The sequence below is a fragment of the Mustela nigripes genome, chromosome 1 (assembly GCF_022355385.1).
Source record: "Mustela nigripes isolate SB6536 chromosome 1, MUSNIG.SB6536, whole genome shotgun sequence".
NCBI classification, from domain to species: Eukaryota; Metazoa; Chordata; class Mammalia; order Carnivora; family Mustelidae; genus Mustela; species Mustela nigripes.
The window spans coordinates 144,945,832-145,017,920 of NC_081557.1; the positions used below are offsets into that span (position 1 = coordinate 144,945,832).

The 72,089-nt window shown below is 34.6% G+C and overlaps 1 pseudogene; it reads right to left on the reverse strand.

The window, feature by feature from the left end:
* Positions 1–20,106: 20,106 nt before the first annotated feature.
* LOC132025286 (large ribosomal subunit protein eL6-like) lies at positions 20,107–31,993 on the reverse strand (annotated as a pseudogene).
* Positions 31,994–72,089: the final 40,096 nt, after the last annotated feature.

Genomic DNA, 72,089 nt, shown 5'->3' on the forward strand with positions numbered 1-72,089 from the left:
TAATCACCCAGCCATTCGTCTTTATAGCCTTCCCAGCCTCACTTTGCTTGTTTGTGGCATTCCAGAGTGACACAGCCCAGTCTCCTCAGAACACTGGGTCTGTGGCCAGAAGGCTGCTACTCCTTTTGTTCAAACAATGTCAGAAACATTTATTTCAAGATCCAATTAAAATTCTTCTGTTTTAAAAACCCTCCAGGGAATAGTTACTCTCTGGAACTTGTTTACTTAATTCCTTTCCTAGGAGTCCCCTCGTTTGTTTGAATTTGGCTTCCGACCTGCCTTTCTGGGGGCTGTGGAGGCAGAGAAGAGCATTTATTGATAGTATCTGCTGGATCAAGCAGCTTTCTCTCCTTTCCTTAATGCGCCAATTTTCTGGCTCAGGACATAAAACCATAGTAAGATAATATTTTCTTCTGCTTTTTAATTCTTTATTTTTCTTCAAATAATATCAGATCCAAGCCTTTATAGTTAGTATCTTCACTGTAAGGCAGATGATAGAGCAATGGGCAAGAAGTAGAAAATAAAAAAGAAGTATGATTTAAAAAATAAAGTTTTAGAGGGGAAGAATAAAAGGCAGGTAGGGAGAAGGGGGGCTAGCCTCAATATTTCCCTACAAAAAATACACAAGAATAATAAAAAAATACTTCCCTACAGAGTGGCCTTAATGACAAATAGATCAAAGTTGCTAACAATGGCTACACCAAAACAGAGTGAAAACAAAACCGAAGCTTCAGGATTATTTTCAAAATTATGTTAATAATCGCTTTCACAAAGCCACAGTAGAGCAGAAAGTAAAGCCCAGACTTACTTTAATTAGTAGTAATTCCAACTAAGGCACATATAAGGAATGATGGAAATAAAAGTCATGATTTGGCATATATTACAGATAACTTTCTCAGAAAGAACCATTGATGAATGCCAATATTTGTGAGCAAAAATGTAGAAACATACCTGCACATATCAAAGTGTTTCCCCAGAAAATGGTTTATAATTATAAGAGAAAATAACTATAATAAACTAATAGTAATTAGCATATTATAATGAGACATATAAATACTATGTACTGTTTAATATCATGCAGAGAGGAGGACACAGAAACACTTCTGTGGCTTTTTTGAAAAAAATACAACTTAAATATAAACATGAGAAGATATCAGAAAAGCTCTGTGAGGGACAATAAATAAAATGACTGGCCAATATTCTTCCAAAGTGTCAAGGTCACGAAAGACAAGAAGGTTGGGAACTATCATAGATTTGGAGGTCTTTCAGGAGACCTGACAACTAAAAAAATGTGTGATCCTGATTGACGCCTGGACTAGAGAAAGGACATTAATGGGATAAATAATAAATCCAAATTAGGCATACAGATTAGTTAATATCTTACTATTGTTAATATCCTGGGTCTTGTAACTGTAACATCGTCCTAAACAGACATTAGTATTTGGAGAAATTAGGTAAAGGATATATCAAAATTATTTGTAATATTTTTAACTTTATTGTAAGTTTGAAATTATTTCAGACTGACTTTTTTTTTTAAAGGACTAATGGAGATATAGTCTTTATAAGCACATGTTATCTCCAATAAAATTATGAAAGTTTAAAGATAAATTCAAGATATCCAAATAAAACTTTCAGAAAGGACCCCTTTCTTATTTTATTACTTATAAAGTAATAAAAGAGGTGTTCAATTAGCACCAAATGGACCTTTTTGCTGTGAATTTAACTAAAGAAGATTATGTAGTTTATGAAGTATCCATGGATTTGTCATGGTCTTGGATGACACTTGGTAAGTCTTCTGTGTTTATTTTATTTTCTTCATAACATCAAATTAGAAGTTCAAATTTTCTTTTCATTCCAGAAGAAAAGAAAATGTCAAATTTCTTCTAATTAACAACAAACCAATGTGCCACTTACCTGTCCCTTTACATTAATCTCTTCCTAAAATAGAAAATACAAACACATACCCCAAGCATGATATTGCTTGGTGTTCAGACCACATTGTGAAAAGTGTGAAGCTACAAAGTTTCACTCAGATGGACTCAAAGGAAGGTACTAAATTGTTATTACTCAAAAAAAAAAAAAAAAAAACAGTCTAACATTATAAATATAGCCTTTAAAGTTAGTGATTGCTTCCAGAACTTAAATTTAAATTGTAGAAATTTCTACAATGTAGTTACAACCATATCTCAGTTCTTTATAAGTAGTCTGTACTTAGACAAACCTTCCAGGGTATTTTTTTAATCTGATTTTTTTTTTCAACTTGACCAAAGTGATAACAGATTATAAGGAAAGTGTATCTCCAAAGGCAAAGGAAAAAAAAGCGAAGATGAACTTCTGGGACTTCATCAAGATCAAAAGCTTCTGCACAGCAAAGGAAACAGTCAACAAAACAAAGAGGCAACCCACGGAATGGTAGAAGATATTTGCAAATGACAGTACAGACAGAAGGTTGATATCCAGGATCTATAAAGAACTCCTCAAACTCAGCACACACAAAACAGACAATCATATAAAAAATGGGGAGAAGATATGAGCAGACACTTCTCCAATGAAGACATACAAGCAGCTATCAGACACATGAAAAAATGTTCATCATCACTAGCTATCAGGGAGATTCAAATTAAAACCACATTGAGATATCACCTTACACCAGTTAGAATGGCCAAAATTAACAAGACAGGAAACAACATGTGTTGGAGAGGATATGGAGAAAGGGGAACCCTCTTCCACTGTTGGTGGGAATGCAAGTTATTGCAGCCACTTTGGAGAACAGTGTGGAGATTTCTCAAGAAATTAAAAATAGAGCGTCCCTATGACCCTGCAATTGCACTCCTGGGTATTTACCCCAAAGATACAGATGTAGTGAAAAGAAGGGACATCTGTACCCCAATGTTTATAGCAGCAATGGCCATGGTCACCAAACTGTGGAAAGAACGAAGATGCCCTTCAATGGACGAATGGATAAGGAAGATGTGGTCCATAGACGCTATGGAGTATTATGCCTCCATCAGAAAGGATGAATACCCAACTTTTGTAGCAACATGGATGGGACTGGAAGACATTATGCTGAGTGAAATAAGTCAAGCAGAGAGAATCAATTATCATATGGTTTCACTTATTTGTGGAGCATAACAAATAGCATGGAGGACAAGGGGAGATGGAGAGGAGAAGGGAGTTGAGGTAAATTGGAAGGGGAGGTGAACCATGAGAGACTATGGACTCTGAAAAACAATCTGAGGGGGTTGAAGGGGCAGGGGCTGGGAGGTTGGGGGAACCAGGTGGTGGGTATTAGAGAGGGCATGGATTGCATGGAGTACTGGGTGTGGTGCAAAAACAAAGAATACTGTTACGCTGAAAAAAAAATAAATTAATTTAAAAAAAGATTATAAGGAAAGTACAATAACCCTGAAAACTGAAAACTGTATTGTCTCAAGTGGCAGATTTTAGATGGTCACTCATTCTTTGACAATCCCCCTATGATAAGGTAACATCTATATTCCATATTCCCCTCTCTTGCATCTGAAGGGATGTTGTGCCGTTTTTCAAAGCCTAATTATTAAGAGTCTGGCAGCTTCCACTTCCTTTTTCACATTATACTCACTGTTGAAGTCTATGCTACCATATAAGACAGCAGAGATAATGTAAAGAAATCATGAGATTGCATGAAGGAGGAAAGTGGACCAACTCAGCCCAATCTTCAAGTCATGTCCACCAAGTGTCAGACATGAATAAAGCCTTAGATGCTCTGGCCTAGCCCAGGGGCCAGCTTAATACCACCAAATCACCCCAATTGATTCCTGGAGCAGAAAACTCACTCAGAGGAGTGCTACCCAAACTTTTGCCCCATAGATATTGAAAATAATGAAGGAACTATTGCTTTAATCTATTCATTTGTGGATGGTTTATTATATAGCAATAAGATATGGATGCAAGGATTTTTTTTCTGCCTGAGACTGTAGCTGTATGTCCCATTTTCACCCCATCTTTAAAATATGGATCCTAAATGTATTGTGCCAATATGCCCAGTATAAGGACTGAAATTCCCAGGCTCCCTTGAAGATCTATGTGTTAAGCAACAAATTCCTCAGAGATACAAGTAGAAACACTGCTTACACACTCTAGAAAATATCCTTAAGCCATATTCCCTTCTTTGAACTAGTATATGGTGTGATTATTTGTGTTACAACCATCATCTTGAACCCTGAAGAGGAGGACTTTACCCTCAAGGTGTTAGGGTATAGTGCTATAAGGATAGGGAAACACTGGGATTTCAAGCAGCTAGTGAACTTATTTTCCATGAGGGAAGAGTGTATATTATATTGTATTTTACTTTATAATTTTTGATAAATGAAGCTGAGACTAACCAATGTTGCAGGTAATTAAACAACGTAAGACAGTAGAAAAAGCAATAATCTAGTTCAAAGAACAGTAACAAGTTTAAAATGTCATATTGGCTGGATCTCAAGATTCTCATATTCAATATTCATATAAGAGTCCTTCTTTTGTCCATCTCCATCATTAGTCAAGTTCCAGAAGTTAGTTTCACGACACATCCTGGCATATGTTCACTAATTCTTAGATGTTTACTTTCTCTAATTGTCATTGTATTTTCTATTCTTAAAACTTAATTATTTTATTATATGAGAAGTGTGGAATAATAGACCAGACATTAATATAGCCAACCTAATGGAAGAAATAACAATCACAAATGCAACTGAAATATTTCATATACTTCTCCCCAATTTCTTTTTGCATTACTTCACAGTAACCACTACCATGAATTTGGGTTATTATTTTTCTTTTTTTTTTCTTTAAGATTTAAAGATTTTATTTTTTTTATTTAAGTTGTACCTGAGTGGCTCAGTCAGTTAAGCATCTGACTTTGGCTCAGGTCATGATCTTGGGTTTTGGGATCAACCCCCCTGCCTTGGGGCTTTGTAATCAACAGAGAGTCCACTTCTCTCTCTGCCTCTACCCCCCTACTTGTTCTCTCTCTTCCTCTCTCACTCAAGTAAATAAATAAAATCTTTATTTATTTTATTTTTTATTTTAAAAAATATTTCATTTATTTATTTGAGCAAGAGAAAGAACATTAACAACAGGGAGGGGCAGAGGAACAGGGAGCCCAGTGTGGGGCTTTATTCCAGGACTCCAAGATCATGGCATGAACCCAAGGCATATGCTTAACCAACTGAGTCACCCAGGTGCTCCAACTTTTATTTTTCTAAAATCACATTTTGGAGTTTAGTCATAGATACATATAACTGATAAATTCATAAATTTTCACTGCTCTCTAGTATTTCTCTGCACAAATATCCTAAAGTATATTATTTCATTTTATCACCGATTAATATTTAGATTTCATATTTGTGACCATTTCAAACCCTAACACTCTTACTGAAGTGTACTGCACACTATGCATATTTACTACTCAGTGAAGCCTGTCATTTCCTCCAGCCCCAGGGATTCTAAATTTTATTCTTGAGGTCTTAGAAACAGTTGGAGAGAATTGGTAGGAATCTTGATTTCAGGAGTTCTGTCATCTCATGTTGAATTTGACACAAACGAAAATCTAATTCAGGACAAACGCAAAAAATTTAGTACCTGTAATCAAAACTTTAAACCTGGTTTGTGTGGAATATTCAAAATATCATTTTACTTTGTCTTAGTTTAGATTTTCTAATCACCCAAAATCTAAGAATTAGAAGGGGAAGAAGAACCGTCAGTGGATTACAATAATGATTGTGAATTACTTGTTCAGAAAGTTTTATCTTCTGGTTGCTCAATTACATGGGATCAGCTCAAATTTTCTGTCATATTTGAATAATGGTCTTTTACCTCCTTACTGTTAGTGTTTCTGAAAAACTGAACAGTGATTATGGAGTTTTAGTGTAATATTGAGATGGTTTTGAAGACGAGAACATTTGTCATTTTTTCCGTATCACCTGACTGAAAAACGAGAATTTCCGATTGTGGGGAATGCTGATATGGGTCAATGTGATGCAAACCCATATTTAATTTACTTTATAAAATCCTTTCAGCTTTATGTCTATGCTGCTTTTACTTTTCCGTACTTACCTTCTTTGGTGATATAATTGCTTTGTGTCTGCTTACATTGAATTCAGTTCTTACATCAAACATTTGTGCCTTTATTCCAGATTTATCTGGAGGAGGTATAGAAAGTATTTTGCTCAAAAGTAAGGGATAAAAACCTAAGAATTAAAAAAATAAAAGGCAACAACAGTGGAGTTATTACTAGGCTCTTCTCAAGATTCAATGTCATTTGCTGAATGGAAGATCTCAATCAATTTTTGAAATTTCAAAACTTTATCAACACCTGGTAGTAAAAGGTATGAGTGCCCTTTGAAGGAAAGAGAGAAGCCACCCAGGCAAAGGGAATTAGAGGGAAATAAGGATTTTCTCTCATCTTAAAGGTACTGAAGAAAAAAGTGAACTTTTGGGTTTCTGCTCATTTGATTTTTAGTTTAGTGTTCTTAAGAGTCTTTGAATATTGCGATTTTAATTTCTTTTCATTTCTTCTGCAAGTTTGATGCTGTCTGTAGACCAGACGGTGAATAGAGAAGAGAAGTAAATCCAGTATGTCTCAGGGTCCGCTCTGTGGCTCTATCTCATTCAAGCTAGACATTGCTCCCCCACCAGGAGTTTTAACTTCATTGTGGAGTCTGGAAGTGTCCTGATTTTTAAACAGGAATAATAATATTCTAATTTAAAAGGATACAGCACATAAAATTTTTTTTCTGTATGTTCATGGGGTCTTCTCCTATCCCCAAGAGAAGGTTCAATGTGTAAGTAGAAAATATTTTAAAAGCTTTAGCAAAAGCCTTGGTACACTAAAGCCATTTGAAAATACAGAGTGCCCTGGAACGAAATATGTACACAGTTGCAAATGCACACACACCCGTCTGACTTGAATTTTGATGGATAAGCCACCAAGAAAATGGGCCATTTTAAATATAATCATAATTCTCAATGCATTTCATATATTTCTCACTGTATCTACTATGTATTCTTACCATCTAGGGAAATCTATGGATCAAGTAAAAATATGTGTATTGAGGGGCACCTGGAGGGTTGAGTCAGTTAAGCATCTGCCTTGGGCTCAGGTTATGATCCTGGGGTCCCGGAATTGAACCCAATATTCCATGGGGCTCCCTGCTCAGCACGGAGTCTGCTTCTCCCTCTGCCCCTCTTCCTCCCATGTTCTCTCTTGCTTGCTCTGCTCTTTGTCTCTCAAATAAGTAAAAAATAAAATGTTTAAAAATGTGTGTTGAATATGAATTTTCAAACTACATGTTTCTCCTGCATTAAATAATGCTGTTGGGAATCAAGAAAGTAGAGTTTGATATATAAAACTGTCCTCAGAAATCTTAGGTGTCGGTTTTCATAATGGAAAGACCACCATATGTCTCTGATGCTTGTGTTTCAGAGCAATGCAGAAAGAATGGAAGATGTGAATGAAGTTAATGGGACACAGGTATGAGGCAGCCTTTAAGATGGATGATTTGATGATGTACCAGAGACCCTTTCCAAAGCCTAAATTATTATACACTTCTCTCACCCTCCTACAGTGCTTTTTGTCCCTACATAATTCAGTGAACTGGACCATCAGGATGATTTGATATAATTCAAATGAACAATTGCATTAAATCAATGTAAATATTTGCAATGAGCTGAAGTCAGTGCTTGGCAAATAGTCAGCCACATGTAAGTGTTTATAAATTAAATAATAAAATTAGATCCAGAGATCAAGCAATTAGTTTCATGTGACAGTCTGAAGTTGTTTTATTGACAGAAGGTTCTTTCTTCCAGCTAATATACATTAAAGTGCCTAAAATAGTGTTTGGCTTCTAAGGCATATTCATATAATGGAAGAATATTAACTGTAAAATATTTCAAGAAAGCTATTATTTTCAGTACATTGCATTTATTTTTTATTCCTGGAATTTGTATAAAATTTTCTATTAGTTTCTTTATGGCAGGGGTTATGGTTTATTGACATTTCTGGATCCTTGATAAGTTAGAAAAATAGTCAGTGCTCAGTAAAAATAGCCTTGTATGTTATAATTTTAAAGCTGATTTGGGAGCTTGCAAATAGATTCATTTTAACTTCATTTTTAAAAGTTTTAGTAATTTCATAAATATGGAGTTAATTGCAATTTACATTATTAATTTTTAAAAAACCTCACTTCCTTTGTTATATGGTGAGTTCCTTCTTTAGGAGCAATGCTGTGTGGAATAACATGATGGTGTATAAAGCATTTGTAAATCAATGGAACTCATCATGAGCAGAGCAATTCCATACACAGAATAAGTTCCTGTTCCAATGAGAACAAAATGCAATCCTTCCAAGGTAGAACCACTTCTATCACTCAGTTCTTTATGGGTAACTCAGGTCACATGGGAACTTGGTGGCTCACAGTCAAGTGTTTATTTAGTCTTTACAAAGGCCTAGTAGCAACCCTGGGCTATTTTTCAAAATGACAAGAGTAATTTATAAAAATGGTATAGCATTATTCAGAAATCTTCAGATTCTTTCCTATGATTCACCAGAAGGAGCGTGCTAATGATTCCACATGTCACTGTCTACCACATATACTGGAAGCATCACTGGAGCTGTGATTCATATGGCCCAAATGTTGGAGCAAACTTTGTGGCAGCCTGGATATGCTGCATATCTTTCTCTTGGTGGGTTTTGGAGTCCCTTAGTAAATGGATCGGAGTGAATGTTCCAATGAGGTATATGTCTCCTTCAAAATCCAAGCAAGCCTTTATTCATGGTAGGAAAGGTGTGATCCTTCATTTTCAAAGGATATCTCAACTTGATATCTCAACTAGATAACTGAACTCCTAAAGGTTCACTAAGGTAACAGCTTCCTGAAATCTTGTGGAATTTGTTTCCTACCCTTTGATTTGCATGTGTCTTAACAACATGTCAAAACATTTGCTACTTTCTCATTACCATGTCCAATTATCACATTATTGCCAGTGTAATAGTCCAATGTGTTGTCCTATGGAATGGAGAAGAAATATTCTGAAGACATAGATAATGACAAAGGACTGTAGAATTGTGGAAGTCCTGAAGTAAGAGAGTGAATCTATATCACTGGCCCTGCCAGCTGAAGGAGAACCATTTCCGGTGGGCTTTAAAATGTACAGAATAAATAAAACATTCACTGGTTGAGAGTTTATCAAACTTGGCAATATTGACATTTTAGTTCAGATAATTCTTTCTTGTAGGCCTGTTCTGTGCACTGTAAGGATTTTAGCAGCTTCTCTGGTCTCCAACAGTAGCAACCCTTGTCAGTTGTGACAACCCTAAGTATCTCCAGAGATTGCTCAACTTTACCCAGTTGTCCTACTGGGAATATTTTATAACAAAGCTATGGTATATTTGTCTAAACTAAGAAATTAACACTGATATAATACTGTTAATTAACCTGGAGGCTTTTTTAAGTTTTACCACTCATTTTTTTGTTGTTGCTGTTGTTCTAGGATTTAATCTAGAATGCCATGTTGTATTTAGCTGTTATGTGCTAGTCTCCTCTAATCTGAAAGTCTCTTGGTCTTTTCAATCATGATTGAAAATTTTGAGGAGCAATGGAAATGGATTTTGAAGAATGGCCCTCAACTTGACTTTTTTCTGAGAATTAGAGTGAGATTTATAGATTTGGGGAAATAATACTCATGAGGTAAAGTGTTTTTCCCATTGCATCATATCAGGAGGGATAAAAAATTGACAAAATTTATTACTTGTGTTACTCTTCATTACGTGGCTAAGTAGTGGCTGCCATCTTTCTCCTGTAGTTACTATTTTCCCCCTTTTATATTATATTCTTCAGAAGCAAGTTACTCTGGGAAGACAGCTTAAATTCCACTTTCTAGAGATAGGATTATCAAAAAAATGTGTGAACTTGTATTAAAAACCACCATAGTGATTAACAAAAATTTGGAGGGACTTACTGTAAGGTTAAGCAAATATTTTATCAATATTTTACCAATGGGTAAAATATTGATAAAAACTCATCAATTGATTTTGCTAGAAGCAGTTATTACTGTGCTGTTTTAATGATAATTTTCTAATTTCCTCATTCTTTTCTACATTTATTACTTAAATGTCTTCTCTAGGGAACACTTGTCTCTTTCCCACTTACTTATATATGCCATCATTAGTATCAATATGGATTCATGGATATATGTCTTTGTATTATAAACCAGCACAATAATTATTTATTTCATTGCACAAAGGGCACCAACTTCAGTCATTTGGAGCTCTTTCTGGTTGACTCCCATGTTTTTTTGACATACTTCCTTCTTATTGGGAGTATGAGTGTGTGTCAGGAGGAATGGGGTCATTTCTGTACTTTCTGTCACTACAAGATCCAGACTCACTTTTCCTTTTCCTTGCATCAAATATAAAATCAATATTTTTTAAAGGAGCCTGATTTCTTTTATTAAAGAAAATTATGTAGAAAACAAGATCTGGGCACATGGTGTGGTCATTGCTACTGTACTGTCATTTCCTGTAGGCATTCTCACTGGACAGAACTAGGAAATACATGCATGTATATTAAACTGTATATACACATATATCTATATTTATTTTGTGTATATTTTCCCTTTATGTATTATAATAAACAGATTAATACTGATATCTTTTTCTAATTCAGTTCCACAAGATTTTTAATCTTTCCAACACACACACACACACACACACCCTTTCTTATTTGTGACTTCTTATTCTGACAATTAAAACCATGGATCCCATTACCTACCATTTATTTAAGAATTTGTTTAACCTTGGCTATATATAGTTTCAGAATTATTAACTCATACTGCTATGAGAAATAAATTCATCAAATAGAATTACTGTTTATGCACTGTTCCTTTTGTCTTCCAGCTTTAGAATATCCTGTCAAAATGCTGCTGACTTGAGGTCAGGCTTTTTATTCCAATCCCTGTTAATTAGATTATGCCAAACATTAGTAATACAGTTGTATTAATTTGTTTCCATCCCATCCAGGTATCCCAGAACATTCCAGGTAATTGTTGTTCAATTTGCATACAATAAAGTTTAATCTTTTTGTCTCATAATTTTATGGGTTTTGCAAAACTCATGCACTCATTATCAGCAATACTATACAAAACAATTTTATCATCCTAAAAAACTGTCTCTGTGACCCTATTTGTTGTCAAGCTCCCAAACCACAAAATATAGTTTTCTCCATCTCTAGTTTCTCCATCTCTAGTTTTCTCCATCTCTATGTTTTCTCCATCTCTAGTGTGTGTTCTTCAAGATGCCATTTAAATGGGATCATACAATATGCAGCCTTTTGTGTTTGACTTCATTTACTTAGTGAATTGTAATTAATATTAATCCATATCATTTAGGTGGATACTAGTTTACTTTTTATTGCTGAGTAGGATTCCATTGCATGGATAATATCACAGTTTATTTATCCATTCATCTGAAAAGTTACTTCTTGATTGCTTCATATTTGGTAATTATGAATAAAACTGCTATAAACACTCATGTACAGGTTTTGTGTGCTCACATATTTTTATTGTTATAATTTTTAATTCACTTAGTTAATACTTAGTTGTAGGTTTGCTGTCCTGTAGGGTAAAGCATATGTCTTACTTTAAAAAAAAAGAAAACCTGCAGTGGCTGCCTCATTTGTATTTCCACACCAAATTAATTAAATTTCCTTTTGCTTTCCTCCTCCCTAGAATTTGATATTGTCTATTTATTTGTTGTTATTGTTGTTGTTGTTGTTATTCTTTTGCATTTTTAGCCATGTATGAAATGTTACTACACTGCAATTTTAATTTTCATTTTATAATGACTGATGATGTTGTATATCTTTTCATAGTCTCATTTGCCTTCTGCATGTTATTTTTGGGGTAGAATCTGTTTGTCTTTTGTCCTTTTTGAATTCTTTATTTTTTTATTTTTTGTGTATTTTAAGTGATATTTTAATGTATTCCGGATATGTGTTCTTTATATGATATTTACATGTGATTTGCTAATATTTTCTACCATTGTGCGGTTTTCTTTGATTTTAATAGTGCCATGCACACACAGAACAAATGTTCTTTTAAAAAATTTTAGAAAGTCCAGTTTTCATGATCATGTTTTTGATGTCATATTTAAAAACTCATCACCAAATTAAAGTCATCTAGAATTTCTGTTTTCTTAGATGGGTTTTATGATTTAATAATAAATTCTTTAATCATTCCAGTTAAATTTTTAAACTACATATGAGATGTACATCAAAGCTACAGCGAAGGGGAGGTGAGCCTGGGAAGAAGCAGCTGGTTTCCTTGCATTGGGGAGACAAAGCTAGGCATCTGGGAGGCCAAGGAGGTTGGAATTCACAAGGAAGAATGCTAGACAGCAGAGAGCTACACATTGACCAAATTCCAGAGACCTCAAGAAGTTCCTCTTCTGAATTTTTCCATTGATTTCTGAGGTGCACATGTGTATAAGAAACCTACCCGAGCCTGGCAAAAAGACCACTTGAGAGGATTAGACACAACAACTCCCTGGGCTCATCTAGTGTCATTTATAAGTTACAAGCAGCCACAGGAGAGAACATTCAAATTGCATCAAGTTCAGAATCTTCTTATAGTACTTTGGTAGGAAAAAAAAATCAGGTGTTACATTCCCATCTAACAAAACTAAAAAGGGAAACCCTAAAATGAGCAAGCTGTTTCCAAACAGTTTGTCCCAGAACAAACTGCAAGAGTATTTAAGGGCATATTGAACATCCAAGATAAAATCAAAATGTCTGGCACTCAGTATAAAATTATAAGGCATGAAAAGAACCAGAAAAATATGACAATAATGAGAATAATTGATTAGTTGAAACTAACTCAGAACTAAAACACGAATGAACCTCAAAAACCTAAGAATGCTTTCATATATCTATCAAATACTCATGTTGGACACTTTAAATATCTTATAATTTATTCATCAGTTATACCTCAATAAAACTGTAAAGTAACCAGAGAATGCACACTTTATGATTTTATTTAATTTTTTTAAAGAACCCTAGTAAACTATAATGCTTCTGGATATATAATTAGTTGACAAACACATAAAGAAAAGTAAGAAAGTAATTATTATCATATGGAGGAGAAAAAAAAAGGAGACTGGAACAGAATAGTAAGAAGGCATCTTGGGTTCAGACAATATCCTGTGTGTTGTTGACCTTGGTTGTGGTTATACAGTTACATTTTCCTTGGTGCATTTTTAAAATGTATACTGTACTTAATAATAACAAAGTTATAAAATTAGGACTGTTACTTTATTGATTAAAATGTTAAAATATTAAAAAATTTTTTGACAATGCAAAATATTTAAGAAGTATGGGGACAGTCATTCTAATTCCTTGCTGCCAAATGAAAGAACCAATTAGGAATAAAAACATTGAGGTTTTTAAAAAGTAAGATTTTATAGTACTACCCACCTATTAGGATAGATAAGATCCAGAACTCTGACAACACCAAATGCTGGAAAAGTTGTAGAGTGAGAGGAAACCTGATTTTTTGATGCCAGTGAAAAATAGTTGGGAAGGCAGTTTGACAGTTTCTTATATAACTAAATGTACCTTAATAATATGACCCGGCAATCACACCTCTTAGTATTTACCTAGAGGAATTGAAATAATGATGGACACACGTCATTATACATTTGTCCAAACCCAGGGTATGTACAACAACAAAAGTGAACCCCGATGTAAAGCTAGGGACTGTGGTGGCTATGATGTGTCAATGTGAGTTTATCAATGGTACAAATGTACCAGTACATGGGAGAATGTTGATAATGAGGGACGCTGTGTGTATGTGGGGATAAAGGGCATGAAGAAAATCTCCCTACATTCCTTTCAATTTTGCTGTGAACCAAAGTGCCCTAGCATTTTGTTTAAAATGAAAAAAAATATATTTATCTCCTTTGTAGATTTTACCCATCTATTAATTTTTGTATATTTATTTTGAAACTTTATTTTTTTAAAGACTTATTTATTTATTTTAGAGAGGGGGAGAAGGGATACAGGGAGAGGGAGAAAAAGTCTTACACAGACTCCATGCCTAGTGAGGAGCCTTGCGTGGGGCTTGATCTCACAATCCTGAAATTACTACGTGAGCCGAAATCAAGAGTCAGATGTTTAACTGACTGAGCCACTCAGGCACCCCTATTTTGAAACTTTAGATGAAGGTTTATTTTTCATAAAGCAAATACATATTACTTTTACATTTTTAGATCAGATAAATAATGTTTATAAATTTGCTAAAAATGCAGTTTAATATTAATTATTAGAAAGTTAGGTTCCACAAGAACCCAGATACTTTATTTTTGAAAACACTCACATTTTGCCACAGGTATTTTCTTATTAGCAAATGAAAAGTTTCCTTGTTTTTTTGTTTTGTTTCAATAAGATGACTTCAGTTTGAATTTATTATGAATACATATCTTTGTTGGAAATGTGTTAAATATTTGATCAAAATAATTTACTAATTTCTAGGTTTCATCTGTTTGCCAAGAACCTTTAAAAGTCATATTCTACTATACTTGCAAGCTAAAAAATTACTTAATATATTTCATGAATGCTGAAAGAAGATAGATTTCTGAGTCAGAAACAAAGCATTTTTATCACTTATGGTCCAGCAAGTTCCATGAGAATTATATTGTTGGTTCTCTGTGATAGAGAGGGGCCCAGGCAGATGACACAGCTAATCTTAGCTGAGGAACCCACATCTTCTATGTTGGGGGTGAACCTATCTATCCTTCATTTCAAACTGGTACATTATCCTTATTATACTGACGAGTATATAAACTTTCTATTTACTCTAGCAGGAGATACTAGCTCCATCTTGTAAGGCCATTTGTTATAAAACATCTTTTAAATGATAATCTGGATTAAAAGTAACATTTCTTCTTGTGTGATATACAAAACATGAGAGACCCATGATGAATCATTTAGCACCAAAATTCATCCATGATTTCCAAATTTTCTTAACTTCAGCTGCATTTTCTCACAAGAACACCCCTATCAACCACTCTGATTAATTTTGCTCACAGTGTCTGGGATGAAATTTGTTCAATTTTTCTCATATAGCATTTAATTAATATTTATATCAACAGGAACCCAAAGAGCACCATGCAGCTCACCTATAGTAATGACCTCAACTATGCCCTCCAAGGTCCTGGACCCAATGAGTTAAATAAATGGTCAGACCTTTTTTCTTAAGTTTCTGTATGCACTTTTGCTTGGTCTGAAGCATTATTCAGATACAGCAGGATGTACTCATGATGGCACAGCCTCTGCCTGGAACCATAAGGGGGAAGATTAAAACAATTTTCTCATAACAACCCTAGTGAGATAAGATTGATCTAATGCCTTTGAGGTCCAACGTAGTGTCACTGATCATTACAACTCAAGTTAGGCAAAATTTTATAGTACTTACTCTCCTGTTCGATGACTTCTGTTATAGAGTTAATCCCCCATACAGTGCACATACGAATGACTGAGCAGCCACTGTAGTATCTACATCATTTACCCTAGTCAGGTAATAAATATACAGAGATCTCCTCAAATGTCTTGAAACTGTAAGTCTTCCAGACTTTCCTGAGGGCTTGTGGGGTGTGTATTGGATGTAAAGTTCAGTGCTCAGGAAGTTTACAACTCCAGTTTAGCCTTAACTTCTCACTTCTTCAGGGCCTCAGGGTCACCCAGGGATGGGAGATGGGAATCATCTTTGGCATTTTGTGGACATACCCACAGTCCTTCACATGCATGTGACTTTTTAGTTTTCCAGGTATACATCCGAGCTTTCAAAGTTCTCTACGGATATCTCATTCCAGAGAGATTTCTACAGTTTGGCCATATACTTTTGAAGGTATATGGAAGTTGAGAGAGTTGAAAAGTTGAGATATTTAAAGTTGAGAGTACTCAACTTTAAGAAAATGCTACATTGAACAAGTGCTGCTGATTTGGGGAAACAAATCCTTGGGATAGGGTTTCTCCTGTTCAGCAAGATCACCTTTTCCAGAGACATGAAAGGCCTACTAAATGATGACACTGTTCTGAGGATGAATATTTTTAACGTCTTCAGTCTCATTCTTTCCCCTCTGGTGGTAGCCAGTGTATGTTAACAGCTGCCCTAGTGATGAGGCTGCTGGCTTTGAAGACTACTGTAAAGCTGGAGAAAGAGGGATAGGAATAAGCTAAGCTATAAAGTTACAAATTCAGGGCACCTGGGTGGTTCATTTGGTTAAGTGCCAGACTCTTGATTTCAGCTCAGGTCATGATCTCAGGATCCTGGGATTGAACCCCGAGTGGAGTCCTGCATCAGGCTCTGCAATGGGCAGGGAGTCTGCTTGAGGATTTCCTCTCTCCCTCTCCCTCAGCTCCTCGCTGCCCCACACTCCAGCACAGGTGTTCTCTCTCTATTTAAAATAAATAAATAAATCTTAAAAAAAAAAAAAAAAAAAAAGGGCTGCAAATTCCACTGTTTACCCTGAGGGTCAGCAGTTTTTCTTGAGTAAATGCTCCTCTGTTGTTGTTGTTTTTCAAACCTCATTTAATACCTAGAGTTTTGAAAAAATAGATTTTGAAATATTGTCAGCATTTTGATTATTTTTGTTGAGTAGCAGATTTACAGAGGACTCCATTCTCATTATTTGAGTTTTGATTTTCCTATAAAAAGTTCTATTGGAATTACTTTCAGTGTCTTGTGACAGTTGCTTTACATATTCTTTTGTTCAGAGTGTTTAGTTGAAATCAGTAGTAAAGATATGCTGGCATATGATTGCTCTATCTTAACTGTAACTAGGAACTCGACAGCATGTGCTTTATTCAAATCAAAGCAGGAATATTATATGGCAGACTTATTCAACTCATCACTGACTCATAAACAACAACAACAAACTAATTTTTTAAATTTTCAAAGGCCATAATAACCAAGATTATTGTAAATATGTTTATGCATCGTGTTATTATACCAAAAGAGTAATTTTCCTTATAATATATATTTTATAATGTATATTCAGTCAGGTTTAATATTAAAATAGTTTTAGTTCATAAAATGTTTTGATTTGTTTATTAACAAAAATGTGAATAATTTATGTATGTGTAACAAAATAAAATCTTTTTGGACCATATGAAAGGCCACTTTAGACATTGCTTTAAAGGCACTATTTACCATTCCATTTCTGGTTGTTATTAAGTGAAAAGTATTTTTTTAAAAAGGACTTGTTAAGTGGTATAGGATTTAAGGATAGATGTTCACAGACTTTTTTCATTTTCCAAGATTTGGAAGAGTTTTCTAAAAATATACATTCTATGTTTAGCACATTGTTTTGAGTCTAGAGTAGAGCTCTAGACCTTGCTTTAGTTTAGGTATCCATAAACTACAGTATAATAATGTATGTCAGATAGTGGTGTTTTAAAATCACAATTTGAGAAACATTGAGATAGGTGCTACGGTAGTCATAGCACTCCCCAAACATTCTACAATGAGGTCAGGGAAAATGTTCACAGATACACATTATTTAATATTAATCTTAATGTTCATTTGTGCTTAATAACATCTATATTTTAATAATAAAAAAGATAGTAAAAAAACTAAATATAGCACTATGTATGAAAAATATGTCTTAGTCAAAATTTTACTTCCATTGGTTTACTTATCCTTTGTAATAACCATTTTGGATGGAAAAAAAAAAAGATTTCCTGCTCAAAAATTCTAGAATCTGAGGTGCAAAAAGTATAGAAATAGAACACAGTGGTGGTGAGGCTACCAGGGAACATATGTTTTATAATTCCACACAACAGATTAATATATTTCTCTATACTTTATAAATTTAACATAATTCCTCTAAAATGTATCAAAAAAACATTGTATTTAAATGCTCTGATGATCAAGAAGAGAGCCACAAATTACCATAGTAATATTCTGCAAATACTATTTTCATTCATAAGCAAAATGGCTTTTTGCAAAAGAAAAAGGAGAAATGGCATATGTAGGGAGTGGTGTTATCATTTGACACATTTCATTTCTGGCATTACAGATTACATAATTTTTCTCCACCGAGACAAACATACATTATTATAATAATGTATTTATGTATCTATCTTTTTTCTATCTATCTATTTATTTTTATTTATTTTTAAAATTTATTTATCAGGGCATGCACCTGAACGGCGGTAGGGGCAGAAGCAGAGAGAGAATCTCAAGCAGACTCTGCACTGAGAGGGAGCCCGACCCAGGGCTTGATCTTAAGACCCTGAGATCATGACATGAACCAAAACCAAGAGTGTGATGTTCAACCAAGTAAGCCACCCATGCACACCTGATTATTATTTAAATTAAGATAACCTAAACTTGGGAGAATTAAGAACATTCTGTCTTTCCAGGAGAAATGGAATGACACAAAATTAAAACTATAATAAGGAATTATCAGGAAAACCTAAAATATATGATAGGCTAAAGTATTTAAGCTTGAATTATCAAGACAATTATATCTGTGCTTTATTGCACTACTTTTTTTGAGACACAAACTTAATCTTATTTTTGTTACCATGGTGAAATCTTAAAAATGATTTCTCTGAATGTTTCTTTTGTTTTTTTTTATTATACTTTTGGTTCTATTTTAGATCCTGAATGCTTTAATTGTCATCTCTTAGCAGTCGAGGGACTAAATTAAAGGAATTGTAGGTGAAAGAAGTGATAATTTTTTCATGCTCTTGGATAGACATCAAAGGAAGAGGGATTTATTTTATTCCCTGTGATTTTCTTTAGGTTTTGGGCACCAACGAGTATCATCAGAGAACAAAACTTCCAGTTCAAAATGAAGAAGAAAAAAAATGCTTCGCTAGCAAAAAGTGGTCTCAAACTGAGGAAAGGTTTTGAAAAGGGTATTACTCGATCTCTGCACACAAAACCAGCTCTGAATGAAAGAAACTGTTTTCATTTTACAGAACTGTTTGCAATGGGAAGAATGTGATGTTTGCAGACAAGCATATGGCAAAATCATACTATTTTCTGCAGTTGTCAATCAAATAATTGTACCAAGGAAAAAGAGGGCCTCAAGGAACTCATAAACCAGTCAGTAGGTGAGTGAAGACACACACAGTTGACTCCGGTTTTAGATGCAGCTTTCCACCTTGAATGACCCATTTAGGAATATGGGGAGTAAATAGAGGAATTCGTGGTTTCACATATGTGAAGCCTCTTCCCAGCCACTGCCAGCCCAGCATTCTCATTGTTGCTACAAAGAATCATATATGACTGTTTTTAGTAATATAAGGATATTCATCTCTTCAAGGATTTGGGTAGAATGTTTGAGGATAGTTACTATTGTCCAGAGGTTTCTGTTTCTAATGTTGGACTCAAAGCAAATATATAAGAAACAGTAATGAAGGTGTATAAAGCTCTTAAGAAGTCATTAAGTTGATGTAAACACACCCATACGTATTTGAAGATCTGAAGATATGAACTGTAATTATTTAATGCTCACTGACAAGAGGCTGTATTCTTCTGTACTGTTGCATTATTTTCATTTTAAATATAAATATATAGAATAATTTCTCCTTAGATGAATGGAATGAAATAAGTCCAACTGCTTACTTTATGCAGGTAAAATCTATATAGTAGTTCAAGACACTGTCATTTCGGATAGTTCTATCCCATACACCAAGGAAATCTAACATCCTATTCAGCAGTGATATGTAAAGGACTTAAGAAGTGGCAGGGTACAGGCCCTGAACAATCACAGTGTGGCATAGGTAATCACAGTGGTCCTGGCCACAGATAACCAGCAGGACCTTACCGGAGCTTCACCATACCAGGTGATGTGTCAACACTGGTCCTCTCGAGGTATCTCCGAGTTCCCTAAGGCTCGCTTTTCAAAAGTCAGCTCCAATTTTCTGCTTTTGCACCATGACCGCTTTCTATACTCTTTCATGGCTTTTCATTTACTTTTGCCAAAGCTCTATTAGTCAAAAAAAAAAAAACAAAAGCAAAAACCCAAAGCAAAAAATGAATTTATTAGGTCGCTATTAGTTTATAGAATCTATGGATCTATGGGTAATCTCGAGATTCAAAAACCTGAAACAGGAAATAAAGTAACAGAAATCAGAGCTGCTGGTTAGTGGGTGGCCCTACAGCCAGGCTACCAGGATGAAACTTTGAGTAGTCCCTAGATCTACGCATTGTTGGCTGAGGTTCGTGTCCTGGGCTAGAGCATTTCCTTTGTAGGACCTCGGTTCATTGGAACTTGCATTATTACACCAGAAAACCATTGGTTTAAAATTTCCTATTCTATTATCCCACTGTTAAAAAGTCCTCAGACAATTTTTCCATTCCTCACTTTATAATCCTCCCTACTTGCTAGATTCTTCTCCCTACCAAGAAATCCTGTACATTTATTAAAAATTGTGAGCCTTATTGCAATTCTTTCCTTTTAAGGTTTTTTGTCTCTCACCTCATGGATTTTCTTATAATATTCCTAAAACAAACATACATACTTAAACACATAAAGTAATTTTATTCCCCCAAATGAACTTCCTTCTTTGCTAAATGGTGTTAGTTTTCCTCATCAGAAAATTAGATGCTCTACCTAGTGATAGTGTAGGGTTGTTATCTTCCTGGTGACAGTGTTGGATGTTGGGACTGTGTGTGTCCTAAAAATACTTTCAATGGGAAATCATATAGCAGGGGGTGGGGGACATTGTTTTGTCAATTTTTCATAGTAATGGTCATTTATCCCTACTTCTGTTTATAAAACTAATAGTAAACTTCTTTAAACTATTTGTGTCAAGGAGTTTGCAAGCAATGAAAACATCTATATTTAAATATCTAAAATAATTTTTACATTATTAATATGTAGAAAATTAAAAACACCAGTTTGAGAACAATATGAATTATAAATATTTAATAGTAAATATTGCATTTAAATACTTTGTAATAAGAAAGCATTTATTAATTGCTTATCTGTATATGATATTAAGCTAGAAGAAACTTAAAAACAAGTTAACTAATGTGTTCTAGGCCCAATTAGTCTGTGAATGATTAACCCACTTGCTTTGAGCATGGTGCTAATGAGGCCCAGATACCAGGTTTGATTTCCCCATGGGCTGGCAAGTTTGGCTTTTTGCCATTGCCGCATATTTCACTTCTAACTTTCATAAGGAATTCTTACACATAGGTCAGTGGGCATAAAGACAAAGGAGATACAGAGTATACATGCACATTTCCAAATTCATAAACTCAATTGGAAAACAAAACATGCACTCTTCAAGGGGAGGCTGATAATCTCCATTCCCCAATAACACTTCCACTTCTAATAGTATTGCCATTGTTAAAAATGAACAAACCCTGTTTATGTGGAATGCTTGGTAGGGTGTAAACAGCACCTTCGCGGATGCTATAAGCATTTAAAGATACTTAAACTCTGTACATCTATCCATTTCACTTATACACTGATAGGACACTGAAAGGTAGAAGAAAATTTGAAGCATATACTTCAATAAGAGGACTCTAAAACAATTAATTACACATAATTTAACTATTACTTCACTGTTCAAATGATTTTTGTATATGAAGCTTAGTCATATTTGTTTGCTTCAGTTTCAATCCCTTTTTTTTTTTTAGAGGAATGCAGAGACTATGGGGGGAGGGGCAGAGGGAGAGAAAGACTCTTAAGCAGGCTCCATGCCCAGAGCAGAGCCTAACTTGGGACTTGATCTTACAACCCTGAGATCATGACCTGAACCGAACTCAAGAGTTGGAGGCTTAACCAGGTACCCTAGTTTCAAACTTTTTTGAAATTTTGTGTCAATGTCAAAAATTGTTCTGGCTGCACCTTCCTTAAGGTACAAAATTCTACAATTAGAATGGTTTTGTTCATTTTTAAACAATAAATCAATAAATGAACATGTGAATTAGAGTGTAAGAAGTATTTCAAAGGTTGAAAGTTAGTTGTCTTGATTTCTCTCTCTGTCATATGATTTTTTTTGCTGCATATGTATGAGCTATTCTCAACTCTCTGTATTCTTGCATATCTTGCCTGAGGAATTTATGTAGGTCTTTAATAAGAGTATTGTAAAGATTAGTATGTTATTGCTTAAAATGTATATTTTGGACATTAGGAGTTCTATAACTTATGCGGAGGTGAAAACAGGTATTTAACCAAATAACTCAGGTTAAAATTAAAATTATTCCTGAGTTTTGAGGTATTATGTTAGTTTTTTTTTTTAATTTTCTGAAGCCTGAAAAAATGGTTTCTTTCCTCTAATTTTTGTATCAGATGTATTTTGGTAACTAATGGGAGGCTATAAATTTTGTTAGTATTATGAATGCCTTACTAAGGCTATCTTTATATATAGTTCTGATCAATAAAAAAATCATCTTTGAAAGATTTATTAAGCTTGACTAAGGAATTAGTATTCAGTTCAATGAAAAGTGACTCGAACCTGCTTTACATGGACTAGACGATTTTTAATGGTTTCTATCTAAATGCAACATTCATTAAAAAGTAAATATCTTATTCCTAAAATAATTACATACTTTTAAAAAATATAGTGGCAATATGATTTAATTTTAATAAAGAGAACGCTGGTATGAGCTATATGTAGGATCCAAGTTTCTAAGCATTTGCTGTCTTCTACATTTTTTATGTTTCTTTTGATTATCAGGGGAAATTTATGAGATTGGGGATGCTATAGGGAGGTTTTTGTAGTGCAAAGTCCCCAAAATCACAATTCAGGGATAACATATTAAAGAAAGATAGAGGGACATTATGGAAATTAAAGGGTAATTCAAGCATTTCTAATTTCAACTATCGTTTTTTTAAGAGAGTGGGAGAGAGAAGGGAGAGAGGAGAGAGCGAACCTTCCAGCAGGTTCTACACCCAGTCTGGTCTTTCAGGGCTCAGTCTCACAGCTCTGAGATCATGGCCTGAGCTGAAATCAAGAGTTGGACACTCAACCAACTGAAACCCCCCAGTTCAGTTGGCACCCCTCAATCATTATTTTTAAAACATGGTTGGTTATAGTAACAGAAGTAGGAATTACATGAGGCCCTGGCCCCAGCACTTACTAGGCAGTTCAAAGTGGGCACCAGGTTTCATAAGAAAACACAGATATCTAGCTTGCAGAATGAAGGCATTTTGATGAGTCCATTCGGATTCTAGAGTACTAATAAAGGGTTTTTGCTCTTTTCTGTTTTTTACTTTGAGACTTTGCAGTAGTTTCTGGGCATATTTCTTGGAAGATTTTCATTTTTTTTTCCTTGCTTTATTTTTTGAAGACATGTTTAAAAAGTTAGGACAGCAGCAAAACAACCTTTGAGAATATTGGATTGGTTAATCATTTCCCTGTCTCTTACGTGTTGAAAATAGAAATTATGAAGATCACAAGGGAACTGGATTTCCTCTAAGAAGTCATAGTTTGTTTAGAATGTGTCCCTTTGATCTCCCATTTATAGTCATCTTGTGTTCATTCTCTGAGTCCAACAGATCAATTCCAGTGGAAGCAGTGCTTTCACAGTAATGAGCTCAAAAGGCAAAATTGCCAGCCTAAGAGCAATTTATGTACTACATTTGCAGTTCTCAAGGAAGTCGAGGGTGAATATGTAACTTGCAAAAATATTTGTTGATATTTAACATCTATCATCAGGATTAAGTCACTAGCCACATGCAAAACCAAAACCAAACAAAAAAACTGCTGAAAAAACATCAGCACTTAGTTCAAACTTTAGTAGTTTCATTGATTCCGATAGAAGGTGAGACATCTGCATTTATATATCACTCAGTAAAGCATGGCTTCACTTTAAACAATTGGTTGTTCTAAATTCCACTCTTATTTTATTCCAAGTTTTTTATGTATTTGTAAAAAGTGATGGAATAGTAGGCAATGAGTTGCCTTCATTAGCAAAAGAAGATTTTTAAACATTTAAAATATACCAATTTTGGGGTGTCTGGCTGGCTCAGTGGGTTAAGCCTCTGCCTTTGGCTAAGGTCATGATCTCAGGGTCTTGGGATTGAGACCCTCATCAGGCTCTCTGCTCAGCGGGGAGCCAGCTTCCCCCTCTCTGTCTGCCTGCCTCACTGCCTACTTGTGATCTCTCTCTCTTTTTTTCTCTCTCTGTCAAATAAATGTGTAAAATCTTTTTTTTTTAAAGATTTTTATTTATTAATTTGACAGACAGAGATCACAAGTAGGCAGAGAGGCAGGCAGAGAGAGAGGAGGAAGCAGGCTCCCCACAGAGCAGAGAGCCCGAAGCGGGGCTCGATCCCAAAATCCTGGGATCATGACCCGAGCCGAAGGCAGAGGCTTTAACCCACTGACACACCCAGGCGCCTCAAATGGGTAAAATCTTAAAAAAAAAAAGAAAATATACCAATTTTATATTATCATATGATGCTTCAACTAGAGAAAAACAGTGCTTTCTAATAATTGTTTGATGTTTTAATCCAAGCTACTAAATCAAATCTTTGAAAATTTGAATGGTATAATTAAGTTGAGTTAGGGATTCACCATTGAAAATTAAATTTTTATTTGCAGTGATAAGAATATTAATTTCCTGAGAGCACAGCATCATGGCGCAAACATTACTCTTGCTGAATTAGGAAAACATTGGAATACAAATGTACTTGGAATTGGCAGTAATGCACACAAAACTCATAATTTTGTCATGCAAACTGCAGTACTCTAGCTATCTAAATATGAGAAGGTTGTTAAAATTTGCAAACATTTCTATATATGCACAGTGAATAAACTACAAAAATTCAGTGATGAAGCTGTTAATACAAAAAATGCCTGTGTCACAGCAGTAGATGTCACGTGTCTTTGCTAGTTATTGTCAATTAAATTTTGGAAGTGGTTTTGCATTGTAATTATTGGAAAGAAAGCCTTCAAAAAGAAAGATATTAAAATATTCCATCCCTTTAGGGATGCCTGGGTGGCTTAGTCAGTTAAGTGACTGCCTTCAGCTCAGGTCATGTTCTCAGGGTCCTGAGATCTAGTCCCCCATCAGATTCTTGCTCAGCATGGAGTCTGCTTCTCCCTCCGCCTGCCTCTCCCACTTGTGATCTCCTCCGCTCTCTCTCTAGCAAATAAATAAATAAAATCTTTAAGAAAAAATGTATTCCTTTAAAATATAAGAAAAAAGATGAACAAAATCTATGAAAGGTTGAACAGTTTACAAGTATAAGTTTGAAATTTTATTTCTGTGATTTGGAATATGTCATGTTGTGGGAAGAATCTCTTGATGGATTTCTTGTATCCATTAGTTAAGTTTATATTCTATACTGGTAAATGGAATGCATTTGAATGGAATTCTGATTTCTAGCATCTATATTGCAAAAACATTCCAAATAATAATAAGCTTTAAAAGTGTATTTTATAAATTTTGACTCATAAAAATATTTGTTGAAGAAATATACTCAAAATGGAGATAAAAATGGTAAGACAAAGAATTTATACATTTTTAATGTAAAAAATTGGAATTGAGAATCTTCTCCATTTAATATCTTTTTAGTTTTTCTTTCGTTGTGGTCAATAATTTATCAATTGCATATAATACCCAGTGCTCATCACATCCCATGCCTTTTTCAATACCAATTATCCAGTTACCCCACCCCCCCACTGACCTTCTTTATTTAATATTATTTCCTCTGAGCTTTTTGGGTGTTTCAACATCCGTTGGGATACTTCACTCAATTAACAATATTATGACCTGAATAGCAGTCATATGAAAAAAAAATCTGTTGAGAGACTTTGAATATGCAGTCTTTGAATAGACAGCCATATGAGAAGTATATCATAGGGAATATAATCAATAATATTGTAACAAAAGCTATTATGACCAGCAGAAAAAAGATCAGCTGAAGACAACTATCTTTAATGTTTTTAAACATAAAATAAAAGTTTGAAGATTACATAAGTTTTATAAAAATGTAAAAATAACTAAAGCATATTTTAAAAATATACTCCCAGATATATATCAGTTCTATTTTATTAAAGACATTTGATTTATATATAAGTAACTTATATATAAATATATATTAAATTATATATCATATATAAAATAAACACATACATCCAGAATAATGATTCTGCAATTCTTCTTATGGTATTTTTTAAATTAATGTTTAATTATGCAATAAAATGAACCAATTTTTCAAAATTTAATGTAGGCAATTTTATTTTTGAAAGAACTTTATCTTTGAAAATAGTTTGTGAAAACAACTATTTGAAGATCCATGGTAAAAGAAAACGTCATCATTATATATTTAATAAATTGTATGATTTTAATTATTTTTAAAATATTTTTTGCACATATTTGAAAAAGAGAGAGAGAATGAGAGAGAGAGAGGGAGAAATAAACTCCCTGCTGAGCGGGGAACCCTGAATGAGGGCTCGATCGTAGGACCCTGAGATCATGACCTGAGCTGAAAGCAGCCACTTAACCAACTGAGCCACCAAGGTCTCCCTGATTTTAATTATTTTAACATATTCTTTCTCATTCAAAAATGTCTTGACTTCAATGATACATGATGTAATTTTATGTACACAATATTCTTTTTTTTTTTTTAACATCAAATGTATTATTTGCTTCAAGGGTACAGGTCTGTGAATCATTAGTCTTACACAATTCACAGCCACTCACCAAAGCACATACCCTCCTCAATGTCCATAAGCCAGCCACCAGATCCTTCCCCCTACCCTTTAGCAACCCTCAGTTTGTTTCCTGAGATTAAGAGTCTCATGGTTCGTCTCTCTCTCCAGTCCCATCGTTTCATTTTTTCCCTCCCTCCCTTCCATGACCCCTCTCCTGCCTCTCAAATTCCTCATATCAGAGAGATCATATAATTGTCTTTCTCCGATTGACTTATTTCACTTACATAATACCCTGTAGTTCCATCCACATCATTGCAAATGGAAAGATTTCATTTTTTATGGCTACACAGTATTCCAGTGTGTGTGTGTGTGTGTGTGTGTCTATGTGTGTGTCCATCCCATCTTCTTTATCCATTCATCTGTGGATGGACATCTAGGTTCTTTCCATAGTTTGGATATTGTGGACATTGCTGCTATAAACATTTGGGTGTGTGTGCCCCTTTGGATCACTACGTTTGTATCTTTAGGGTAAATACCCAGTAGTCATCACCTCCTCCATCAGATCTAAATTAAGAACCAAGGTGCCTGATGGAATATTTGAAACAATATTTTTCATAAAGTGTAATAATCAAACTTTGAGCACTACACAATTTTAGATAGAGAAGGAAAAACTGGGTGGAGTATCCCAGACAAAGGAAAGTAAATAAAGAAGGAGAGCAAAAATGTAGAATTAGCCTAAAAAATATTGTCAAAAAGGTGAAGGAGCATATGTGTAAAACTAAGAACAAAGCAGTCATGAAGGAAGGCCAACTGTAAATATAGCCTCTGAGAAATATTGCAGGTGATACAAATCTAGTGGATGGATTGAAGAATAGTCTGCATAGAGCTCAAAATAAATTTAAGCATTAGAATATTGGGTTAAGGGGCGCCTGGGTGGCTCAGTGTGTTAAACCACTGCCTTTGGCTCAGGTCATGATTTCAGGGTCCTGGGATCGAGTCCCGCATCGGGCTCTCTGCTCAGCAGGGAGACTGCTTCCCTTCCTCTCTCTCTGCCTGTCTCTCTGCCTACTTGTGATCTCTCTCTGTCAAATAAATAAATAAAATCTTTTTTTTAAAAAAAAAAAAAGAATATTGGGTTAATATCCTTCAGAGACCATTGGGAAGCCACAAAGAGAAATATTAAGGAAAGTAAAAAAAGTATGGGTGATAAGATAAAACAGAAATGTTGTGATCTTTAAATTAAAAGACCCCACACAAACGTAAGAGTGGAAGTAAAGAGGGGTGCCTAGGTGGTTTAGTCAGTTCAGCATCTGCCTTGAGGTCACTCAGGTCATGGTCTCAGGATCCTGGGGTGGAGCCAATCAGCATTGGGTTCCCTGCTTAGTGGGGATCCTGCTTCTCCCTCTCCCTCTGCCTCTCCACCCTGCTCATGCTCTCTCTCTCTCTCCCTCAAGTACATAAAATTTTTTTGAAAAAAAAAAGAAGAAAATAAAATATTTAAGGAAATAGACTCATGGAACATTGACTCAGAATTTCTCCTAGTTAAGGAAAAGTGAATTCAGATTGAAAGGTTTCCAGTGCTGCCATACAAAACAGATTCTAAAATTTCTACATATAGACACATTATGTTAAAACTAAAAATTTAAAAGATAAAATCTTCCTGAAAGAAAAAGCCAACCATCCATAAAGAAACAAGATACAGATTTATTTCAATTTTCTCATTAGCAATAGCTGAGTGAGTAGGAGAATAAGAAATATTTTTACAGGGCTGAAGGAAAAGAAACTCAAGTCAAGATAATTTTTTTATCCCACACAACTGCCATTTAGAAGTGAAGACACAAAAAGAATTTAAGCATGCAGAGTTTCAGAAATTTTAAACTCATATAAAGACTCTCTTGGAAAATAATCTTGGAAGAAGTAGTCCAGTAAGAAAAATAAGTCCAGAATTCTTCAAGATAAATGGATATGTGAGATATGCCAGGTGTCTAGTTTCCAACACTATTCTATCTTGAAATACATCAAATGCAATGTCTTTCCATGACTAAAACCTGACTGACACATGGGTCAAAAAACAAAAAATTCAAAACAATAGATCCAGATGACATAATGATGAAAAGATGAAAAATATGTTATTTTTCATAATGTGAAAAAAATATTAATCTTGCAATGCTTTTTTGAAATTACTAAGCAAAGCTTTATAGAACTTGGATGAAGAAAATGATCTGTGCAGTCAAAAATATTTCTTTTCTATAATGATAGATGGAGTCAGTAAAGGCTAAGCAAAAATATTTAAAAGTTAATCACCAAGGATAGCTGTAAAGATGGCCTATGGTCTGTACAATAAAAAACTATCAAAGGTAATTTGTGTAAAGAGAAATGTATGAAACACTTTAGATTTTAATGAAAACAAACCTACTACATGTCAAAATTTGACAGCTAAAATCAAAACAATACTTGTGGGGAAATTTATAACTGTAAATATATGTATTAAAATAAGAGTAAGAGACACCAATAACTGGGTGATCCTACTGGAATAAAATAGAAGAAAATTTTAAAAAATAAAGGTAGACATAAGTGAATAAATACATTAAAAACATAAATAAATTAAAATTAGAGAAACTATTTTACAGATTAAAAACCAGACATTGGTGGCATCTGGGTGGCTCAGTGGATTAAGCCTCTATCTTCGGCTCAGGTCATGATCTCACAGTCCTGGGATTGAGCCCCACATCGGGCTCTCTGCTCAGCAGGGAGCCTGCTTCTCCCTCTCTCTTTGCCTGCTGCTCTGCCTACTTGTGATCTCTGTCAAATAAATAAAATCTTTACAAAAACAACAACAACAAAAACAGACATTGACAAGAAATAGAGTAGGGAGAGAATAATAAAATTATTTAGAATTACAGTATGAACTTAATCTTGTTTCTACTTTCTTGTAGAAAGTATTCATGTAGAAATACTTTGTCAAATATATTTTCATAAGTATGTATACATATATAATTTCAAAGACACAGCAGAGATTAAAACAAAAATAATATACAAAATTGATTAGTTACACAGTTGAAAAAAGCATAAATAGATACATTCCTAAAGGAATATAAAATGAAAATTGACATAAGAAAAAAAAAGAGAACACCAAAAGCCATTAACATAATTAAAAGAGAAATAGAAGGTTGAAATATGCAATTATTAAGCTTGAGTTAATAAATACAAAGAATGATTTTGATATAATTTTTATTTTAATTCATTTATTTCTACATTTCTTAGTTGTAGAAAACAGAAATTGACCCGGCATTTAAAAGTACTTGTTAGGGACGCCTGGGTGGCTCAGTTGGTTAAGCGGCTGCCTTCGGCTCAGGTCATGATCCCAGCGTCCTGGGATCGAGTCCCACATCGGGCTCCTTGCTTGGCAGGGAGCCTGCTTCTCCCTCTGCCTCTAGCCTGCCACTCTGTCTGCCTGTGCTTGCGCTCTGTATCTCTCTCTCTAACAAATAAATAAAAATCTTTAAAAAATAAAAATAATAAAAAAAAAAATAAAAAAATAAAAGTACTTGTTATATTAAGCTTCCTTCCACGGATCAATGGGATTTATTATTTTTGTTGAAGAGTAGGCTAATCAAAAAGGGTAAGAGCTCAGTTTTTTCCCCATTCACAGCTCATTCTTTCACACTTGTTTTTCTTACTTGTGGTCCACTGTGCTGATTCACCCTTATCCTGTGGCTAAGTACGGCCATTTCTAAATTTGTCCTAAAATATTTGCACAAAGGCAAATTTGTCCCACCTGGTATTTGTGGTCTTTGTTTTTCTTCCATGTGATTTACCTTGTGCTTATTTTTTCTGAACTTAACGCTGTTTGTACTTGTTCCTTTCTCTAACATGTACTCATAGAGAAATGTTAGGCACAAGCCATTATAGCTCTTAGAGTTTACCCACAGAAATATGAGATCAAATAGTTTTTAAATATAACTTGATTATTAACCAGCATCTCTAGGGACAATAAATATTATGCAAGATTCTCTGGTAAATAACATTTTTGTCAAATGTTAGGATTCCAAGAGAAAGGTATCAAATTATGAAATTATAGAACAGTTTTAAATATGATGAATGTGTCCTGCAAGCATAGTTTCTGTTCTGCTTAATTGTTCTGTTAATTGCAGGTTAAAGACTATAGTAAAGTATATGAAATTCTCTTTCCACCATTGAACACTAAATACATAAGGGATGTGGTGGTATTGTGAACTGGCTCTTTCTTCCCCTGAAGTTTGTCCCCATATTATTAACTTGGAATTCTCATCTTTAAATATATATATATTTTTTGAGAATGACTATAGAAGGAGTATCTCCAGAATTCTGCTGTTCTAATGGCCATATGTGTTTTTCTTTTCCCCTTCCCTTCCAGTTCCTTCTCTTCTCTTTCCTATCTTTTCTTTTTCTTGAGACCATGCTTTTTATTTCTAATGGATCCGTAATTTAGAACACCAACTTGTGAAGGATAAACTCCATTTGTGAGAGAAATCACAGAGTGGGGGGTAGCACTGAAGCTGAGGAACAACTTGGATTGTAAGATGAATTTCAAGTCCACAGCTTTCTGATTAACTTTGCACTGCTCCGTAATCTCCTTTCTCTCTTTCCCTGTGACAAAGACCTCACCCTCCTGGCATCTGGGTGTACTCAGCTTCTTCTTCTTGAAGTAAGTATCGGTGAGATGTTTAGAGATTTTAATATTGCCAGTATTGATTTTGGTGCAAGTGGCAATCACAGATTTCTGGTGGGTTCTACACAGAGGAACTCAATTGAGGGCCAGAGATCCAGTTGCAAGTAGCAAGCCACTGTTCAGCTGCTTCAGGAAAAGCACCCTCTTGCCTCTTTGGCTCCCAGTGAGGATGATCAAGATGGTGCCAGGAGTGAGACTAGCTCACAGTTTTCTCACATGCTGACTTATAGCACCCCCCCACCCCCCGCACCATGGCTCAACAGCTTCTGAGGCTCACCTTCAGTAGGATAATACCCAGAAATTTTCCAAAATGCAACCACTTGGGTACCACCATTCTTGTAACCAATAACCATTTTCCTGACAGTAGCCAGAAATCTTCTCCTTTTGCTTTTCAACCTTGGTTTTAGCTGCTTGGTATTTCCTCTTGTACAAAGCCTCTGTGGAATACAAGGTCAATCAGGAATATCTTCCACTTCCTTCTGACTAGGACATGGTTTTGGCTGCCATGGGTTTTCCCCATCTTCTGCATTGTAGAGTTAAGGTTATTTTTCTCAACCTTGCCACCAGCATCAATTATCTTGGCTTCAGATTTCTTCTCATTAATATCTGACATCTCAACTTTTTCACTCACCATCTTGCAAGATGGAAAAAAGCTTTAGACCATGATTTTTAACTGGTCAGCACTACAGGAGTCTTTACAAGATCTGGACTAGTGACGATTGAAGACAGTAAACAGTTGGGTGGGAGAGCCCCTGCACCAAAGACCTACCTCTTTGCAGGTTGGTCTATATGTACTTTACCAGTATCTTATTAGTGAACCACCTTCAAACCCTAAAATGTATGGATTTAATTAAATTTAACTTCAGTCTTTATACAGAAGTACTTCACAGTGAAACAGGACACTCCATGGGTAAACATAAGTACACTTGTCATTAGATCAATCAGCACCTGCTGTTACAGATAGCTTCATGGCCAAAAAATTAATTAATTAGTTAAATTTGAATATAGGATGCCTTCATCGTTCTGCACATTTCCATGCTTAGAATGTCAAGCATGAATGTGAATCCCAGAGGAGGTGCTGTTGCAGAGAAGCAAAAGCTGCTTTCCCCATTCCTACTATAAGCTGCTTTGAACATCATTTCCAATAAATGTGCCAATTTGGTGAATGGTGTGAGCCAAGGCCTGCTGATTTCAAAGCCAGCTGACATCACTGCAAATATTTCATTTCTGTTTTTTGCATGCAGGATCAAAATGATGAAAGCTGACTTGTTCTCTTATGATTTAGAAAAGACTTAGTTTTGGGTCAAGAATCACTGACAACTCTACCAAATGTTTTCTTTCATGTTGAGTTTTCCTTTACTCACTCACTAACTCACTAACTCACTCACTCACTCACTCACTTGGAGAGCTTGAGTTCATTACTAGCAATCATTGCATTTACCTTGCTCTAGCCAGCTGGTAGTTTTGAGGACCAGAACTGTGGTATTGGAGCAAGGGACTGGCAAAGGCTATTTGGAGGTTGGAGGTCAGGGCCGGTCTCCAGCTTCAGGAAAGAGTTTGAACCAGAACATCAAGGCAAAACCATAGTCATGAGAACCAAGCAGTTATTATGCAAAAACAAAGATATTTCAAAAAAAAAATGTAGCCCAAGTATATGAGCAACACAGACCAATGAAAATGTGTTCCTGATGAGGTGTAAACCTACAGATAGCTGAAATGCCTATAAATCTATAAATCTTGGTGCCAGTCCTGGACTTTGCTTTTTCCCTGTCCAACTATGGGTCTTCATAACATTTCTGAAATGATGAATTTTCTAGAGTTTCCAACGAATACTGTGGATGTCAAATCTATAATTCCCTTAATTAAAGGAAGCTGGAATCATTAGTTTATGCAGAAGAACACTGGAGCTTTAGAGAGCTCTGGTCCAGATGGTGACAAAGGAAGATCATGAACTTGGCTACTCCATGGACACACCAAATCAATACCAATTTATGGAACAAAATTCTTCCTGAAGAAGAAAAATACTCTCAGGTTTTAGGAATGCAACTATCCTATAATAGGAATAAAATAGTAACCAAATAATTTAAGCTACCCTTACTGTCCCTGCCCCTCCCCACCAAAAAAAACTCTGATGACTGAAGAAATACACTCATTTGGCTTAACTACTATGTATTAATCAAAACATCAGATAATTGTAAAACCTTTGATTTGCATTTTGTCCATTGTGTATGGACCTAATGTTCAATTTTTTAACATAAAAATTGTCCCTCACCATAGTTATATTCTCAACCTTTCTGCCCGTCTTTATTCAAGACATTCAGAGAGATCAATTCTTTCTCACCAAGTAAAGGAGGACTATGTCTCTCTAACGTCATCCTCTTTCAAACTCCAATATGTTATCTCAAACCAGCTTCTAACATCTCCCACCTCAAGCTGCCTCACAGCAGAATTTTATACTTTATCCCTTTCTGACAAATTTATTATGTAAATAAAGCACATTTTTTAAATAATTTAGGTGACTTTTTATTGCAGTATCAATATAGGCTTTCTTATGAGAGATTATTCTTCCCTTGACCACCCATGAGACATTACCATAAGGATATATGGGTCAGGTGATCAATTGTACAGTATGAATTCAGTGGTCTCTGCCATGGCCCATTGGTCTGATAGGTTCCCTTCTTTAAAATATAGTAATTACTTAACAATACAGTAGCTTTGGCAACATATGAAAGGGTTAAATATGCAAAAACAAAGGAAGAAAGGAAGGAAAAGGAAGGAGGGAGGGAGGATGGAGGGTCAAAGGGAAGGAAGGAAGGTACAGGAGAGGGAGAAAAGGAGGAGAGAGAGAAGGAATTGCCTGAACTTTTCATGCTGTCTGTCTGCTTTCAAACTGGCTAGCAGTAGGGAAGATAAACAGTAGAAGAAACAGAAAACTGAAGTTGAGAAGAAAGAGAAAACGTCCCTTTTTCCTATTTTTGCTTGCAGGTTGCAGAATTAGAAGGTAAATAGAAGGTACTTTAAAACTGATCTGAGATACATGGATTTGGGTTTTGGTCTCCAGGCACACTAGTCATTAGTGACTCCTATGCTCAGAATTTCTCAAAAATACTCCTAAACTGTGACCACCAAAAATGTTTTCAGATTTTGCCAAATATCTTATGAGGGACAAAAACCGTCCTCCCTGGGAAATACTGCTTCATGTGAAGGCAAGTCAGCCCATTGTACAGAGGAGCACTTTGCCATCCAGGTTGCACCTAAAGTACTTAAAATACATTTATGATTATGCTTAAAATCCAACTCCATAGATTTTCATGTAATTGCTCTATGTTGCAGTCTGGAAGGAGGTATTAGGTATTTAAAATTCTAAAATGTCTAGCATACAGCCAGGGTTTAAAACCCTGGCTTGGAGACAGTTTGGCTCTCCCTAATATGAGACCTCGGGCTAATGAAGAGACCGTATTTCTGTACTCTAAAATCCCTTGTAATTTCGGAGCATTATATTCACAGCACATGTTTCATTCTCATGAATTTATGCTTTGAATATCTTATGTCAGCACAAAATAAATCACTGAAATCTATAAACGTCTCCAAAATATCAGACATTCAGTATATTTTGCATGAAAGGAGATCTTGAATTAAATTTACTGATGTATTAACTATTAAGTAAAATTGTCTATATGGAACAAAACTTTCCTTACTACTTATGCAGGACCTCACTTTATCTTGTGTTAAGCCAAGGCAAGAAGCCAACTTCCTAACACATGTTTAAAGGTGCAGTTGGGTAGATGAACAATACCTTTGAATATATGGAGCTGCCAATTTATTTTTTGTCTAAAAAACCCCAACTGCATTTTTTTGACAAATGTTCAAACCACTGTTTAAAAAGCAATAAAAATAAATAAGCACAAATCTCAAAGGCTATTTATTTCATACCCAAATATCTTAAAAATAATTATATGAAATCAACATGATTTGTGAAGTTAGTGAAGTCACATGTTGAATTCATTTCTCTATTTTATTGGATAAAAATTTGACCTGACCCTATTTTTTATCTAGTGACCCTAAATTTTGGGACTACATGCATTAATACCTTGTTTCCAACATATTTTCATCTTCTGCTCTTATTCTTCTCTGAAGTTCTTTGTTTTCCTGTTGCTTCTTATTTGGATAATCAACCAACACTTATAAACAGCTAAAGGCCTCAAACTTCCTAGAATATCAAAAATTTTAAGAGATATTTCAAAAAACTGACAATGTTTAAGTGCATTGTCAATCTTGTGGAAACAATTATGTTTATTTAATGAAGATCCCTTTAACTGTAATAAGTTTTGGTGTTATTAATAAAAACGAGTGCTTTTTAAGGTATAATACACATTTTGAAAATCTTTAGTGTTCTTTTTATGTTAAATAATCTGAATATTAACAATGAGAGTACCCAGTCCAGACGTTTAAAACCTAACAGTACTGTTCCTGATGATTTCACTGAAATCATGCTCAGACTACTGCATAGAAGTGCTACATTAATGGTATTGAACCAAGTAATTGATTACAGAGTATGTATATATTCTTTTTTTAAAATATTTTATTTATTTATTTGACAGACAAAGATCACAAGTAGGCAGAAAGGCAGGCAAAGAGAGAGGGAGAGCTCCCGCTGAGCAGGGAGCCTGATGTGGATCTTCATCCCAGGACCCTGAGATCATGACCTAAGCTGAAGACAGAGGCTTAACCCAATGAGCCACCCAGGTGCCCCATGTATATATTCTTAATATTTGCAAGCACCACTGTAATAACACATGTGAGATTCTGTCAGATCTTTATCATCTTCATTTATCATGAAGATTAATTTCAGTCAAACGTTTATTTATCAAAAAATATCAAGAGTTTGGGGTGCCTGAGTAGCTCAATGGGTTAAAGCCTCTGCCTTCGGCTCAGGTCATGATCCCAGGGTCCTGGGATCTAGCTCCGCATCGGGCTCTCTGCTCAGCAGGGACCCTGCTTTTTCCTCTCTCTCTCCCTACTACCATCTCTGCCTACTTGTGATCTCTGTCTGTCAAATTAAAAAAAAAAAAAATCAAGAGTTTGAAGTCCACATTTGGTTGATAGAAATTACATACAGGTCTTAAATATAAATAAAAATATATCAATGTTATAAAATGTTCAAAAGTGGAAAGTCTGTCAGTTTTTATTGATAATAAAAAGGTTTATAAAACTTCATTGAAAATTCTTGTCCATTTTGATCATCCATTTTCTCAATTCCAGTAATATTGTTAACATGAAATGCACAACTTAAATCTTTTTTCATTATTTTACTTTTATAGTGTTACATTAGTTTCAGGTATACAATAAAGTCATTCAACAATTCCATATGTCACTTAGTGCTCGTCAGGAGAAGCACACTCCTTAGTCCCCATCACCTGCTTAACCCAACCCTCCCCACTCCCCTTCCCTCTGGTTAAAACTTTTTTTCTTTTAAATCTGTACTAAAACATACTTTAGTTAATGTAATGTAATGTTTGCTATTGTTTTACAATTTCAGTATGAAGTCCCACAGAAGGGGATGAATATCCTGACTTCTTGAACTTTGGAAATTTGAACTGATATGTAATCTTAAAAAGAAAAAATAAGTAGAAATCAACTCTAATTCTGAAGACCTACTAAGCTATATTAAGTATAATTATATTAGTTCTTATGTTTTGTTACTTATGTAATGTAATATATGTTGTCTTCTTGTTAATATTTATTTTCTGGTATAAACAAAGCAAGTATAATTTGGTTTCAAAAATTTCAGTTAATTTTACAATGTTAATTATTGTGTGAATGTGAAGGTTAATGATATATGCAAATTATTCTCTTTTAACACGTTGTTCCTTCCCGTGTGTAGTGGAAATAATATTCCACATGTGGAAACCTAATATGATACGAACAAAATCTTGTTTCTGGACACTAGTAGTAACTTCACTCTTCAGCAATGATACTAGTGTGGGTAGGCAGCAATAATGGAACTTCTACTGCAGGTATGGAATATCCAACATTCCGTCATAACTATTTCTGTCGCAAAGCCTCTGCCCTTTTCCCACTCCTTTTGGCTCGATCAGAAATTATCTTCTTACAATATCCAAAATATGATATATGGACACAGTCTTCAGAATTTTAATTCTGGATAATTAACTTTCGTGAATTAATAGAATTTTGGAAAACTATTCACTACTGTCCTTTTGCACATTAATTTTCCTAAGAAACTAGTAGCATGACTTCAGGAATGATTCTGTCCCTTACCACTTTAGTCAACACGACTGTGCTTCTCTGGGAAGGAGTTCTTTCTTCTGGATGGTTGCTCTAAAAGTGAAAATGGAAACAAAATTGTTATTTTACCTTCCTAAACAGTTTTGTTCATTAACACATTCAATGAGTAGCTGTATGGTACATCATGCATTCTAGGCTTTATATCAGTGAATACAAGTTCATGGAATTTAAAATCTGAGTTTCCCCTGTGTAGCACGCCTACTCTGTATTTTATTTAATATATTTATTTATTTGTAAAGATTTTATTTATTTATTTGACAGAGAGAGAGCTCAAGCAGGGGGAGCTGGAGAGGGAGAAGCATGTTCACCACTGAGCAGAGAGCCTGATGTGGGGCTCAATTCCAGGACCCTGGGATCATGACCTGCACTGAAAGCAGATGCTTAACTGACTGAGCTACCCAGGTGTCCCACTACTTTGTGTTTTAGACTCAATTCTTCATATCAGCAGTTACTGGTTGTGCCCCAAATTTAACTTTCTGTGATTTGTTGAGATATATATATATATTTTTTCTTTTTAAACATGTCACTGTTGAGATGGAGTTTTTCACCTAAATATGATTCTGCAAATGCATGAATAATTGTTTTGTGACTGAAATAATTCTTTACACCTGAAAGTTTGAGTATCAGTATTATGATACTTACTGGTGAGAAACTAAAAGTTATCCCTTGGAGTTTCAGGAACAAAACAAAGATAGTCCCTCTCAGCACTCCTTTTCAACACTGTATGAGAAGATCATGAACAAAGCAAAAATGTCCCCTCTTGCCAGTCCCTTTCAACACCATGTGGGAAGTCCTAGTTAATACAATGAGATAAGAAAATGACAGTTTATACAGTTTGGATAGGAAGAAATCAACTGTCTTTGTTTGTAGATGATATGATCATCTATGTAGAAAATCTGAAAGAATCTACAAGAAATCTTAGAACTAATGAATGATTATAGCAAGTGTTTAGGAAAAAAAGTTAGTAAACAAAAATCAATTGCTTTACTATATGCCAGCAGTGAACAAGTGGAATTTGAGATTAGAAAAACACAATACCATTTACATTAACATCCTTCAAAATGACACACTTAGTTATAAATCTAACAAAATAAATAAAAGATCTATATGAAGAAAGCTACAAACTCTGATGGACAGAATCAAAGAACGAATGAGCAGATGAAGAGATATTTCATGTTCCTAAATAAGAAGACTCGATAGTTTCAAATGTCTCCTCTTCTTAACATAATTATACATTTAATGTAATTTAATCAATATCCCAGAAAGTTATTTTATTGTCATTGACACACTGATTCTAAAGCTTATATCGAGGCAAAAGATCTAAAACAGCCAGTACAATATTGAAGGAGAAAAATGAAGTTGGAAGACTGATATTACTCTGCTTCAAAACTTATTATAAAGCCACAGTAGGGGCACCTGGGTGGCTCAGTGGGTTAAAGCCTCTGCCTTCAGCTCAGGTCACAATCCCAGGGTTCTGGGATCAAGCCCCACATCGGGCTCTCTGTTTTGCGGGGGGCCTGCTTCCTCCTCTCCCTCCGCCTGCCTCTCTGCATACTTGTGATCTCTCTCTGTGTGTCAAATAAATAAATAAAATTTTTAAAGAAGCCACAGTAATCAAAAAACATAGTATCTGTGAAAGAAAAGGAAATAGATCAATGGAATGGAATAGAGAGCCCAGAAATAGAATCACATACATGTAGTCAACTGACTTTTAACAAAAGCAAAGGAAATACAATAGAGCAAAGATAGTCCTTTCAACGGATGGTGCTGGAACAACTGGACATCCAAAGAAAGGGAGAAAGAAAGAAGGAAGGAAGGAAAGAGAAAGAAAGAAAGAAAGAAAGAAAGAAAGAAAGAAAGAAAGAGGGAAAAGGAGGGAGAGAAGAGGAGGAAGGGAAGAAGAAAGGAAAGAAGGAAGGAATGAATAAATGAATGGAGAACGGGAGGAAGGAAATAAGGAAGGAAGGAAAGGGAGAGAAGGAAAGAAAATAAAAGAAAAAAAAAAGAAAAGAATAATGAACACAGACCATACCCTTCACCAAAATTAACTCAGAAAGAATCAGAATTAAATGTAAATGCAAAACTATAAAATTCCTAGAATATAATATAAGAGGAAACCTAGGTAAGCTTGGGTATGGTGACAACTTTTTAGAAATGATACCAAAGTCATGATGCTTAAACTAGCAAACAAGCTTTACTCTATAGAAGTTAAAAACTTAACAGATACCTCACCAAAAAAGATATACAAGATGGGATAGGGAGGGAGACAAACCATAAGTGACTCTTAATCTCACAAAACAAACTGAGGGTTGCCGGGGGGAGGGGGTTTGGGAGAAGGGGGTGGGATTATGGACATTGGGGAGGGTATGTGATTTGGTGAGTGCTGTGAAGTGTGTAAACCTGGTGATTCACAGACCTGTACCCCTGGGGATAAAAATATATGTTTATAAAAAATAAAAAATTAAAAAAAAAAAAAAGAAAGAAAGATTTAAAGCAAAAAAAAAAAAAAAAAAAGATATACTAATTGCAAATAAGCATATGAAAAGATGTTTTACATCATATGTCATTGTTGGCATTAAAATGATGGTGAGCTACTATTCGACACCTATTAGGATAGCCAGAATCTGGAACACTGGCAATATCAAGTGCTATGAAGATTTGGAGCAATGGGAATGCTCATTTAATGCTGGTGGAATGCAAAATGGCACTCCCACCCTGAAAGACAGTTTGGCAATTTCTTTTAAAACTAAACATACTCTTACCATACGATTAACAACCATTTTCTTGTATATTCACCCAAAGAAGTTGAAAACTTGTGTCCCCACAAATAGCTGAACAGATGTTTAGAGCAGCTTTATTCATAACTGCCAAAACTTGGAAGCAGCCACGATGTCCTTTCGTAGATCAGTGGACTGATAAACTGTGGTACATCCAGACTACAGAATTTTATTCAAGTCTAGAAGGAGAGAGAAAAGGAAGGAAGGGCAGAAGGAAGGGAGGGAGCGAAAGACAGACAATGAAAAGAAAAGAGAAGACAATTACATGCCATACAATCTCAACTACATAACATTTTAGAAAAGGCAAGACTGTGAAAATAGTAAAAAGGTCAGTGATCAATGATGGCCAGTTCTTGAGTGGAAGAAGGACAGAGAGGTGGAGTGTAGAGGATTGTTAGGGTAGTGAACAAACTGTATGATACCATAAATATGATAGAATATACAACATGAAGGGTGAATGGTAATATAAACTATGGACTTTGGGTAATTATAACGTGTCAGTAGAGGTTCATCATTTGTAACAAACGTACTACTCTGGTGGGGAATATGGATCTTGAGGAAAGTTATGTGTGTTTGAGGGCAAGGGATACATAGGAAATTATGTATCTTCCCCTCAGTTTTGTTGCGATTCTTAAATAGCTCTAAAAATAATCTTTCTTTTAAAAACTTATTATTTTTTGTCCTGTTGCTATAATAACCCTTAAAATGACAAACAATATTTTTTTAGAATTATAACTTTAAAATTTTAGGCTATTTAACAAATGGTGACATCAAATAAGTATTTGTTCAATAGTCACCTATTTAATAGATAATTTGAATAATTAGGTAATCAAAAATATGGTGAAAATGAATATTAACTATAAATATTTGTATAAAATCATACTTTACATAATATATTCCTTCACTTACCATAAACCTGTTAAGCAAAGAAGGTGCAATTATCCCTATTTAGAGTTTCTTATTTTCTCTTTTTCTTTAGCCTTCATTGTTTTAAGTGAAACACACTTCATTCATTGCATTAATTATTTTTTGAATTTTCTGCATCTTAAAATGGCAGTGAATTTTGATTTGTCTCTCCATCACCAAGGCTACTGCATATAGTGAGCTGTCAATATTTATTTTTAAAGTGAAGACTATATGAAGGAAAGAAGGGATATAAATGAGAGAATATAGGCAAAAGGAAGGAAGGAAGGAAGAGAGGGAAGGAGGAAGGTAGGAATAAAGGAAAAGGGAGGGAGAGAAAGAGAGAGAGAAAGAAAAGAAGAAAGAAAGAAAAAGAGAGAGACAAAGAAAGAGAGAGAAAGAAAAAACAAGAAAGAGAGAAAGGGTGGAAGGAAGAAAGAAAAAAGAAAAGAAAGAAAAGAAAAGAAAAGAAAAGAAAAGAAAAAAATGAAAAGAAAAGAAGAGGAAAGAAGAAATGGTCTTGCCCAGTGCCAGGCATATATCTGTGCAGTGTTATGAATTGATATAATTCAATTAATATAATTTATTAATTTATATAATATAACTTAATTAAATGGTTTTAACATCAGCCTGAAATAAAGAGATCTTGTCTGTGATCACCTTTATTTTCCCCCCACTTGCCCCAAGACCTGTGTGCTCCTGGAGTCAATGATCACCTTTAAAGCGCACCTTCCAAAAATAAATAAATAAATAGATAAATAGATAAATAAATAAAGTGCACCTCCTTCATTTGTAGAGAGGGCAGTCAGGTACCACATACCAACAATTTTCACCCAAGGTATTATAAGTCAAAGTTATGTCACAAGAGATTTTCTGTCATTAATATTTATAATATTTAAGAATGCAAAAATTATTTTAAAAATAAATAAGAGCAGATTAAATATTCTCTCTCTAACATGTACCATTCTCATTCATGTGCTGACCTATTTTCCAGAAAGAAAGGAGAGGGGAGGCACCATGCATAACATGGTGTTCATAACAAGCATCTCCGTGAGTGATCCTTGTACACATGAAGTTCCCTCATGTATGTAGTTGTGGAAATAGAAAGTGAGAACTACTGATGCTTCTCCCTGTATGTAGTCTTCCAGAGAGGACAGAATAGGAGTTCTATATGACTCCTAGTGTGTACAATGCAGAACAGAAAGGAAAATGTGGGGGAAAGTGGCCAATGGAACATGAATTGGCCAGAGTCCACAGAAGATTTCCATAACTTCATTCGGTCCTGAAATGAAAAGACAGACATTCACTTTTGAAATGATTTCCAACATCAGCTTAAGATTTTCATATAAAATCATGTGTAGAACAAATAAGGAGCTGTTCAGGATGTTGTTATAAGAAAAATACCTCGAAGAATGAGAGGAAATTAACTAGGGCCAGCCTTAATTTGCCAAATTTGTGAATCTTTAGATTTGTACTTTATATTCAAGAAAATGTTATTCTTATTTATACAAAAGAAAGTACAGCAGGAGGTTAGGTAAACAGTTTTGAACATTTGGTATGTAACGTGTGTGTGTTTATATATGCAAGAGATGTACAGATGGTATAGAATGTGGTTAGAAAAGTTTAAACAAAATGTATTTCCAGTTTGCATTAGAATAAAATATTAGTAAGAGATTTTCATAAAACCAAATGAGAAAAGTATTTTAATGCTTATGATTAAAATATTTTAAGAACATTTTAGAAGTCATGCAGTCACATTTTCCAGAAAGCATTAAGATTTGTAAATACTAAGTATTTCCAAAATATTATATTTAAAGAAAATAAAGTACAATTCATATTATTTGTAATTAATTTCAGTTGTAAGAAACAGAAAATCCAAATGGTAATACTTACACAAGACAAAAATTTATTTCACTCATATGAAAATCAAATCTACAGTTTGGAAGATTAGGAGTGAGATGGTTCTTGCCAGTCTCAAGGAGCCAAAGACCTTTTTCTCTTTCTTTTTCTTTTTTTTTTTTAACCAGCCATTTTTAACATGTAGCTTCCATATCATGGTTCAATATAATATCCTGAGCTCTCATTCTCCAGTCTACATTCTAGCCAACAGAAAGGAGAGGCCAACACAAGAGAATATATCCCAACTTTTAAGGACATGTTGGAAATCATATGTACCAATTCCTAAACCCTAACAATTCCTATTGCAAGGGAATCTGAAGCATGCATGTCCTTATTGTGAGAAGTTATGTTCCCATCTAAATACCAGGCCAACCATTATATACGAGGAAGAATGCCTATTTGATTACAACTTGCAGCTTTTGAAATACATTCTAAATGACCCAAAAGTCACAAGTTGAAAGTGCAGCCATTTCCTGCCTCATGAGCAAAATTAGGATTCTCCACCATCATCCTATTTTGCATTGCAACAAATACATTAACTTCCATGTTAGACAGCCAAATGCACACTTAAACAAAAAGTTTTATATGTGCATCAAAAACAATAGCTTATAGAATTTTTTAGAAAACTTTCTTATTTAGGGAAAGTTTTCAAAAACAGTTTACAAAGTTCCCATCTCCCCCTCACCTAGTTTCCCCTAGAAGTTATTATCTTGTAGTACATGGCACAGTGGTTACAATTAAAAACTCACATTTATAGGTTATTATGAAATAAGTGCATACTTTATTTGGAGTTCACTAGCTTTTCCATTGATGTCTTTATATATATATATGTATATATATTATTAACATAATATGTAATTATTAATATATTTATAGTTATATAAATATATGATATAAGGATATATAATGTAAATATATATATGTATGTATATGTATGTTCTAGGATCTAATCCAGGATATCACATTGCATTTAGTGTCATACCTCCTTGGTCTCCTCTGGTCTGTGACAATTCTTTGGTCTTTCCTTGTTTTCATGACCTTGACAATTACAGGAGTTCTGGTCCGGTATTTTGCAGAACCTCCCTTAATTTGGTTCTCTCTGAAAATAAGACTGGGCCCTGAATTTTGGGAAGAATGCTACAGAGATGAAATAACTTTCTGATCACATCATGCTTAAGACTATATGTGTTAAAATGTTTTTAAAAAATTTCTCCCAAAAATGGTCTCATTGAAAATATTTCCTGTCTGGTTTAATTAAATATCTTAATAATATAAGAATGGCCTTGAAATGCATAACACAGAAAGTCAGTTTTAATCCTGGTACACAATCCAGATTTTTTTTTTTAAAGACTTTGTTTATTTAACAAGAACAGACACAGTGAGAGAGAGAACACAAGAATGGGGAATGGAAGAGGGAGAAGCAGGCTTCCCGCCAAACAAGGAACCCAATCAGGGCTTAATCCCAGGACCCTCAGACCATGACCTGACCTAAGCCGAAGGCAGACACTTAAGCGACTAAGCCACTCAGGCAGCCCCATAATTCAGATTTTTAACAAAGTTTTATTTATTTATTTATTTATTTGTTTTTTAAGATTTTATTTATTTATTTGACAGAGAGAAATCACAAGTAGATGGAGAGGCAGGCAGAGAGAGAGAGAGGGAAGCAGGCTCCCTGCTGAGCAGAGAGCCCGATGCAGGACTCGATCCCAGGACCTTGAGATCATGACCTGAGCCGAAGGCAGCGGCTTAACCCACTGAGCCACCCAGGTGCCCCAACAAAGTTTTATTTAATAGAATTCTTTTTTAAGGATTTTTTTTAATATAACAAAAAAGACAAAAATCAAATTGTATGATATTGTCCAGAATAATGTACTACCAAAATGGTTTAAAGAGCTCATTATAGTAACTAGATTAAATATTTCTCCTATAATTTTTATTTCTGACAATTCTCTTAGTAAGAAAGGTTTGCACAAACAGTAAACACTATGTAATTAGTCAAAATCTGCTCAAATTATAATGTATTCTATATTAAAGCATTCAACTTATCTATAATATCCTCCTCCTCATTATCATCTTCATCATTATGTAATTGTAATTCTCCTCATCTTACCACCATAAATTAAAACATCTTATCAGGTGATAACTAGAAATTCAGGTAGACAGTGCCTTGACTAATTGCTTTTTGTCTGGATTTTTCCCAGAAATATATAAACTTATGTAGTAATTACTATAGGCTCCATAAATTTGCAGAAAATCAATGAAGGATCATAGTTTTACTTGGTCTCTCTAAAGTGGGCAATTTTAAGGTGACAGTTGGATAGAAGGTGCAATGTCTCAAGTACTCTGGGAGATGAACAAAGACAGGCTGTGATCCTGACACACAGGATGAGCAATTCTCATTCCCAACCAGAACTTGAGTTAAAATAGCTCCTGTTTCTAAATTATAAGGGTTGTTGTCGGAATTACTCTGAATACTTTTTCATTTCTTCACTATGCTGTTACTAATGTTCATTTGACTGACTATCTTCATAATTATACTTCATAAGTATACTTCATAAGTAAAAAGTATATTTTCATTATCAATCATTTAACATATTATTCAACCTTAATAAGTTGGATACTTTTTATATTTAAGAAGTATAGTGAATAAATTTAGATTGAGTGCTTATGCTGCATTATAGGTCATTTGTTGAGATTACTGCATAAAAGTCAGTTTTTTACATTAATATTAAAATCTAGTATAATCCATATTTAAGAAAGGAAATATAAGGAGACTTAAAGGTTGAGTAGAGTTATGACCATGTTTTCTTGATCTAAAATCTTTGACATCTTTTACTATTAGTCCTTAATAATTTAGAAAGAAAGAAAATTAGGGCGCCTGGGTGGCTCAGTGGGTTAAGCCGCTGCCTTCGGCTCAGGTCATGATCTCAGGGTCCTGGGATCGAGTCCCGCATCGGGCTCTCTGCTCAGCAGGGAGCCTGCTTCCTCCTCTCTCTCTCTCTGCCTGCCTCTCTGTCTACTTGTGATCTCTCTCTGTCAAATAAATAAATAAAATCTTTAAAAAAAAAAAAAAAAAAAAAAAAAAGAAAGAAAATTATACATACAAGAAGAAAATCACAGGGTCTAAGGAAAAGTTCATTCATATAGTATTATTTTATATATGACCAAACACCTTTATGCTTTGAAACAAGATACATTTTTATCTCAGTTATTTTTAAACTTCTTTAAAAATTACACTACTCATCGTTCATCTTTATAACATATTTATTTCTTTAAATATCATTATGTTTTCTAAATATAACTATTATAGGATGTGAGGCAAGTGATGATAGCCATTTTGGTACTTACAAAACACAGAGTTGTGTGGAGTTAGCCTAACAGAATACTAGTAGCCTCCTGTCTTCTTTTATGTTCACAGAATAATAAAATATTTAGATATCCAATCTCTCTTGGCTTTAGGAAACATGTAATTAATATATAAATTTTAAATATAAATATGATGCACAATATTCTTAGGAATTTAATAAGCCTTTAAAAAAGCATGACGGTTCATTTAAAAAAGAATGAGAACAGTCACAGGACAAATGAAGTCCTATCGATTGCAAACTCTCAGCTATTCCTCAGGCACTCCTTGAAAGCCTCTGCATGATCTTATACTGTGTATCTGCATGAATCTGCCCGTCTTCTCATGACAATATGCAGTTAGTTCTTCTCGGTGCTTTATATGAATTCTGATTTTCTTCTTCATACATGGGAGGTAAAGATAATTAAGGAATCTTGACATGTAGACTTTGAGAATAGAAATCTATTTAGAGTGACACAGTTTATCTCTCCTTTTCCAATGGGAAGAATACCATCATGTCGCCACACCACCAGGGAGTTGACCCCCAGCTGGTATTCTTCAGGCTTCCTTTATTCAGTTCTCCAGCAAGCTTGGGTTGATTCACATGGATTCTGGAGCAGCAAGGGGTGAAGGTGCAATATGCAATCACTTTTCAAGTCTCTGTATCACATTTTTTTTTCTATCCCTTGGCTAAAGGAAGTCACCCGGCCAAGCCCAGATTCAAGGGGTAAAAATAAACTTTATCTTTTCATGAGGAAAGAGCAAAACTGTATTCTGATGGGGACTGCATGCAAGGATTGGAATAATTGTTGGTCATTTTCAGAGTCTATCACATATCCCAGTCCTAATTCCAATAGGTCTTAGTCTCATTAAACATAGGATATGATAATTACATTTGCTACAAACTATCACTTATGTTGGTCCCTGGGTCAAATATGAAGTGGGACTGAGAAAATTTCTTAAGCCCAACTGCCTGGCAGATGATGTATGCACTAATGCATAGAGGAAAATTAGCTATTAATATTTGGGTTTTCAACTTAATTAAGTAGCTAAAATAGTAAACTATTTCTTCCCTTATAAATAATAAAAATAATCTAACGTAACATTTCTTCCACTGGGTTGTTAAGTTCTTGTCTCTGCCACTGTTTTAAACATGGTAAAGATGTATTTTGAAGCTTTAGCTTTGATAAAGACAAGAATCTTGCTTGGCACAACTAGACTAAAATATCCCACCCAAATTTTCCAAAATTAGAAGGACTTCAGAGTTTCCATAACTTTGGATGCCAAAAGACTAACCATGAGAACCACAGGAATTTTCACAGTAATGACAACATGCTTGATCCAGAGTTTCATATTTAGTAGTTCAAAATTTCATTTTGTAAGATGTTTTGAAAATGCATTTTTCCATAGGAAGCAAACATCAAATATCTTTCGCTGAGACAAAGCAATGATGTTCACAGCATAATTATATTTTAAGAAATAAAGCTCTTTTCTTAAAAGTATAAAGCTTTCAAAAATAATGTGCCTTTTTTCTTTTGAGTCCTTCTTTTAAAAATATATCACACTACGTGAGTCTCCAGAGAATGAGTCAACAAGTTTAAGCTAGTATAAAGTATTTTAGGCAACCCAACACGCATGTGGTTTGGTGGTAAAAATACCTAAGTTTCTGTGCACTGCCTTCTTGACACAAATAGACCCCAAAATGGATTGTGGACAGGTCAGAGCAAAAATAAAGCAGTCTCAAAGCTGCAGATGTATGATTAAGGAGGTTGTACTATAAATTTAATCTCCTTTATACAAGTCTCTAGGAGTCCATAAACATGTTTACTTGATGTAAAAATAGATGAGTTGGTCTCTGGCAGCCATAACACCTAAATGTAGACCTAACAGCCAGTGCATGGTTCCTTTCCATTGGAGACAAGCAGACCAAGCAACCCAACCGAACTGATGACAAGTGTAAAGGACATGGATGGCATATGAGAGACGAGAAGATAAATGCTAACTATATGGGAGGAGAGATGGGAGGCAAAATTAAAATCTGGGCTCTGGAGCCAAAGAGATGGTATCTAAATCTTAGTTGGGCCCCTTGTCATCTGTAAGAAAAGGGCACTCACTCCTATCTTCAATAACTTCACTAATTCATTGATTTATCAATTATTCCTCCACAAGAATGAAAAACTAAGTGAACCTTGTCTTTTTCCTTACCTAAGGCATAATGCGTTTCATTAGAATTTTTATAAATGTGTTTTTTTAAGGTAATTTATAATTGTTAAGTATGTTTTTAGGGTAACTTGTAATTTTTAAAAAAGGTATTAGAAGTTTTTTAAAAATTGTACAAAGGGAGGAAATCATCAGACTTAAAATTTTTTTAGAGCTTTGAGTATCAAGAAAAACTGAATTATATACAATTAATTTTTCTAATATGAAGAACTACATATTTTATTTTATTTTAGTTTTATTCTCATTTATTGAGATATGATTAACGTGTAACATATTAGTTTCAGGTGTACAAGATAATGATTAGACATTTGTATATATTGTGAAATGTCAACCACATTAAGTCTAGTTAACATCCATCACCATACAAAGTTACAAACTTTTTTCTTGTGATAAGAACATTGAAGCTGTGCTCTCTCAGCACAAAAATATTTCAAATATATAATACAGTATTATTTATGATAGCATGTTATACATAACATTCCCAGGGCTTACTTATTTTATAACTGGAAGGTATTACATATTTTATATGATCAAAATTAATAATATCCTACCACTTTTCCAAGTTAAGCAATGTGTCATACTCATAAAGAAAAAGGTCTTACCTGAGCCACTTTTCAATGGTTTCCCATTCTTCACTCAACATAGCACTTAATCTTGATTTCAAATAGTAGTTGATTGTTATATTTGTTATTTTAGAGGGAAGCTGAGATAGAAAGGAGATGAGGACGGATGGATATAGGAAAGGAAGAAGATGTAGAGAAGGAACCGAGTTTGAGGCCAGGTACAGGTCAACACGGAGATAGGGATACAGGGCAAAACCAACAGAAATACAAATATTGTTATAGATATGACACTTCTAAACATATAAGGATATGTTATTAAAAATGCTTAATAACATAAGAGAACCTGGACAGCTGAAAATTTTCTATGTTGCACTCATATGCTCTCATCTCTCTCAAGGCTGTTCCTCCCCTGACTCCTTGTTAAATTCAAACCGTGAATGAATGGTTGCTAAGTCTTAAGAGTATTTTAAGGGACCCCTTTTAAAAAGATTTTATTTACTATTTATTTGACAGACAGAGAGACCACAAGTAAGCAGAGAGGCAGGCAGAGAGAGAGAAGGGGAAGCAGACTCCTCCGCTGAGCACAGAGCCCGATGCGGGGCTTGATTCCAGGACCCTGAGATCATGACCTGAGCCAAAGGCAGAGACTTTAACCCACTCAGCCACGCAGGTGCCCCAAGAGACCATTTTTGAGCAAATATTCCCAAAGCAGGTGAAGTTCAGCTGACTCCTCTTGCTAATTCTCTATGAAATCCCTGCCTTCTTCCTCCCACTGAGATCACTCTTTCAAGGTTGCTCTCAAACCTCAGGCTTCTAGATCAAGGCTTATGTCTTTCTGTACTCTTGTTGATTTTCCTCCACAATATCTAGGCTTACTATGCTGTATTATTATATTTATTATTATATAATTCTTATTAGTAACATTTCTTATTAAAGTAATGATAATATTTTCAGCTTTTTGTCTGATATGTCTTTGAATTCTGTTTTTTCCAGATGATATATCTCATCATTATCAATTTCTACATCCAATTTTCTTTACCTGACCACTTGACCTTCTAAATCATTCCATTACAGAGAAACCACTTGTAACAGTGCTGATAAAAAAAAAAAAAAGTACAGAGAATTATTGGTTGAATGTCAATAAACACAGAATCTCAATAAGCATGTTTTGAATGGATGAATGATTTCATTCACCAAAACACAGATTCATAAAGTGTTTCAGTTACATACGGCTATGGTTATGTAATATATCATTACATTGTGTGGACAGAAAGAAATACATTATGACCTCTACCAAAATACCTACAGTTGCCCACGAGTTGCTGGGAATGTCCTAGTTTCTGCTGCACAAGAACAGATCGATTATCCTAAATTTAACATGAAGAAATTACTGCTAAGATAATTAGAATGTCAAAGAGCCTTCACTGCAGAAGAAAACCTCCCTTTATGATTTATTCTTGCATTAATTATCACACCACCTTGGTAAAAGCCAGAGCCTGGGTTTTTACTATCTAATATTTTTATACTTCCTTGTGTATGAATTTTATCTCACTGGAGATTTGTGTATGGAAAATGGGCATTGTAAATCCTCAAAGGTACATGGCATGTCCAAAGAACAAAGTGACTACTGAGAGCATGACGTGGCCACGGGCTTGTCCTTTCCTTCCCTCAGTGTTTCCCTGCTTGGCCCACCAGAAGTAATAAACAGAAACTTCTGTCCTTCAGTATAAACATAATTGAGTCATTTAAAAATTTAACTTAAAAGCTGCACTTTCCTGTTCACTTACTCGTTCAAGTTATCAATAAATCAAGTCATAATCCACTAAAAGCATCTAAGCTATTAAATGCTTTTAGGTTTACTTTTCAACGAACTTATGTTTTATTCAGATGCTGAGAGAAAAGTTTCATATTTGCTTCATTAGTGGATAAACCATTCCTCTTCTCTCACAAAGTATTTCATTTAAACTTCAGAAAGAATTTTCAAAGTATGACAAAGATAAGCCAGCCAGAGGGCGATTTTTATGTTACATCTGTAACACAACACATTGCTAAAGATTGATTTCAACAGCATAGCTCATCTTTGTCTTAAAAAAAAAAAATAGAATTGAAACTCTGAACTTTTTCAGAGGAAAGAGGCATTTCATTTCAACAAACTAGGAGGTAAAAAAGAAGCAAATTGTTGTTATTTATTAAAGGAAACTTAATGTGTGACCCATAAAAGGAGATGGTATGACAAATTTTACGTGGCAAGATATTCAAACAAACAGATTATCTCAGATAGTTTCTTTCTCTCTTTATTTTAAAATGTGTTCAAGTCACTACATCACAGGCTGTTCACAATACCATTAAAGGATACTTCAAAAAGCAATTTTTCTTGAATAGGCCTTGGGTCTTGGAAAAGTATTCCAAGAGGAAGATAGATTCTTTAACGTATAGCAGCATTAGTTTCTATCTTCATGAAAGCAGTTTTGTTTAGAATTCTCTTTAGGCTTTTCAGTTTTAAAATATGCTTATTGTTTTGTAGACATAAAATCAGAAAAAACAGAGACTCTTAAGACACTGGAAAGAAAATGAGAATGTATTTTAAATTGATAGGTTAAGTTTTTTTTTTTTTTATAGACGTTCTGTTTTTAGAATTTAAATGTCCCTCGTGGATTAATTAGAGAAGTATTTTGAAAGTTAAAAAGTAATTTGTTAATTACATCAGAAAAATAAAAAGATTCATTTGTGAAGTTAGTAGCAGGACTCACTTCCTCTGAAGATAAATTTAGGGTCAGAGAAGTCTCAAATGTTAAAGGCAGTAATTAAGAGAGTGATCTCTCTGAGTAGGCATGAAAAGATGAATTCCAGAATTCAATTAAGAGTTTTAGCCTTAGGGAAAAAAGGAGGAGCTTTCATTCCATTGTAGCCATAGAGAAACAAAGGATAAATGCAGGGATTCCTGGGTGGTTCAGTTGGTTAAACATATTCCTTTGGTTCAGGTGGTGATCCCAGGGTCCTCGTATCCAGCCCCTCATCAGGGTCCCTACTCAGCAGAGAACCTGCTTCTCCTTCTCCCTCTGCTGCTCCCCCTGCTTGTGTGCTCTCTCTCTGAAAAATAAATAGATAAAATCTTTAAGTGGAAAAAAAAAAAGATAAAAGCAGGTAAAAATGTACTTACTTACCTCCAAACGTTTTCAGAAAAGTAGAGGAAATTCACACCTGTTGCCAAAGAAAACTATTATTAGCACCACGCTCTAACCAACTGAGCTAACCGACCAGTTTTTGCCATAGAAAACTACAGAGAGAATTGACTATGTCCCAAAGGAGTATTAGTGGATCTTGCTGTTGAAACCAACTGGAGACAATGAAGTTATAGTTGCACTATTAAAAATAGATGTAGCTTAATCAGGTAATTTGATCACTTAAAACTGGAATTTTCCTAGGCAATTCAGTAGTAAGTTGGAATAAAAATGAATTTGAGAATAGTATCAGAAGAAAAAATAGTGTTCAGTGAAATCCAAGTTTGAAAGATAATGAAGCGAATGCAGAAAAGAGGAGAAAAAATGAAAAGCAGAAAGATCACAGTTGAAAGGTGCCTTTGAGGTCAAATATTAAATATTGTGGGTGTTTTGAGTTATGTGCATACATGGTCAGGATATAATAACTTTGAAGTTAATATTTCAGAATGCTCACAGTGCTTGGTATTGACAAGTTATGCTGAATAAACATCTCAAACAATGAAAGCTAAGGTCACTGACGAAAATTAGGTGTGTAAACAGCAAGCATCCTGGCTCTGGGTAGATTTATCAAGTGATGTGAAGTTGTCAGGGCTGATTCAACCAGTGGTAAAGACTAAGATCCAAAAGTACTCGGTGAACCAAATGCAGAAATGGGTAGGGCTCATAGGGATGGTGAGGTGGAGAGGGAAGATGGGTCATGCAGAAAAGAGGAGATAAAGAAACAAAGTAACTCCTCGAAAAAACGAACATCCTCTCATGTTTTCACAAACTTCAAAACAGAGTATCTTCTCAGTGTAGCAACTCTGCTCTATGTTGAGAAGTATGAGAATGACTCATAAATGATCCCAAAAAGGAAAACCACTGTCGGAAGGACAAAATGAGAAAAATAACAAAAAAACTAACAAAATTATTGAGAAAAATGAAGATGTTTTGTGAAGAACCGCACACTTTGATAAAGAAATTCGGTATAACTTGAATGAAAGTGGATGCTTCTGGGCGAGTGAATTTTTACTTTTATGGACAGAGAATTTTGTAATACCATGGGCAGGATTTATCATTGCTTCATACTTGATTAAATAGCAGCCTAAAGGCAACAGAGTTCTTTGTTGGAGAACTTGCCTGGACTGCATATAACCAGCTGGCTGGGTATTTTGATGTTCAAGGAGAATATATTAAATTTTGGTATAGAAAACATAGTGGCAACTTCTGGAAACCAATATCCTCATGCATTACTTTTGAATATCCCACACCGGATAATTAAGCAAAAATTCATTATTTGCAGATGGCTTTTATATTATACACTTGAGTCCAGATGGTCTTTCTTTTTAAAGACTATTTGATTTGATTTTTTTTTCCATGAAAGGTTTAAGAAAACTGATTTTCATGTGAAATGAACTGTGAATATATGAATAAATCATATTTTAAAACTGTCTGTGCCTTAGTTTATTTAACTTATGCAAGAACAATGGTGCAATAGCGTTGTGTTGCTCCAGTTTTTAAACACTAACTTCAACAAAAGTAATGTCTAGAAGCATAATAATTATAAAACCTCCAAATGAAACGTATTTCAATTTTAAGACAGATAACTCTCTTGATACTAATGCCTTACCAGCAACAAAAGGTGCATAGTTAGCCATATAAAACCACATTTATGTCATGGTGTCCCCTAAAAATAAGAGATAGACATTTTGCCATCTTGTCTTTTTTTTCTTTTCTTTTTTTTTTTTTTTAAGAGAGAGAGAGAGTACAAGGCTGGGGGGTGAGTAGGGATTTGGGAATGGCAGAGGGAGAAAAAGAGAATCTTAAGCAGCCTCCATGCCTAATGCAGGGCTCATCTCACGACCTTGAGATCATAATCTGAGCCGAAATCAAGAGTTGGATGCTTAATGGACTGAGACACCCAGGCACTCCTTGCCACCTTCCTTTTGGCCTCTCATATCACTCTCAGCTATTTTATTTTGAATGACAGAGTGATATAAGCAACTGACATTTTATGTGAATGGATGTTTTGAAGTTAGGGTTCTTTCTTTTGGGTGAGTGTAATATTTTTGCCTAGTTATTTTCATTATTATTGCTTACATTCTTGGTGTGTCAGTATATAAACTAATTACACACTATTTTAGTATTTTTCATGTATGAGATTTCTAGGGGAAATCTATCTGATAATGATCTCTAATTATGTTGGTAGAAATGTAAAATGACGCTATGTATAGAAGCTATGGTAAATGGTATGAAGGTTGTTCAAAAAATTAAAAATGGAACAATCATCTAACTTCTGGGTATATACTGAAAATAATTGAAATTGGTATCTCAAATAAATATCTCTCCCCCATGTTCATTACAGCATTATTCATAAGAGCCACGATATGGACCAAGTGTCCATTGATAGATGAGTGAATGGGAAACTTATGGTATATATTGGAATATTATTTGACCTTAAAAAATAAATTCTTCCATATGTGACAACACAGATGAACCTGTGAACATTATATTATGTGAAATGAGCCAGTCACAGAAGCACAGGCTATATAATTCTACTTACATGATATATCTAAAATTGTCGAACTCATAGAAGAACAGAATAGAATAGTAGTGGCTGCCAGAGGCTGGGAGGTCTGAGAAATGAAGAATTACTCCGCGGGCATTAAGTTTCAGTTATGTAGATGAATAATTTCTAGAGGTGCGTAGTACAAAAAAATGCCTATAGTTAATATTGCATTGTGCACTTAAAACTCAAGAAGGTATATCACATTTTAAGTGTTATTAACACTTAAAACAAAGGGATACTGAAAAACTTTGAGAGGTGTTGTATATGTACATTACTTTGATTATGGTGATGACATCACAGGTATTTGCATATGCCCAAACCCATCAAATCGTACACATTAAATATACACAGTTCTTGAACTATATCAATTATGCCTCAATTACAGTTGTAAAAATAATGAATGAATAGCTAGAATTTAAGCTTTATTCAATATTTGACAGACTTGGTCTTATTAAGGCCATTTTCCATCTAGAAGTGTGAATCCATGTCCTTCTGTCTCTTCATTGCCTATCTGTAAAATTTATCCTTGGTGTTCTTTTTAACATTTAGGTCAATATTTCTTATGGTATTTTTAAATTCCAAAGGGATTTTCCTTGTCCCCAAATCACAAAGATATCTTCCTATATACTTTTCATTATATTTCTTTAGATTTAGAATTTTATAGGTATCACTTATACCTTTCAACCATCTAGGGGTCACCCTAAAATAGGAGAGAAGACAGGAACATTTATTTCTCTCCATGAAGAGACATAATTTCCTAGGCCATCTATTAAAATTTTTACTCAGAGATTTTTGTTTGGTTTTATGTCAAGCTTCCATTTGTACTCTGATCTGTTTCTGACCCCTCTTTTGTGTTATATTAATCTATGTGTCTCACTCTACATCAGTAACACATTGTATTTTTCACCTCTTTGTTTTTAATTTTTATTAATGATGGCTCTGTAGCAAGTTGTATTCTCTATCATGGCAAGTTCCCTCTCTTAGATCTTTTTTTCAACAAGTGACTTAGTGACTCAGGAGCATTTATTTTTCTATATAACGTTTAGGAAATTTTTGTTGTGTCATACACAAATGTCCTGCTAAAAGCAAAATTGTAATTTTGTGTACACAATCACACTGGTGCAAGACCTCCTCCACTCCCCACGTTTGCAGACTTCAATAGTTCTGATCTATTGTTGAGACCCTTCCTGTGCCTTAACAAACCATAAGTGACTCTTAATCTCACAAAACAAACTGAGGGTTGCTGGGGGGAGGGGGTTTGGGAGAAGGGGGTGGGATTATGGACATTGGGGAGGGTATGTGTTTTGGTGAGTGCTGTGAAGTGTGTAAACCTGGTGATTCACAGACCTGTACCCCTGGGGATAAAAATATATGTTTATAAAAAATAAAAAATTATATTACATTTAAAAAAAAATAAAAAATAAAAAATAAAAAAATAAATTAAAAAAAAAAAGAATGGCAGAAAAGCCAAAAGAACCACTCCCCCCCCCCCCCCAGCCGTACTCTAGAGTTTGCTGGACAGTAGGACAGCTGTGCACTTAAAAAAAAAAAAAAATAATAAGGACATTAGGATTGTGGAATCTGAAAGTCTTGCCATTACAGTCACATTCAGAAGACTGTCACATTAATATCAAGAGGGAAATATCGGGAGAGAGAAGTCCTTTTATTACTGCTTAAATAATAAGATCAGTTTAATGCTGGTTGTGGAATACTCACTCTGCATTTGATAGGTAAATCTGGGAAGCACTTGATATTTTGGTAAAAAATCCATAAGATTTTCTGTTTTCTGTTTTCTAGATTTTTCTACACATTGCAGTTTTTTCTATTTCTTTTATTTTGAAATGCTGTCTCCATTGAAATTTGAATGTTAAAAAGAAGATATATAACATGCTTCACGGCAATCTTTGATTTTTAAAACATTAGCACAAATTATGGTTAGAATGAAACCATCCCCTCTGATTATGAAACATCTTTCATATTTAAAACCATATCATACAATTTCTGAGACCATTTTTATTTCCATAAAATGCATTCTTTTGGCTGTCTTCATGTTTGTCAGAATTGTCTCTGAGCATGTTTGATGAAATATTTGTATGTCTTTGGATCCTAGTACAGCTATTTCTGGACTTACATTGCCTGTGTTTTTCTATTCTACATAGATTCAAGGTGGAGATGGGAACAACACAAACAGGATGAGGTCAGGGAGGAATAAGTTCATGGCAAATCATATCAAGAAAAATACAAATCCAAATACCAGGCTGAACAAAATTACATTTACACAAGGATTTTAGAAAATGTCTGAAGGAAATGGTCTTATCTACCCTGGGGAAAATGAATCAGCATTTCACAAAGACATAAGGATGTAGTGACATATTTGTGGTTAAAAAGAAAAAAAAAGATGTTTGCCTATTTTTATTAACTACTCCTTCATGAGAAATAATTAAATCAAATGTTCTTTGGAAAATAAAAGCTTTTGTCATTTTTTTTTTTATTATCAGTGACAATTTTTAGGTTACATTTTTGTTTTCTAAGGGATTTTAACTTTAACCTATGTGTTTCTACCTAATAAATATGTGCTTACACCTAAAATATAAAATGGATAAAAAAGGAAAATTATATTAAATACTTTTAAGCCTCATACACCAAATTCTTGCCTTATTTCATTAAACTATCAGATTTCTGTCTTCATATTGAAAACAGAAGAAGAGTAGATGACATTAATGAAAAGCTTTCATTTTAAATTTAAGAAAGATAGGAGACCGGGGCACCTGGGTGGCTCAGTGGGTTAAAGCCTCTGCCCTCGCTCAGGTCATGATCCCAGGGTCCTCGGGTGGAGCCTTACATAGGGCTCTCTGCTCAGCAGGAGAAAAAAAAAAAGAAAGAAAGACAGGAGATCAGGTAAAACTCCTATGTAAATACCTGCCTTTTTCAGGGTATTCTTTTTTCTTGCTGTATTAAGATACAACTCAGATATGAGGCAGATAAAATATGATTTTTGCCTCTAGAGTAAGATAGAGCATGCTTTTTTTTTTAAATTTTTTATTTTTTATAAACATATATTTTTATCCCCAGGGGTACAGGTCTGTGAATCACCAGGTTTACACACTTCACAGCACTCACCAAAGCACACACCCTCCCCAATGTCCATAACCCCACCCCCACTTCTCCCAACCCCCCTCCCCCCAGCAACCCTCAGTTTGTTTTGTGAGATTAAGAGTCACTTATGGTTTGTCTCCCTCCCAATCCCATCTTGTTTCATTGATTCTTCTCCTACCCACTTAAGCCCCCATGTTGCATCACCACTTCCTTATATCAGGGAGATCATATGATAGTTGTCTTTCTCTGCTTGACTTATTTCGCTAAGAGCATGCTTTTTAATTAAAAATGTGAAATTGATGCATTTTCTAGTTTTTCTTTTATAGCTATAAAGATAAGTGAAGATTGGAGAAAATGAAAAAATGAAAATGCTGGTTATGCTTTAAATGAAATATCAGATCTTGTTAGAGCCAAGAATCCTACTGTTTTTAAGTTGTGGTCAATTATATTGATGATATACTTAATCTCAGAGTCAGAAAATCACACAGGACTTACATTGCCACTAAATTTCATAACTATATAGTTTCAAAATCACTTTGGACTTATATTTCCACTAAATTCCATGTCTATGTAAATAACACTCTATAAAGTACCTACATATACATAGGAAAAATTAACTGTAAAAAGTTTTTATGAAAAATATGCTTGTTTAGAGTATATTCAGAAAAAGATATTAGAGTAGTTGATATTTTCTTCAAACTCAACCAGATCCAAATCTTAGCTCTCTTTTGAGGCTCTCCACTTAAGAATTAATTTGTCTGAACATTGTCCAAAATAGGTGAAGATAAACAATGAGACCATGTCATTTATTGAACATTTCTTTTTTTTTTAAGATTTTATTTATTTATTTGACAGACAGAAATCACAAGTAGGCAGAAAGGCAGGCAGAGAGAGAGAGGACGAAGCAGGCTCTCCACTGGGCAGAGAGTCCAATGCGGGGCTTGATCTCAGGACCCTGGGATCATGACCTGAGCCCAAGGCCGGGGCTTTAACCCACTGAGCCACCCAGGTGCCCTTGAACATTTCTTTTTATTAACCAATCTAGCACAATATTTGGATTGCATACAGGGTGATAGATATCATAACCATGCGTATTTATTTCTTACTGTAATTTCCCCTTGCCCTCATTTTATAACAAAATGGCAGGCAAATGCCTGGATAGTCAAATAGCGTTAGGTAGCAAGTTAGAGTTTTTTCACCTTATTGAAAGTCTACCAAGTTGATAAATCACAGAGATAATTTGGAGGACAAAAAAGAAAATAGAAAGTGAACAGTTAATCTTTGCATATGTTTTAAAGTTGTAGGCATTGTCTTATAATTATATTAGCTTTGAATACTATTAAGAATGCATGATAACCAGTACTTATTAATAAGAAATATGCAAAATAGGAAACAGCATCCTATGCTCTCAAAAAATACTTTCCTCCGTCTTTACTTTCCTTCAAATATGCTCTATCTTTGGGCTCCTGGTTGGCTCAGCTGGCTAAGTGCCTGCCTTTGGCTCAGGTCAGGATCTCAGGGTCCCAGGATCCAGTCCTGAAATGGGCTCCCTGCTCAGCGGGAAGCCTGCTTCTGCCTCTGCCCCTCCCTTTGCTCGTGTACTCTCTCTCTCTTTCTCCTCCTCTCTCCCTCTCAAAAATAAATAAATAAATAAATAATCTTAAAAAGAAAACAAAAATGCTCTACTTTGATATTTTTAAAATCAGTTATTTTATAAAGAATATTCCAACTCATTTCATCTAGTTTCTTCTAGGTATTTTGCTCTTCTCTCATTGTACGGAAACTGCTCTTATGTTAGTCACTAATCATTTAGAGCCATCAAATTTAATGACCTGTTTTGTGTACCAATCAATCACTAGAGGCAGTTGACACTGTTTAAACTGGGAACCAATATATCAACAAAGACCCATTACTCACATAAAAGCACCAAAGAAACTCCATCAATTTTATCCTTGCAATATTTTTCTTCATATCTTTTCCTAGCCCAACAGAAATAGCTTAATTTGAAATTCACGTGATTTACTGTTAAAATCTCCGGGCTGATATTTCTGATTTCCTTGAATTCTCCCCATTCTAAAAACAACTGGAGAATATTGTTGGGATATAATGACAAACGCTCTTGTGCCAATTTTATCATCCAAGGTTTGAATTTTAGCTAATTAACTCAAATAATTCAATATTTTATTCAAAGAAAATGCTTAATTCAAACTATATAACTGGTATCGTGCCTAATTTATTATTAATATATTTTATTTATATATGCTAGTATACTTAAAATACATATTTTAGATACATAAAACATGCTAATTTCCCTACTAAGGTGGTCTTTGTTGACAAGGTATTAGCTCTGGTTCTTAGCACAAAAAGGTTGTTTTAAGGTGTATAAAATGGTGAAACATGTAGGTATATAAGATGAAGAAAGGGGTAAAGTCCCACAAGAAGAGCTATTGCTGGTAAGAACAGAATTGTTGGATAGAAATTTAATGTTGTACCTATGTTCCTTTTAATAATATTGGTTATTTGAAAATTCATAATGGTAACTTACATACATTATATGGAATATGTACAAAGAGTATACTATGAGGAAATAACTTAGAGTCAAAAATTAGAAAACAACTTAAATTTAAAAAATAAATGATAATGTATTTAAACTTTTTCTCCAGTTATGGACACGTAGCTTTTTCATAGCAAGGAGTAAAATATGTACATTCATTAGATATCTTGAATGAGAAAATCCAATTCTAAAAGCGGTGATCTCTGTCAAGGGCAGAAGGACACTGTACTGATTGAAGTTATTTATTGGTTTTATGTATTTTAAGTGGACTTGTATGAACATAATTTGAATATTTTGAATGAATGGAATAATAGACTGAAACTCCCATTAGTACTCATAGAAATTGGATAAGTTACTGTCAGAAAACTATTCTAAATGTATTTGGGGAAAAGAGAATTATTTAACATATTCCTATACTATATCTTTCTATCTATCTATTCTTCTAAATAATTTTCAATATAATTATGTTTAAGTAGAAATTTAAATGTTATAAGGAGTAGGTACTCTTTTGGTGATTTTGCATCTTACTAATAATCCAAATTATATATTTTATTATATTTATATCACTATTAAATATTGAAATATATAAAATATCTCATTATTATACTATCTTTAAAAATTGATTTAGCATTGAAGAAAGGGGGAGAAAAGCTCTGAAACTCATCTCTTAAATTTATGAAAACTTCATTTTGAATGCTAAACATTCTTGTGTCTGTGATAATTTTCAAGCCTCAAAAAATTACTAGGACTGCTGGTGTTATTACTATCCCTTTATTTAAAAATAAAAGTATAGGGCTCTTGGGTGGCTCAGTGGGTTAAGCCTCTGAGTTCGGCTTGGGTCATGATCTCAGGGTCCTAAGATCAAGTCCCACATCAGGCTCTCCGCCTCTCTTCCTGCTCCAGGAAGCAGGCCTGGAGCCTGCTTCCTCCTCTCTCTCTCTCTGCTTGCCTCTCTGCCTACTACTTGTGGTCTCACTCTGTCAAATAAATAAATAAAATCTTAAAAAAAAATAAAAGTATATTAACTTAATAGTTACCACATGATTTATTTTGCTAATTTTATTAAATCTTCTTTTGATATATTTTCTTTTGAATTCCTATCTTCTTCACCTTCTCAATTACATACATTCTCTCATTTAACTATTAACCAAGAAGTTCTAAGAAAATAATATATCCTTTGAATATTGAATAAAGTTGCAAAGAATGGGCCATACTTTTTACTTGATATTTTATGACTTAATGGTTCAAACTCCTTTGCATGCATTCTAGGTAGCTTTCAGTCCCATTTGCTACAAACTTTAAATGACAGATCACTTTCCTGACATTATATTTTCTTTTCATTTCTGTTGTTCATTTCCTCAAAATGTTATTAGCCTTTTGTACTAACAACCTGACAGTATAAACTTCTCAGTTTGATCTATTGTATGGGAATAAATTTAGCCTCAGTAAAAGCTGTTTTTCTTCTGACAACCCTAGTACTCACTGTTACCTTATGAAGAAAATCTCTAAAAACTGTGAAAGAACTTTCAGCATTTCATTGAATGATTATTTAGTTAACTATGTATATAAGAACTGATTATAAGTTTGGCTATTTGAACTTAACTAGACAACTTGTCCTTTCTCTTTTCTTCATAAAAGTAATAACACATTTTGGGCAAGCCTCAGGATATTGTTTCACAAATCCTTAGTATAGAGTGCATACACAAAAATCATAAACAAAGTTGGGGCTTCTATACAATGACTGATGTTACCAATAACCAAGCAAGTATATGCTTTACGTGTCTACATAATTAACATGTGCAAAATATTGCCTGGAATGGCATATTTGAATATTCTCAAAACCATTGAATTGTGTACTACAAATGGGTCCAATATATGGTATTTGAATTATAACTAAAAAAATCTGTTAAAAAACTGTTTCAAGAAAGAATGGTATGGACACAAGCAAAGCTAACTAAATAGAAGTATAGTTCCATTATTAGCAGATCTGGATCTGCAACTTAATTTTTATGTATACGTGTGTGTACATATTTATCACATACAAAACGTGGTAGAGAATGAATGTATACAACTTAGAGTTTGAAAATAATTGTATACCTCATGAAATCATCACCACAATCTATGTCATAAACCTATCACCTCTAAAAGCTTTTCTCAGCCTCTTTTTTATTATTATTATCATTATTATTTATTTTTGTAATAGTAACATAAGAGATTATCTTCTTCACAAATGTTTAAGTATACAATACCATATTGTTAACTATAGGCATTATGTTGTACAGTAGATCTCTAAAACTTACTCATCTTGTATAACTGAAACTTTGTACTGTTTGGCTATACCTCCCCATTTCCCCATCCCCAGACTCCAGCCACCACCATTCTGCTCCCTGTTTTTATGAGTCTGACTACTTTAGTTTCATAATACAAGTGGAATCATACAGTGTCTTTTGGGGATCATCTTATTTCAGTTAGCATATATAATATTCTCTGGGTCCATCCAGGTTGTTGCATAATTCCATGATTTACTTTTCTTTTTTAAGGCTGAATAATACCTTATTGATGTAAATACTACATGTTCTTTATCCATTCATCCCTTGAAGGATATTTAAATGGCTTCCATGTTTTGGCTATTGTGAATAATGATGCAATGAACATTGGAGGCCAGGTATCTCTTCAAGAACTTGATATTAATTGCTTTAAAATTAGTATGGTTTTGGTATAAAAACATACATAGACCAGTGAAATAAGATAGAGAGTCTAGAAATAAACCCACATGCATATGGTTAACTTATCTTTGACAAGACTACGCAATGGGCAAGGAAAGGAAAGCTGCTTCAATAAATGATGTTGGGGAAACTGGTTATCCTATGCAAAACAAAATAAAACCAATTTAAAATGGATTAAAGACAGGGTGCCTGAGTGGCTCAGTCAGTTAAGCAACTGCCTTCAGCTCAGGTCATCATTCTGATGTTCTGGAATTGAGCCCCACATCTGGCTTCCTGCTTCTCCCTCTCCTTCCTGCTCCTGCTCTCTCTCTCTCTCTCGCTATCTCTGTCTCTCTTTCAAATAAATAAATAAAACTTTTAAAATAAATAAATGAGTGAACAAATAAATAAATAAAATAGATGAAAGACTTAGATGTGAGACCCAAAACCATGAAACCACTAGAAAAAAGCTCCTAGGGAAAATTCTTCTTGATATTGGTGTTGGCAATGATTTCTAGGATACTAAGCAAAAGCACAGGCAACAAATGCAAAAATAGATGAATGGAATTAAGTTAAGCTAAAAAGTTTCTATATAGTAGAAAAAAAGAGAAATTAAAGGAGAAGACGACCTAAGTAATGGGAGAATATATTTGCAAGCTATATATCTGTTCAAGAACTGATACTCAAAATGTATAAGGAATTCCTACAATTCAATAGCATAAAACCAAATAACTCAATTGAAAAGTAGACAAAGGAACAGAATAGATATATCTCCAAAGAAGACAAAAAAATCATCAAGAGGTATAAGGAAGAAAATCAATATCGCTAATTATCAGGGAAATGCAAACCAAATCCACAATGAAATATTTCTTCACACCTAATAGATTAGCTATTATCAGACAACAGGAGTAGAAGACCTAAAATTTTTCTGGTCCCAGTAATTCAGCTAGATAGTCATCAAACCATTCTGAACACCTATGAACTCCATAAGAGATTGAAGAAAGGAATAGCAACAATTCTATGAACAGAAAAGTGACCACTTTCTGCAACATAGGGCATATGGAGAAATGAGTCTGAGGTGATATTTGGGAAGATGGATCTTTGTGGGGGTCAAGGGGAGGGAGCCTCGATCACCCAGCTCCTGGCAAGTGATAGAGCAATGGGACACAAAATCAGAACTTTCAGAAGTCCACTCTTCAGAGGGGCATCATTCCAGCGGCTAAGTGGGGGATGGAGCACTCACTGGGATAATGTGGTCTCGGGACCCTCAAGGTCACAGAAAGACAAGGGGTGCCTGAGTGTGGCAGAGCTCCCAGGTATGGAAAGAGGGAAGCTGGCTTCAAAGATGGAGCTGAGGAGTGGGTTCTCAGCTTGGAATTCCCACAGACCATGATCTGAGGCACAGCTGGGCCACTACTGTTTGAGCAGGAACCCCACAAGTGGGACATCCAGAAAGACTCCCCTTCCTCTCCTGGGAGGATCAGCACAAAATCACACTGCAGGAATCTTCTGGGTTTGGAGACTCCAAAGGGACCATGTGCCAAAGATAGAAATGCTTGGTCACAGGTCAGGTGAGTACAGAGTGGGGCCAGAGACCAGAGAGAGAGGAGTGATTGACTACTTTTCTCTGAGGGCTTACTGAAGAGGGGGGCCCCTCTGGTTCCACTGGGGCCAGAGATTGGGAGACCACCATTTTCATTCTCATCCTCCAAAGCTGTACGGAAAATTTTCAGGGACGAAAGATATTGAGAGCAAACCCAACCAGATTACTTAGCTTGGCCCTTGGCAAGGGTGGTGCAATTCTGCCTTAGGCAAAGACATTTGAGAATCACTTCAGGGGGGCCCTCCCCCAGAATATCATCAAGAACTTCCAGCCAAGACCAAGTTTACTGATCAGTGAGAACTGCAAAGCTCCTGAGCTAGGGTAATACACACTTGGAATTCATGGCTTCTCCCCCATGATTCTTTAGTCTTTCAAAGTTAGTTTTTAAAATTTTCTTTATTTTTTTTTTGTATTTTCTCTTCTTTCCTTTTCAACCAACTTCTCACCAATTCCTTTTTAAAAATCTTTTTTTAATTTTTATTTTTATAGTTATATTTTTTATATTGGAACAAATGATAGCAAAGAACTTCCTCAATTTAGGGAAGAGAACAGGCATCAAAATCCAGGAGACACAGAGGGCCCCCTCAAAATCAATGAAAATAGGTTCACACTTCAACATAAAATAATAAAACTTAGAAATCTCAGGACAAAGAGAAAACCTTTAAAGCAGCTTAACACAAGAGATCTGTAACCTGTAATGGTACAAACATTAGATTGGCAAGAGACCTAGCCACAGAGGCCTGGCAGGTCAGAAAAGACTGGCAAAATATATTTAGGGTACTAAATGAGAAAAATATGCAGTGAAGAATATTGTATCCAGTTAGGCTGTTATTAAAAATAGAAAGAGATAAGGATCTTCCAAGACAAACAGAAACTACAAGAATTTATGATGACCAAATCAGCCCTACAAGAAACATTGAAAGGGGTCCTCCAAGCAAAGAGAGAGCATAAAAGGAACATAGAACAGGAAGGAACAGAGAAAATATACAGTAACAATCACCTTACAACAGTACAATGGCACTAAATTCATATCTGTCAATAGTTACCCTGAATGTAAAAGAGCTAAACAGCCCAATAATAGGATATAGGGTATCAGATTGGATTAAAAAGAAAATCAATAAGCTGTCTGGAAGATACTCATTTTAGACCCAAAGACACCTCCAGATTTAAAATGAGAACATGGAAAACCATTGATCATGCTAATGGACATCAAAAGAAAACAGTGGTGGCAATCCCTATGTCAGACAAATTAGATTTTAAACCAAAGGCTATAAGAAAATATGAGGAAAGACACTATATCATATTTAAAGAGTGCCTCCAACAAGAAGATCTAACAATTATAAATATTTATGCTCCTAATATAGTAGTAGCCAATTATATAAGTCCATTAATAACAAAATCAAAGAAACACCCCCCCTCTCTAAAATGTACAGACCATCTAAACAAAAGATCAACAAGGAAATAAGGGCTTTAAATAACACACTGGAATAGATGGACTTCACAGATATATTCAGAACATTCCATCCCAAGGCAATAGAATGCACATTCTTCTCTAGTGTACATGGAATATTCTCCAGAATAGACGACATCCTGGGTCACAAATAAGGTCTCAGCCAGTACCAAATGACTGAGATCATTCCCTGCATGTTTTCAGACCACAATGTTTTGAAATTTGAACTCCATCATAAGAAGAAAGTTGGAAAGAACTCAAATGCATGGAGGCTAAAGAGCATCCTATTCAAGAATTAATGGATCAACCAGAAAATTAATAAAAAAAAATCATGGTAACAAATTAAAATGAAAACACAACTGTTCAAAATCTTTGGGATGCAACAAAGATGGTCCTAAGGGGAAAGTACATAGCAATACAAGCCTTTCTCAAGAAACAAGAAAGCTCTCAAGTATACAACCTAATCCTACACCTAAAGGAGTTGGAGAAAGAACAGCAAAGAAAGCCTAAACTGAGTGGGAGAAGAGAAATAAAGACCAGAGAAGAAATCAATTAAACGGAAATCAAAAGAATAGGAGAACAGATCAACAAAAGCATGAGCTGGTTCTTTGAAAGAACTAATAAGATTGATAACCCCCTGGCCAGACTTATCAAAAAAGAAAAGAAAAAGGACCCAAATTAATAAAATCAAGAATGAAAAAGGAGAGATCACAGCCAACACCAAAGAAATAGAAACAATTTTAAGAACATATTATGAGAAAGTGTATGCCAGCAAACTTGACAATCTGGAATAAATGGGTACATTCCTAGACATGTACAAAGTACCAAAACTGAACCAGGAAGAAATAGAAAACTTGAACAGACCCATAACTAGCAAGGAGTTTGAAGAAGTAATCAAAAATCTCTTAACAAACAAGAGCCCAGGACCAGATGGCTTCCCAGGGGAATTCTACCAAGCATTTAAAGAAAAATTAATACCCTTTTTTCTGAAACTGTTCCCAAAAATAGAAATGGAAGGAAAACTTCCAAACTCATTTTTTGAGGCCAGCATCATCTTGGCTCCAAAACCAGACAAAGGCCCCATCAGAAAGGAAAATTACAGACCAATATCCCTGATGAACATGGATGCAAAAACTCTCACCAAAATACTAGCAAATACTATCCAACAGTACATTACTTATTGTGATACAATACATTAATTAAAGATCAAGAACCATATGATCCTCTCAATAGATGCAGAAGAAGCATTTGACAAAGTACAGCATACTTTCTTGATTAAAACTCTTCACAGTGGGCACCTGGGTGGCTCAGTGGGTAAAGCCACTGCCTTCAGCTCGGGTCATGATCTCGGGGTCCTAGGATCGAGTCCTGCATTGGGCTCTCTGCTCGGCAGGGAGACTGTTCCTCCTCTCTCTCTCTCTCTGCCTGCCTCTCTGCCTGCTTGTGATCTCCCTCTGTCAAATAAATAAAATCTTGGAAAAAAGACCAAAAAAACAAAAAAACTCTTCACAGTGTAGGAATAGAGGGTATCATATCATAAAATATGTCAATATCATAAATTATGATAAATATCATATTTAAATATATAAATGATAAAGAAATATTTACCATAAATATCATAAACCGCAATATCACAAAAGCCATCTATGAAAAACCCATGATGAATATCATTCTCAATAGGGAAAAACTGAGAGCTTTTCCCCTAAGGTCTGGAACACAGCAATGATGTCCACTATCACCACTGCTATTCAACATAGAACTGGAAGTCCTAGCCTCAGCAATCAGACAAGAAAAATAAATAAAAGACATCCAAATCAGTAAAGAAGTTGAACTCTTACCCTTTGCAGGTGATATGATACTTTATGTGGAAAACCCAAAAGATCCCACCCCAAAACTGCTAGAGTTCATGTATGAATTCAATAAAGTGTCAGTATATAAAATCAATGCACAGAAATCAGTTGCATTTCTATACACCAAGAACGAGATAGAAGAAGAAGAAATTAAGGAACTGATTCCATTTACTATTGCACCCAAAATCACAAGATACGTAGGAATAAATCTAACTAAAAAGGCAAAGAATCTGTACTCAGAAAACAATACAATACTCATGAAAGGATTTGAGTAAGACACAAAGAAATGGAAAAATGTTCTATGCTCATGCATTGGAAGAAAAAATACTGCGAAAACGTCCATGCTACCTAGAGTAATCTACAGATTTAATGCATTCCCCATCAAAATACCATCAACTTTTTTCAAGGAAATGGAATATATAATCCTAAAATCTGTATGGGACCAGAAAAGACAGAATATCCAGAGGAATGTTAAAAAAAGAAAAACAAAACTGATGGCATCACAATTCGAGACTTCAAGCTCTGTTACAAGGTTGTAATCATCTAGACAGTATGGTACTGGAACAAAAACAGACATATAGTGCAATGGAACAAAATAGAGAGCCCAGAAATGGACCCTCAACTCTATGATCATCTAATCTTTGATAAAGCAGGAAGAATGTCCAAAGGAAAAAGAGACAGTCTCTTCCACAAATAGTGTTGGGAAAATTAGCCACATGGAGAAGAACAAAATGGGACCATTTCCTTACCCCACACAAACATAGAGCCAAAATGGATGAAATACCTTACTGTGACACAGATATCCATCAAAATTCTTGAGAAGAACACAGGCAGCAACCTTTTTGACCTCAGCTGCAGCAACATTTTCTAGAAACATCAGCAAAGACAAGGTAAGCAAGGGCAAAAATGAATTATTGGGACTTTATCAGGATAAAAAGCTTTTGCACAGCAAAGGAAACAGTCAAAAAAACTGAAAGACAACCTACAAAATGAGAGAATATATTTGCAAATAACATATCAGATAAAGGGCTAATATCCAAAATCTATAAAGAACTTAAGAAACTCAACACCCAAAGAACAAATAAATGGGCAGTAGACATGAACAGACATTTCTGCAAAGAAGACATCCAAATGGCCAACAGACACATGAAAAAGTTCTCAACATTACTCAGTATCAGGAAAATAGAAATCAAAACCACAGTGAGATGTCACCTCACACCAGTCAGAATGGCTAAAATTACAAGTCAGGAAATGACAGATGTTGGTGAGAATGCGAAGAAAGGGGAACCCTCCTACACTGATAGTGGGAATGCATACTGGTGTAGCCACTCTGGAAAATAGTATGCAGGTTTCTTAAAAAGTTGAAAATAAAGCTACCTTATGTCCCACAATTGTACTACTGGGTATTTATTTACCCCAAAGATAAAACTGTAGTGATCCAAAGGGGCACATGTGCTCCAATGTTTATAGCACCAATGTCCACAATAGTCAAACCCCCTAGATTTTGATCAGTAGATGAATGGATAAAGATGATTTGTTATGTATATACAATGGAATATTACACAGTCATCAAAAATAAAATATTTCCACTTGCAATGACATGGAAATTAGAGGGTATTATGCTAAGCAAAATAAACCAGTCAGAGAAAGACAATTATCGTATAATCTTGCTGATATGTGGAATTTGAGAAACAAGGCAGAGGATCATGGGGGAAGAGAGGGAAAAAAATGAAATGGGATGAAACCAGAGAGACAGAGAAACTGTAAGAGACTTTTAATCTCATGAGACAAACTGAGTGTTGCTGGAGCATTGCTGGTGGGAGGGATGGAGTAGTTGGGTAATGGACATTGGGGAGGGTATGTGCTATAGTGAACACTGTGAACTGTGTAAGACTGATGATTCACAGACCTGTACACCTGAAACAAATAATACATTACTTGTTAATTTCAAAAAAAAATTTTAAAAACCCTAAGAAACAAAAAATAACTACCATATGGACTTTGTTTTTATGAATAGAAAGCTAAAAGGTTTCCTCTGGTGGTAAGTTTGATCACATATATGGAGATTTAACAATAAATCATTAAACAGCATGCTGACGATGGCATACACCACATATTTTTTCTGTGTAATCTCTTAGGAAAAGAAACTAAAAACAAAAATAAGAGAATAAAACATGTATCTGCATGTTTACATATCTGGAATGAAATTTTATCATTTTCTTCTAGATGTCTCATGAAGTTCCATGGACCAGATGTTGTAATCTGATTTGTTTCTGCAAATTTTAATTCAAGATTTAAAAATTAAAATTCTAAAATTAAAGTTCTAAAAATTAAAATTAAAAAAATTTTAAATTAAAATTTAAGATTCTCTCTTATACTGATGGATTCCCAATGAATACCATGTTTCTTCAGAATAGTCTTTCTATACTTAGACAAATTGGCCATAAAGTTCAAACTTTGCCAATTCTATATATTACACCTACAGACTAGGAATTTGAGATAATATTAATGTGAATTTTTGTCTGGTAAATAAGTTAATTTTTAATGCCAATGAATTCAGATTTACTTTTACATAACCATGAGTAGGACATGCCATTTGTTGTATGTCTACTCTGCACCAGCCACAGAAGGTTATCAGATTCTATTCTCATGACTCTGTGAAGTAAGTAGCATTATTTCTATTTTATTATTGACACAACTGGTATTCAAAAAGATAAATAATGCACTTAAGGCTAAACAGCCAGTGTCAGATCTACCTTATTCAAGTGTTGTAACTCTTTTCTATATGCCTTGGTTTATGTCTTCCATAATGCTCAACTTTAGAATATGTTTGTCTTAAGTCTGAAATGTCTCTTCATATTTCTACTGAGTTCTCAGGGGAGCTTCAAAGACAAATAGTCTCTCATGTATATTGAAAGATAATACCAAAAGATTAAAGAGGGTGAGAGTCAAAGTAACATGCACTCCCCACCCGCCCCCCCCCTTTTTTTTTTTAGAAAACTGGATGGAAGAACATAGCTCAGAGTGAAAGTTAATGAAGCCAGCTACCAGAACTAACACATTTGCCAACACTGCCTACTGATTTACCAATAACAAGAGTCCACACAAGGAAGGACCTGCCAATAAGACTTAGAAGAGGAAAGGGAAGAATATATCTGTCTTCTGAGGCAGGCTTGTTTCCAAAAGAAAAAGAGCAAAGCAGAGCTATAAATGCTAGTTCTTGCCTAGCATTTCTCCAGAGAAAAACTGATTGAAAGGGCAGAATCTAGCCAAGAGTGTATTGAGAGAAGTTCCTAGTCCAAGGAAACTGGAGGGCTAAAGAAAATAAATCCCTTCAAAAATATAATTTTTCACAATAACTTGTTAAAAATAGCAATATAGGTAGGTAATTAAACTAATTCATTTCATTAATTATTTACTGATTATTTCTTTTATTGTGCAGAAATTAGTTTAAGGTTAAATAAACTTCCACCTCAGTATGACATTATTTTCAGCATTCACTCTAAATAAAATATCATGAATAGGAGACAGGGAGAAATGGAAACTTAAAAAAAAAAACACCAGTTGAACTGGCAAAGATGCTAGCTTCGAAGTGAACTTAAATATTACTTCTAGTTCACATACAATAGGCTAAATAATTTGGAGATAAAGGTTTTCTGGAATAATAATTAAATTGATGTCCTTTGGCAAGT